The sequence below is a fragment of the Rattus norvegicus genome, chromosome 7 (genome assembly GCF_021556685.1).
Source record: "Rattus norvegicus strain SHRSP/BbbUtx chromosome 7, alternate assembly SHRSP_T2T, whole genome shotgun sequence".
Classification (NCBI taxonomy): domain Eukaryota; kingdom Metazoa; phylum Chordata; class Mammalia; order Rodentia; family Muridae; genus Rattus; species Rattus norvegicus.
Window position 1 is genome coordinate 110,999,055 of NC_141540.1, and position 72,089 is coordinate 111,071,143.

The window sequence follows — 72,089 nt, forward strand, 5'->3', positions numbered from 1 at the left end:
CTCTTAATATATTTTCCCCAAATATAATTTAATATTTTGTAATTATAATATAGTTACATCATTTTTCTCATTTCCTTTCATACCTCTAAATCCTCCCATGTATTTCCCCAATCCTGAACTCATTCAAATACATGGCCTCTTCCTATTTTTATTTTATTTTTTGTTAAATGTATTTATTTATTCCCTTTACCACCTACCATCAGCCCTTCTTCTCCCAGTAACCCCTCACTCAAGTCCTTCCCCCCCATACCCCTTCTTCTCTTTTGTGAAGATGAAATCCCCTCCCTCCACACAAGTTGCTGCAGGACTAGGTATATCTTCTCCCACTGAAGCCAGACAAGGAAGTCCAATGATGAGCATGGGATTCGCAGGCAGGCAGGCAGGCAGGCAGGCAGGCAGGCAGGCAGGCAGGCAGGCAGGCAGGCAGGCAGGCAACAGGCTCAGGGATAGCCCCTGCCCCAGCTGTTTTGGGGACCTGCCTGAAGACCAAGTTGCTCATCTGCTACATGTGTGCAGGGGGCCTAGGTCCAGTCATGGCTCCCTTTTTTGTTGATGATTCAATCTCTGGGAGCCCCCAAAGGTCCAGGTTAGTCATTTCCCTCAATCTTTTCCTCAACTCTTCTGTAAGACTCTGCGCTCAGGGATTGATTCTTGCCCATGGGATGGTTCTCAATTTGGGGCAGTCATTGATTGGCCATTCCCACAGTCTCTGCTCTATTTTTGTACTTTCACATCTTGTAGACAGAACTCATTTTGGGTCAAAGGCTCGTGGTTGTTTTTTCATCACGAATTCATCAGGCAAATGGATAAAACTAGAAAAATATCATCCTGCGTGAGGTATTCCAGGCTCCAAAAGGCATGCATGGTATGTACTCACTTATAAGTCGATATTAGCCAGAAAGTACAGGATAACCATGCCATAATCAATAGATCCAAAGAAGCCAAAGAACAAGAAAGGCACAAGGGAAGATGTTTGAGTTTTTTCTCAAAAGAGGAAACATATTAAAGATCAATAGAAAGGAGGAACTAGATGGAAGAGAGGATGGGGAGAGAAGCCGAGGGGATCATATGTACAGAGAGCAGAGGAGAGAGAAAGGAGATCAACTTGGAGGGTGACAATCTCTAGGATGTGCCAGAGATCTGGAATGGGGAGAGGCCCCAGCCTCTAAGGGGACCACTTTAGCTGAAAGTCCTAGTAGTGGGAGATATGGATCCTGAAGTGGCAACTTCCAGTAGCCAGGCAAGACTCCCAGTGGAAAGATAAGGACATCAATCCACCCACAAAGCCTCTTCGTCTTCAATTGTTGTTCCATATGTGTGTGCACCTAAATACATGAATACAACCTGCTCAGTCCATATAATGTTACTTATACATATCTGTTTTCAGAGCTGACCATCTAGTAACAGATAACCTACTGGTGTGCTCTTCACTGGGGGAAGACTACTTTTCCCTCTCTCAGCAATCCTTAGGATTTTTGTAGTTCTTTGTCTAGGGTTGAAGCCTTATGAACTTTCCTTTTTTCATGTCTACATGTCTATTGATGTCATACACGCACATTTCATGTTTAGGGAGACATGTTGTTGAGACTTCATGGATGTAGGTTCTGACACTTCTAACAAATGAAATCTCAAAGCAAATTCCATGTTCCTCTGGCTTCTAAAATCTTTCTGTCTCCTGCTGTGTATTGATACCCTGAGCCTTAAGTGCAGGAGTTGTATTGAAGGTATGTTGAACTTAGGGCTTTATTTCTGTAAAGAAACATCAGGATGACAGCAACTCTTAAAAGGAAAATATTTAATTGGGAATGGCTTACAGTTTAGAGATTTAGTCTATTATTTTCATGGTGGTAAACATGGCAGCCTATAGGCAGACACAGTGCTTCGCTTCAGGGACAGCCGAGAATTCTACATCTAAATAGTCAGGCAGCAGGAAAGAGAGTGAGCAAGGGGGCATGGCATGAATTTCTGAAACTTCCAAACCCACACCCTGTGATACACTTCCTCCAAAAAGGCCACACCTGTTGATAGTGCCACTCCCTAAGGGCCTAGTTGGCCATTTCCATTCAAAGCATTACAAATTGTATCATTTGGAAATGGCTTCTACAACTCTTCATTTTGATTGCTGGAGAATAGAAAGCATCTTCAATGAAGATACTGAGGAGACTGAATGCCCACATGCAGAAGAATTAAATTAGACCCATACGTATCCATCACCTTGCACAAAACCCAACTTCAAAAGGAGCAAAGACCTAAATCGCTGAAACAGCTAGAAGTAAGCATAGGCCATAGAAGTACCCCATATGGTACAGGTATAGGAAAAATGTTCAGATTTAGACTCATAGTTTCTTGTTTGGGCCCAAGGGGAATATGATTAATGATGGAAAAGCAGCCAATCAGTGGCTATACCATTGAAGTTCATCCTGTTTTCGACATAAGAAGATTGACATGGGGAAAATTTATTTTCAAATTTTCACTTAGAAACTACAGTGGCTTCCACAGTGAAACTATAGACTGAAGGAACTAGTAGAAATGCTGACTTTGCAATTATTGTGCATTAGCTGAACTATACAAGCTTCTGTTTCTCTCATTACAAAATGAAGGCAATCTCAATTGCACTAAAATATTTTATAGACGAAATTAGAACATGTACATCCATTAATTAAGGCACCCTGGTGCTCCTGAATGGGAATAGATGCTTCCTTACCAGAAGAATCACTGTCTTGGTGATTGTAGTATACAAAAAGGGATGACGTCTTTGTCTCTGTGGGACAGGCATTTGTGGGTGTTTGTCTCTGAAGACTTTGCTGCCACTGGTAACACATCTTAGCATATCAGATTCTATGGACATCAAACGGCCCCAGGAAAGATTAACTGCCCTGAATGCCACACTCTGTCATTTTCAGCATGACTTCACCCATAGATATCCCAGGGGATTTCTCATAAAACCCAGCTTAGTGAGTTAATCAACCTTCGGTAGGTATTAGAGGACAGGATGGATGTACATTTCAAAGGCGCTTTATCCCTAAATCATTCCAAATCGGGCGTCTGAACAATTTTCTTCTTTCCTGCAGTTAACTTGTTGGTCGGAATTTATTGAATGCTTTTGACTTCCTCTGGTTTAAGAATCATCCTGGCTAGCCTTCTTCAGTTTAACCAATGCACCCCTGTTTTGGTAGGCTGTCTGTGAAGGGGAGAGACTTCTTTTAACTAGAGTAGTAAAAGTTTAGAACTTGAAGAATGGCAACCCCTGCTTAAGTTTGCAAAAGTCTCATCCTTTGCAGAGTAGTTCAGGGAGCATCTCAGCCTTGAATGAATGAATTTTTAACTTTAACATAGACTGATAGTGATGTTTATTAATTATTGATCTCTAGTTACTATATAACAAGATTTTTTTTCTTTTTTTCGGAGCTGGGGACCGAACCCAGGGCCTTGCGCTTGCTAGGCAAGTGCTCTACCACTGAGCTAAATCCCCAACCATAACAAGATTTTCAATTCAAGAAGAATACACATTTTGGAAGGACAATATAATTTACAGTTAATTCCTAAGGTCTAAGTTCTCGGGTGAGTGAGATTCTTAAGTTTTAGGATATTTCAGAGGATGGCACTCTGCACTGCACAAAAGAGGGATTTTCGTCTGCCAGGCATGCTGATATCCTTCATACACTAAGTAGTGTTTCCTAGGGAGTAGATGTTCAGCATATACTATTAACTTCTATGCTATCTATGCTTGTAAGCACCAACTTGCAAGCTTGTGAGCAGTGAACCCAACATCAAGGATGGGAAACCACTTGAAGAATGGTCTGAACCTTACTGCATACCACACATTTAGGTTGATCTGTGCTTATTCCTGTGTTTAGTGATCAGGAAAGTGGGCATTACTTAGAGTAGGATGTTTTTAATATGAACTTCCTTGCCTCACAGGTTCTTTAGCATATGGCAGTGTAGATTTATGCTGTCATAGCATAGACCTGGGTTTCTGTCGCATCAGGCATGCATGTCAACCTCCTGGGTATTCTCTCAGGTCAATGAATGGAGCTTCGGTCCCCCCATTCTCATAAAGCTTAGACATTTATGCTTTGCTTTTGCTCTTAGGAGACAGCTCTGCTGTGCTAAGATGTCATGGTATGTACTCCCCACCCTTTCTTAATACTGAATATTCACTCCCCGGGCACAGAATTTCATATTTGGTTACAATTTCCCCAATAACAATAATTTTTTACTTTTACCATTTGTTGTTTCCATTGGGCTTGCTCTTTATCTCTTATTGGATTAATGTTATATGTGGAAAAGTAATATGCTTTTGGCAGAGTTTTGCCTTCTGTGTGTTTGATTAGCATTCTATGTATTTGGTCTTGGAGAAGAGATATTCATAGATCAGTTCATTCTGTTAAGCTGAATGGAAAGTCTAAACAGACCCTGCATAGGAAAACACATGATGTGGATACGGATGTTAAAATTGTAAGTTTGTGATTAATTGGGACCTGGTCCCCACTTGATCTCATGACTGCTAGGTTCCTGTTATGCCACAGAGCCTGTCCTTCCTATCCCTGTAACATAGGTTACCAGAAGCATTCTTGCAGTTTGATTAATAGCCAGTCATCCACTAAGTTTCACTTATGTTTCTCTGACTCATTGACACCTTTAGTCACCCCTTGCCATTTCTCCAACCCAAACAATCCTGGAAAGGTGTTCCAAGGACAGGTGGTTGGACTTTGAATAAACTCTTGCATTTTTCCTCAAAGATAACTGTAAGCATGTCATCGTGCACTGTGGCACGGTCTTTCTACTTTTCTTGTCTCTTTATGTTCCACAACTTTTATTGTTTTGTAGAATGACCTAAAATTGAAATGATTGGCATTACTGTACTGTGTTTTGTGATGTTGCGAGGCCATGCCTATACTTAGTGTCAATCAAGGCAGACTAGATTATAACACCAGCAAGTGTGTGAATTGTTTGCTGAATATGATGGTAAAGGGGAATATCAGGATATGAGCCCAGATAGTGACTAAGATATAAGTTCCAAGAGTTAGGCATTATTTATATTTTATAGACAGGGAGGAATTAGGGGCATGAATGGAGATAAGGAGACTAGTCTAGTTATTATGACTAAGAATCATAGTTAACACTCCTGTAGCAGAAAATTTCTTGAGAACTGAAGGTCTAAATATTTTTATTTTAAAAGGATTATTTTTAGTTACTCTTGGAATGTGTTTCTGTGTATAAGTTTGCATGCGTGTGAGGGCAGCACCCTTATAGTCTGGAAGACAACATCAGATCCTTTGAAGCTAAAGTTACAGGATGTGAGCTGTCTATATGATTGCTAAAACCTGAACCCAAATCCTCTGAAAGAACAGTCTATATTCTTGCTTGCCAAACCACCTCTGTAGCTCCTAGCTACGAACTTTAAATGCTATTTTACTCTCTTTGTTTTTGTTTTTTGGTTTTGTTTTTATGAGACATGGTTTCTTTGTGTAACATAGCTGCCCCAGAACTCTCTCTAAAGATCAGGCTGGTCTTGAACTCAGAGATCTGCCTGCCTCTGCCTCCCAAAGGCTGGGCAGTAAGGAATGCACTCATCATTCTTAAATCAGTGTGTTCGCATATGTGTCCACATTCACAATTTTATTTTACTTTTGAGAATTTGGTGGTTGAGTATCCAGATGTTGGTAGATTGTATTTTCCTCAATAGAGGAAAGATAGGTTAAAAGTCTGGGGACTGCGTAGACCTGGAAACACTGGAATGCACAAGCAAGGAATGTCTTTATTCTCTGTCCTCTAGTCAAACAATAGAACCAGTGAGGTATGGCAGGAGAAGGCTTAGCTAGAAACAAAGAGAAATTACCTTTCTCTATGAATGAAAGACAAAAATTGAGGGTATTTTTTATCCCTGCCATGCTTTTCTGGGGAAACCTTATTAGGTTGTTACAGTCTCAGCAGATAAATCTGAGAATTCATTTTTATTTATATGTGTTTGCTCGGCATTTCCTGTGATAGACTTCAGTTGTAAAGAGAGTTATAAATGCCGTTTCTGCGGGTTGTTTTTACTGTCCTGTGTCTGTGTTATTTCCAAAGGGCCCACTGAGACCTGATTCTAAAAGGTCTTGTTGTTGGTAGAGGTCTGCTTCTTGTTAGCTGCAGTCCAGAGAGTTCTTGATTGGCATTCTGGAGTTGTTCCAATTACACAAACGGGTCAGGGAAGGAAGCTGTGGGATACAGCTCTTCTCTGCATCCACACAGTTTATGGAATTATTACTCAGCCATTCCTTAACTTAATGTGAATATGGATCCTTAATACAAATACAATATCTATTATCTCTCCATCATCTGTCTGTCTGCTGGTCTGTCTATCTGTCTGTCTTTCAATATCTATCTGTATCTATCTATCATCAATCTATCTATCTATCTATCATCTATCATCTATGTATGCATGTATCTATTTATCTGTTTATCATCTATCTCTCTATCATCTATCTGTCTGTCTATTTATCCACCTATCTATCCACAAGCCTAAGTTCTAAAAAAAATGAAGATGTAGAATAAAAACCAATAAAGCAAATATTTCTGCACTCTTGGAACATGTATTATTGTATAGGTTGGTAATGAAAATAACATACTATCAATAGTTCAATTTTCAAATCAATCAAATCAAATCAATCAATCAATCAATCAATAATCTAAACATTAAGTTTAGACAGCAAGATAAAGATGGGTAAAAGAAAGACAAACCTTGGCTTGAAGCAAGCTCATACAAAGAAACAGGAAAATGGAAGTAATAAACAGATAGGATGTTTAGTTGAGCATCAGTGAGAGCAGAGTTGCATAGAAATCTGTGAAAATAAAAGGCTAGACATAGAAAAGAATGTGCTACAAAGAATGGAGAACACATAGAACCCTCTGAGCATTGGCATTTTTAAACAGATGAATATGGCTCCTATGGCTAAAGTGTAGTCACTGCTAGGTGGGACAGTAGAGATGAACAGAAGAAGAGTTTAGCATAGTGATGTAGAGTGACAGAAGCCATGTGACACCTGCCAAAGAATTTTACTTCTAGTTGATAAGTGCTTTGATTAGAATATGACAGGGATAGATTAACAATATCAAAGAACATTCTGGAACTGGGCAACAGGAAGATGGGAATGCCAGCAAGAAGTGAGTCCAGTAATTGGCATTGATACAGGTGTTGGCCGCAGGTTGAACGAGCCAGAGAAACTGATGAAGAGGCTTTTCTGTTTTGTGCGTTTTGCTGGAAGTTTCGAGGCATAGCATGAAAGGCTGTACAGAGGGCATTAATAAGTAGGACAAAAGATAATTCTTAAGATTTTTTTCTTTACCCTTGACTGTCTGGATAAAAGATCACCCCACACAGAGATGGGAATATGGGAGAGTAGTAAATTAGAGAGAAAAGCTGACCTTCAGCTGGTGTATATTTCAGGGCATATGATTCGGATGACCATGCAGGGAGTGAATGTCAAGTGAGATAATAAGTCTAAAGATATGCTCTGGAGCTCTGCAATATTTGGAAGTCAGGAAGAGGAAAATGGTATTCTTTTTAAAAAAATGAGTGCACATAGAAGTTAGCAGACAACCAGAGTTTTGCTATACTGAAAAGTCAGGGCCGAAAATGTTCCAATGAACAGAAGGTTCAATTGTGTTTAGATCTGCTAGTCTATGATGTCAAAAGAAACAAGACATAGCCATTGGACCTTGCAAGCAGAAGGTACTATTGCCATTGAAAAGGCTTTGATAATAAGATGATACCACTGAGGGCTTGGCTGAAAATTCACAGGTGTGATCGTGACTTAAGGGGGAGGAAATGGAGGACAGCTGATCTTTCAAACAGTTTACAGAGAATTCCAAGTAAGAAACAGGAGGGAAGCTGAATGTCTGGGACTGCTCTGTACAGCATGTTCACTAAGCAGGTAAGCTGCTCTCCTGGTACTGTTACCTTCCTCTTCCTCCTCCTCTTCCCCTGCAAGTATCCCCTTCTTCTTCCTCCTTCTTTTCCTCCTTCTCCTCCTCTTTATCCTCCTTTATTGTGAGGAAAGTTAAGCTTAAAATTTCTGCTCAATGTATAGGTGAGGAATTGGTTGAACAAGGTATCTTATTTTTAATAGAGTATGCAAGGGAACTTAAGTTTTAGCTTAGAGAAATATACTTCCAGGAATCAAAATAATGGGTGATACATTCTAAATGTGTCAATTTACATCTTAAACTTTTTTTTGCATCTGTTCTGACATTTCATTCACATTAGAGATTCAGTGACCCTCTATTGAGTGATTGAGCTGGCATGATACTGGATACAGGTAGTCAAGGTAGCTGCTTTGGGTCATTTTAATACATTTACTTCAGGTTCTTAATTCTTTTCTATTCATTCACTCATTCATTCTCTCTCTCTCTCTCTATATATATATATAATCAATCTATTTACATAATATCTATCTAATCTATTATGCAAAATATGTAGTAGTGACTTGTATGAAAGTCTTTTTCATTTCATCTTTGCCATCCATCTCAGACACGAAGTCCTCAGAACTAGCAGATGAAGCTGCTCCTTTTGGTCTCTGTGGCTCTCCGATATTGGGAACTCAGGCAAGCTGCACCTCAGCAGTGTCTCACAGTGTGCCATGCCAACAGCTCATGGATCAGGGACTCCCTAAGCAGTAGTATTCCCTGACATGATGCATCATTACAGTTTTGTTATAGCCTTTAGAGTCAATGAAGTGGGAAGAATAGGCTATCATTTTTATCCCCAAGGGAAAAGAGCTATTTTGCCTTCCCGATGGCACCTCCTACCACTTTATTCGTGTCTAGCGCTTTAGACTTTATTCCTTAAGCTTAAGCATATATTGTGCTACAACACCTAAGAAGCCACATTAAAACAAACGAACAAACCAACTTATCATTGACATCAGTGTCCTCAGTATTTCCCAATTTATTCAAAAAAGGGGAGTAATCAGGAAAATCATCAGGAAAGCTGTGAGACAATATCTTGTCAATTTTTTTAGATTTTAGGATAGTATCTTCATAATATTGGCCTATGGATAAATAGATATAAGCCAACATGCATAACATACACATTTATTCAATGCATAGAAACGTTTACACGTGTGTGGATGCATATCTAGGTGTTGAGCGGTTCAGATCCCCAAAACTTTATAATTGACAACTTGCAAGCCTAATCAAGTCTTTTTCTTCCTCTTTAGAACTGGTTGTTCTGTTGTGGGCCCTGTTCACCCCACAGTATTGAGGGGAGAACTGATAAATTTACTACTCTGAAGGCACAATAAAAATGCTAGGAAGAACAGCTGTGTTACACACACACACACACACGCACACACGCACACACACATGCACACATGCACACATACACGCACACACATGCACACATGCACACACACACATGCACACACACATACACACATACACACGCACACACGAACGCACTGAGAAATGCTCCTGTGCACAACCAAATAGTCATTTCCTAAAACAAAAAGAAGTAGAAATTTCTTTGATGAAGGTTTTTGAACATTTATCATTTGTCTGGAAATACTAATGACTTCAGCAGAAGAGACCTGTGGTCAAGAGTCTGACAGTATTGGTGAGAGTAGCCGTCTCCTTACATTGGCTATGGAATGAAAGTTGATTTCCAGACAAGACTAGAGTCAATTGAAGAACATTGAGATTCTGAGGACTGAAGCTTTATTTGTCATATTCAGTTATTTGATAGTTAGAGCAGCCTTAAAGCATGCCTGGTGTCATAAAACTCAAAATTCCTTTGAGTTTCTTCTTTAATACTAGAAATAGTTTGCCTGCATTCTGTACATTGCCTCTAAACTCAGCATTTGGAGATCTGAAGCAAGGGAATTTGAGATTGAGGCCAGCTTGAACTATACAGGGAGACCCTGTCTCAAAAAAGAAGCACAAAGATAACCAATTAGCTAACCCCAGGCCATTTGTCCAGTACATTGTGTTAACATTTTCTTTTGTGCTTTAATGTGAAGAGTAATCATCCAGTGCGTAGGACTCTGAAATCCTGTCACCATCACTTGCACAGATACTAAAGTTACCTCAGGATCTGAAAGAAGCTTATAAAAGTTGGTTGTCATATAGGAGAGATCAATCTGGGCCTGGAGGTGCCTTCCAACCCTGGGTGTTGACATATTACCTTTAGGTCCTGACAAACTCAGGGAAATTCCATGGTTTGAGTGAGCTCAATCAGCAGATTTAGAGTCCTGTCTGTTTACCAGACACATTACGGGTTATTTTACTGTCTCTTTAGTATTTACTTTAGTATTTAGTACTACACATGCTGTAGCTATAATGGGAGATCTAACTTAACCTAATTTCTTCCTAGGTTACATTAACAAACCCATTTTAGACTCTTTCTCTGAAGGTTTTGAAAAGATAGGTCTTAACTCAAAACAGAAAATGCAAATGTCTCTCCATTTATTTTTTAATCATAATTTTAGCAGTTTCCAGAGATCAAACAAGTTTTAACGATAACAGCCTTGACTGCAGAGCCTACTCTGGCTCTGTAAATCCACAATTTAACCTGAAGAAAATTGCTTAACCTATTTAAGTATCATTTTCTTTATCTGTGAATTTGGAATAATTAAAGTGAGTGTCTCACAGGGTTGTTCAAAAGATCAAGGTTATCCAATCTGCATAAAGGGCTAAGTACAATTGCTACTGGACTCCTTTGAGCAGCCAATGAATGTTGGCTGTGGCTCTTAATTCTGCCTCTATTAGTAACAGTCTAGCATCCTTAATCCGTACTTACATATTGTCTCTGAGGCTCAGTCTTTCCTGGAAAGATGGCTTGCTGTCCTGTGATTACGGAGATGTATTTCTTAATTATTTACAGCACTAAAAGGGAATTTGAAGCCTCAATTGTTAAGCACATTGGAAAATCTGAAAAGGATTTTTTCCTATGGTCAGCCTTCCCTCAGTAAAAGTACGTTCATACCAGCAGCTGGAATATTGGTACAATTTGGGGCAGATTTGAATCATCCACATTATATTGAAGGTAAACAGCCTTCAATATACAAGCTACAAATGTTGTGAGATGTAACTAGTTTGGGGCATTAATCATGTGAGCACAGCCCCCATCCTTTTGGAACCTTTGTGGTACTTGGTGCAAAAAGGGGGTCTTTGCAGACATGGGTGGGTTAAGGACATCTAAATGGGATATGATTATAAGTCTTCATGGTAAGTTCACAATTTCATTTTAAATCCCCAAATCTTCATTTTTGAGCTTGGAATGAGTGGAGTACATGGCAACCAAAACCCAGTAGAGAGAGGTAATGTTATCGTTATAGAGTGTTGAAATGGATCCAGGAAGTGTGCATTTCTTTTACAAAACAAGGGCCTGATTTTTTCAGTGGAGGCCTTCAGAAGGAAACACAGCTCAGTCTGATCCTTTGATCTCAGTCCAATGAGACCCAAGTAAGGCCTCTCATCTTTCAACCTGCAAAATAACACATTTAAGTCCCTCAGTGTGGGATAATTTATTATTGCACTATAACTTAGTAAAAAATTGAATATATTTCTCTATGTGAAAGTACAAAGATTTAACTACTAAACAACAATTAAGCATCATCTCCTGAAGGGAAAAGAGGAAAGATTTGACAGAAAAAAATGAAACAAATAACAATTTCAAGTCTTTACAAAGTTTCAGTCCGTCCACTTAGCAATTCTAGGGCAGGTGTCCCATGTCAAAAATGTGTCACTTTTAGGTTATGTGTTAACTTGATACTCTTGTCTGTCCCCACTGCCAAAAGCTAGTTTTCCATAAAAGGATATTGCAGGCAAGGCAGAGACCAAAGAAGCTAACTTCTGACCCTCACAAAAATTACTCCTCAGTTCAAGGCAATAGGAATGCATCTCCATGACTACTGCATCCCACCTACTGGGATGCTCTAGTCCTACCTTTCATCATCAATAGGAGCTATTGTTCTAGACCTCCAGGGTTCCTTCTTTCTGAAGAGAAACTACAAGAATGGACAGGATGACTGGACAACCCATTAATTCAAGCCTCAAACAATATTTATTGCCACACTTCAATCTTTTCTGACTTCCTTTTTTAGCCACCATCTTTGCTGGCATTAATGATGCCCCTAGTAATATAATTAAAGCCCTCCTTTCCCGCAACTAAACCTCTGCAGATCAGGTTGGAATGCTGGCCTATTAATAGTTAGAGGATTATATAGGAGTATTCAGTCAAGGTTAGGGTTTCACACATCTTCCCTGCCCTGCCTGGGTAACAAAGCAGCTACTCTTCCTGGTAACCTGACTCAATTTCTGCTACTGAGACAGTGATTCCTTTACTTCTCTGAGCATCTTATGGAAAGGAAATGAGTAGCCAGGATATTCAGTGAGGGACTCATACTGGGATTCCATCATGATTTTAAAGCTAGATGAACTAAAATTCAGAAACTAATAATTCCCCCCGAGTTGTCCTTGGCTGTCATGATAAGGGAGGATGCACTTGACTTTCACAATTTGATTTATATACTAATATGTCTTTTCTGTGAAAAATACACAGCTACCTGTAGAATGCTAGCACTTTATATAGAATACAGCATGCCCCTGGTGACTCCTTTCCTGGAGGTGATGCTCTCGGTCTTCTTACTAGGAAGACTATGTCAGTAGCTGTTGGTTAAGTAGGAAGCAATAGAATTCTGGATCCCTTGAACTTCAGCTCTTTTGATTACCTATACTTCTCTCCCTGACATAAAAGAAGCTTGGCTGTGAGTATAGGAGAGATTTGAGGTGGATAGAACTCTGTTAGGAGAACATGATGACCATCCACTCTTAACACAGCTAACACAGGATACTTTGAGAATGAACCACTGGAGAGCTCGCTCTTTTTATAATGACCTAGTAACACGTACTTGACTCCAAGATTTTGATGATTACTGCCACATTAGGGGCTTACTTTTTCTGTTAGTACTGGTGATTTGATATTTGATAATAGCTATCTCTTTGTGAACCATCACTGAGAATAAAAACGTGTGTTAGGCTGTTAGTGCTTTTAGTTTTTTCTACTGTAGAGTCTTTGTATGGCTTTACTGTGTAACGACTAATAGAGGCTGGATATTTTATAAGTTGATGAAAGTCAACTTATTTTCTGTTATTTTCTCTGTACATTTTTAATGGTAGATGCTCTTAGATGCACATAACATGTTGTACAAAGCTTTCACTACTCTCTGCCTTCCTGCATGTATACTCTATGTACTTTAATCCTAGCTCCTTGTCCTCTAATTGTGACCATTTCCTAGCCCAGCCCTTGATTTGCTCTTCAGGTCATTCAATACTGCCTTGGATATTCTAATCCCTGATGCTTTCACTTCCACCCACAGTGAACGGCGCAGTTCAGTGCCTGAAGCTTGTCCCATTGGGAAGAATTTTCATTACCACTGTTTTACAAGACTACCTCTGGGCAAGGCTGTGATGCAGCCAGCTTCCAATGCTGGCTTGTAGCTACACGCTGAGCTGTACATCTGTCAACTAAGCTCAGGATTTGTCTTGCTCCATTTGCAGACCATTTATGTATACACTAATGTGCTGCTCTGTGCTTTTATTTGAACCAGCAATATAGCAATTTGTCACTGTTACTAATATTGATATATAGCCAAAGTCAAGAATCTAACTTAATCTAATTTTTAGTTCATTAATTTTTACTCCTTTTGAATTGCTTTGTTGTTTTTGTAGTTAATTTTTTTTTCTGTGTGTACTTCTTGAATTCTAATCGTCTATCACTAACTTTTGAACTTTATGTTTCCTTGTGTAGATGACTAAAATAATAAGCATGCTTTCTAAATGCTGAGTTTTGTAAGATTTTACTTTGCTTTCTTTCTTAGAAAGATATAATTTTATGTATATTGCTGTAACTATGTCCGTGTCTGTTTAGTTCTCAGTGTGTAACATGATTAATTTAATACACCCCATGCCTATGCTTTCTTAATGAATATGGTCCTTAAATACATCTTTTTCAAACATGTGAAGGCTCATTTTGGAAAATACAAATATCCCCACAGCATTCTTTTTACTCTCGAAGCTCTTTTCCCACCAGATTCTTTTTTTTCTTATTATCTTTCTGACTTTATGCTTAATAGATTTTTGGTAACAAACTGTAATCAGGCCTTGCTTTGTATTCAATTCTACCACATTCTTCTTTCCACTGAGATTCCTGAGTTTGCCTTCTAAAATGTAAGTACTAATGTGATTTGCCTTAATTCGACCATAATTTCTATTTATTTCATATTTATACTATGCATGCTTTGTTCTCCTGCTTCCATGTTGCTTTGCTGTGTTTATAAACTGTTACTATTTCACTTTATCTCCCTTATTTAGTGGTTTATGTACCATCAAATACGCTACTTCTAGAAATGTTACCATTGCAAAATGAATTATTTTGATGCATGTTCTTCCTAGCTTCCCAGAGATTTTGAAAGTGTGCAAATGTGTGTACACCTGCCTGTGTATATATGCACATGTGTGAGTATACATGTGAATACGTGTGTACCTAGTATATTTTTATTGATTTTTAGTGTTTTCTCATCTAACTTTCCTTTTTGTTGTTATTGTGATTACTTTTATTTTAATTCTAATGAATATATAATTTTACAAGCTTATGGACTAAAATACAATTAATAAAAATACCTAAATATAATAAATATAAAAGTGCTATTATCTCAAATGTGATTTTTTCTTTTTTAACTTTACTTTTCTCTTCTTCTTCTCCTTTTTTTTTTTTTTTTTTTTGGAAATTCACTGTGTGAGTACTACAGAGCTATCATTTCTAACCATTTCTTCTCCCAAACTTCTTTTCCCATTTCCACCCCATTCTCTCTCAAACTCATTATTTCTTCTTTAAATTTTATTGAAGAATACCCCTGCCACACATATACGTATATATCAACACATACAATATGTATGTTGTGTTGAAGGCTGCTCACTTAATATTAAATAACCTATTAGGGGGCTCAATTCTGCATAAAACTAATTTTACCTCTCTCGGCAGACATAGTTTACCTGTAGCTCTTCATCTAAGGGTGGAGTCTTACGAGTTCTTCATTCATGTTGCTTTGTTAATTGGTGCTATCCTTATGCCAGTCTTGTGTACACTGACCTAGCTTTCATATGGAATTATTTGTGTTTACACTGAATAAATTTCTGTTAGCATTTTGTGGATGATTGACTTCATCTTTTATACAGTTGTCAATGTATTTATTTTGCATTGATTTATTGCGAATACTTTTAATATATCAATAGTTTGTTTTTTTTATTTTTTACAAGTCTATTTTTTATTTTCTTTCAGACATTTGAATATGTTGCAGTTTGACTATAATATGTGTGTATGTTTTGGTTCCTTGTTCTGAGAAGGACAGAAGCATCTGCACTTTGGTTGTCCTTCTTCTTGAGTTTCAGGTGGTCTGTGGATCGTATCTTGAGTAATCTGAACTTTTGGGCTAATATCCACTTATCAATGTGTGCAAAAAACATATTTATAGGAGGAGATATGGAGACAGAGTTTGGAGCAGAGACTGAACGAATGGCCATTCAGAACCTGCCCCACCTGGGGATCCAGCCCATATACATACAGCCACCAAACCCAGACAATATTGCTGATGCCAAGAAATGCATGCTGACAGGAACCTGATATAGCTCTCTCCTGAGAGGCTCTGCTAGAGCATGACAAATACAGAGGCAAATGCTCACAACCATCCATTAAACTGAGAACAGAGTCCCCATTGGAGGAGTTATAGAAAGGCTTGAAGGAACTGAAGTGGTTTGCAACCCCATAAGAACAACAATACCAACAAACCAGAGCTCCCAAGGACTAAACCACCATTTAAAGAGTACATGGACAGACCCATGGCTCCAGCTACATAAGTAGTAGAGGATGGCCTTGTTGGGCAGCAATGGGAGGAGAAGCCCTTGGTCCTGCCAAGGCTGGACTCTCCAGTGTAGGGGAATGTCAGGATGGGGGGGTGAGAAGGGGTGGGTGATTGGGTCTAGAAAAAGGGATAATATTTGAAATGTAAATTTAAAAATCCAATAAAAATAAAAAAGAAACATAAATAAAAATGAAAGAATAATATATTTATGTATGTGTGTGATATCTTTGAAGTAATCTTACTTCTAATTTGCCAACGTTTTTATTGCTGAAAATTCATGTCTAGAAAATGGGTATGGGATAATTCTTAGAAGATCCTTAATGTTAGTCCACATTTACTCTAAACAAATGATGACTTCAGTTACATGAGCTATATTATTAAAATTGTTCCTAAGTTTGTGGATTGTAGCCCATGTTTTACCCATTCTCTGTCTTTAAATTTTGGGTCATGGTATGTCGACTGACTTGTTCCGAAATCATAGCTACTTCCTATGGCATAGGCATAATGGTTTGAAGTCCATGAAATGACATAAAACTTCATTTTAGGAGGGTGGGAGATTCAAGACAGGGATTATCTGTGTGCTCTTAATGTTCCAGGAACTTACTCTGTAGACTAAGCCTTGACCTCGCATCTGCCTGACTCTGTCTCCAGAGTGTTGGGATTAAAGGCCTGTGTCACTACCATTCAGAAAAACTTAATTTTTAATGTTCATTTAATTGTTTTTACTAATATCTCTTTCTTATGTTCTCTGAAATTGTCCATCTTATCATTTATGCCCACATTTGCCATTTAAAACCAGTCTTAGAGATATTGTCTCGTGTACCCCAGTCTCCCTCAAACTCATTCTACCTGTATTTTTTTTTAAGTCTTTGGCTTACAAGCTTGTTCTACTAGCATGCCAGGCATGCACTTTACTGACAAAGATACATCCCTCTCTTCTAAATATCATTTTATTTTGTTTGTTTGTTTTAGCTACTTTAAAGTTATAGCATTATAATATTAGCTTCTAGGTTAACCTCAGTCGTGCTTCTTTTGATTGATTTTTCTGTTGGCCATATGATACTACATTTTATGTTTGTATCTGGTCCTAGATTTTTATTCATCTCCAGATATCATATCTGAAATACAATAGAAAATGAGTAAGGAATACTCCCATCTACACAAAGTAAAGTTGTACCTTTGCAGGTCATAGCTACTGTGTGGAGGCTAGATTGACCATGAGCTCCCAGACTGGCAGCTAACAGGGTATATGAAGAAATTTGTTATTCTAAAGGAGAAGAAAGATAGAGGAATAAATTAAGATATTAGCTAGACCATGGGAAAGAGTCAAATTCATGATCAGTTTTATTTTTGGGCGAGCATGATATAGAAATAAGGAACTGTAATAAGTGAGTGCTATCATATCTTGCACTGAGAGGTGTATGAAATATAAGATGAAGATTTGAAGGATAGCCACATAGGATATTAGCTGTCTCTGCCTTTTCAGGGCAGATCATATGTCCAACATAACACATGTCACTTGCAGGCCACATCCAGAACTTGGCAGGAGGTGTTTGCATGTTGGTTAAACAGAGAAAACCTCAGCCCATTGAAAATGATAGTTAAAGCCTTTGCTAATATACCCAGGACTCTCCTTGACTGGATATATTTACCAGCAGTCTGCTGTAAAAAGAAAAAGATGTAAAAAAATCTTCATGGACAACAGAGACGATCCAACTACTGATTTTAATATCCTGTCAAATAAGCTGCTTCCTGGCAAAACTCTGCTACTCCCTTTGCCTAATTCTGTGAGAAGAAAAGCAATGCTGACCCTGATGAATACTCTGCTGTATTTATAAAACATTTTAATACTTCAAACCCTTTGTGCATGCCATAAGACTGCCCAGTAAGCAACAAACAGGCCTCAGAATATTGTTTTCTCAAACTGCTTTATAGGTTTCTGAACTTACAAAGCATATCTCTGTGATGCCACGTTTCTTGTGCATAACATGTGACGATGCTAGTTTAAAAAAATAAAATGAAGGAAATATAATATGCTCCCAGAAGTACAGAGTTCTTCCTAGCCAGATAGATGCCTAATACTTAGGTTGTGATTACCAATATGGTGAGATCAGAAAAGCAGGTGGAAAATGCATTGCCTCTTCAGAGTTCACGACCTCTCTTTTAAGTTAAAGCCGCAATAGTCTCCACAATGTTGATGGCGCTCAGAGGCTATCCCTGTGCAGATTCCTCCAGCCTCAAACTTCTCTCTGACCTCTTTATTTAGGTGTTACCAGAGAGACTCAAGGACGGGAGGGCAAGGTTTCGAGGCATAGCTTCTCTACATCAATGGAGATGCACTAAAGAAATTGCCAACAACCTTAGAATTACAACCAGAATCCTTCAGGTTCTTTTTGAAAGACCCGGAACTCTGTTTTCCCTCATCTAATTATATACTGCCCTGACAGTAAGGTTGTTTCTTTGTTGTCTGGATCTGGGAAAGCATTTGCTTTAAGTATTTATACAGTGGATACTTGCCTGAACAATTAAAGAATATTTACCAAAAGCCTTGTGTTTAACACTCACCCATAAAACACCAGAGTTACAAGCAGAAATCTTTGTAGTTGTAATGTCTGTATAATTTTCTAGGCCTTATCAACTAGAATTTGCATCATTAACAAACTGTATTTTATATAGTATGTGAATGCTTTATCCTTCCTCCAGAGTGAAAATATTTAAGTCCTGTTGGTAAGGAGTTCAGTATTAGTACATCGTCTATAGCTATGACCAAGTACTTAAGAAAATACTTGAAGAAAGAAGGAGTTATTTGGGCTTATGATTTCAGAAGTTTTGGGTAATGTTTTGTTGACTTCTTTGGATCTGATCTTGTGGTGAGGTATAGCATCATGGCAGTGAAAGAAGAGCTGTTCACCTCAGGACAGAAGAAAAGGGTGAGGAGAGGGAGAAAAAGCTAGGAAGAGGAACAAGATGGCCCTAGGGATAAGACACAGCCTCTATGACTTCCTTCATCTAGTGAGGCTCTAAGTTTTAAACCTTCCAGAATGCCCTAACATAGCAGAGCTAACTAAACCTAGATATTGATCAATGAGTTTGTGATGGACATTTCATAATCAGAACCTCATGGAACCCCAGATAAAACATGCCCCTTTATCCTCTGGTTACAGATCCTTCCAACAGTTATAGTTATGTGCTGAAATTTTGTTCTCACTTGGAAGACTAACTATACATATGTGAAAATTAGGGTCTGCCCACATGCATGCTTATAGAATATTTGATATATATCCTTGTTATTAATTATGTAACATGAAAATTGATAAATATGCATATCCCTGACAGGAAAAATCCATAATTCTGAGTTGTTCCCACTGATGTAATTCATCAACACATTCATAATTTCTCACATGAACTCTGGAGAACTGTTTATAGACACTGAATAAAAAAACAAAAACAGAAAAAACATATACTTTTCCAATACTGTTTTCAAATTGAGGACAACATATTTCAGGAAAAGTCAGCGTCATCATCTCTCTCCACAAAACGAGTTTGTGAGAATATTTCCACATCACTTAGTCTTGTGTTAAATGATTTGGATGAATATTCATAGAAGATGGAATTTGTTCTGTCTTGGTTGTTGTCAGGAATTGGAGGGAATTCCATGATTCAATAGTAATCAGTTTTACCCAGGAAATAGGCTGGAGTTGGCTTCCCCTATTTCTTAGTTACAGGGCACATTGTTGAAAGTTTTGGCATAAAACTGACTATGCTGTAGGAGCTAAGACTCTGAACATATCTGAGCAAACAGTGACCAACTGTAATTGAAATGATTGCCAGAAACAATATGGAAATATATCTATACCATGTATTTATACTAACATTTAGTTTTGTAGTAGATAATACAACAGAAAATTAGGTGGTCAAGTTCAGGCTGTGAATATATGTCTCAAAAGCTAGATAAGTGTGTTTTCTGGAGTCAGATGGCATCTTTTTTATTCTAGCCACAAATTAATCTACTTGACTGGCCAAATTTATATAGTAAGATTTGTTTCTAGTACGTTTCCACATCCACATTGACTAACACATAAAAACTTAGGGTATGTAAATTTTATCACAATTTGTGATTATACCTTTGAAGGTACTACAGTATCAATTATGACCTTGAACAGTGTTAAAAATAAACTCGGAAGCCCTTTTTATCTGATAGTATCTTTCTGACCGTGGAAACAGGTTCAGGTTCTATTTTGGACCATGATACAGCTCACAAGAGGATATGACAAGGGCTATTTCTCATGTCACCTTGACTACATTTAGAATTGACTACTACCCAAGTAGCTGGGCACAGTTGTAAGAGATGTTTCTTAGTTAAATCATTATTAATGGGAAGGCAACCTTTAACCCAGATAGTGTGAGATGGAAAGATTTGTCTTACATGTGGGCTACACTATCTGGTAACACGGTTACCTAGATCTTGGTACATGTATTACTACCTGAGTTTAACTATTCTCATATATACATCATATATATGATGTATATGTGTGTATGTATGTATGTATGTATGTATGTATGAATGCCATGAAAGAAGGAGAGCCTTGCTCTTTGCCTGATTGATATCTCTTGCCCTGAAAATTTTATGTATTGCCTTATTACTATTAGTGCTCAACTCTTTGGGATTTCATTGTATATTGAAGACCACCAGTACAAAACTTTCAACTTCATGGAATGAACAACTACCGTCTTTCCTTCAAGAGATAGCTTATAACAATCAACTATATTTTTGTGAATAACTGGAATTCCAGTTTATGAGTACTTAAGTGGTTTCTTTTTAAAAATGAAAACCAATTACTCAGTGTAAGCCACTGCACAGTTATTTAGCTAATATTCGAAAAGTCAAGTTACTAACCAGCCTAATACATTGCCACATATTTAGAGAGACAAGAATATATGAACCTACATATGTCTTATTCAAAGAAAGGGAAGAAAATTGATGTTTTGGATACCAATCCTGTTGCTACCAATAAGGTGCGATACATGTGCTCATCTCTCTAAATTATTGAAACATTCTTACTTGGTTCAAATGCTGCGTATGCAGAGGGGATTAGGTAATGATCAGGTCCAAAGAAAATCCCATTTCTTGAAATTCTGGTGGTTGAACAAAAGCCAGAATTCTTCCAGAACTTGTGAAACTAGTTCCGTTCTGACAAAATAAGCTATTTATGATAGCTATTAGCATGCCAAAGTGCATGTTGACCTCTAGGCTCCCCCAGTATCACAAGTTCTCATTACACATTTCGAAGTCCATCCTAGCATCCTAGCTCTTCTCGTTTCATCTTCTATTCTAAAATCCCTTCAGCTCAGGCGATTCCCTGCCCCCTTCTCATTATCCTTATAACTCTGCTCTGATAGCTAGGTTGCTCTCTCTAGCTCTCTTCGAATTCCTCCATCATCTCCCTCTCCTCACACCCCTTTCTCTATCCTCTTACTCTCTCTGCTTTCCCAAGTTTCCCCTCACTCTTGTTTGGATTCCCTCATACTCAAGTCCAGTATGATGGTCATGTTCAGCCCACTATTCTTTCTGTCTGATCCATATTATTCCAGATGCCTCTGTCCTATCTCCAATGTATGTCTACAATACAACCCCCCTCTTAACCATACCATGGAGTGGTCATGTCATTATTTTATACAGTAACATTCCCTCTTCTGTTTATTTCTGCTCAATAAACTATGCTTCTATCAGTGGGAAGGAACATTCCAAATGCTATTTGAGAAACCACCATTCCTCATGTCCATGGGATTCTTTTAGACTTAATATCACTCTTTATTTCTAGGAGTCTATGTATATGTCAAACTTACAATCAGTATGTCTTGTAAATTATACTGAAAAGTATGGTTGTCAGAAAAATTTGAACCATTTAAGGTAGAGAAGCCCTCTAAAAAACTTTTTTCTTTTTTTTTTTTCTTTTTAAGAAGCATTCTAAGCCATGGGAATAGCATCAATGTGGAGATACCAGCTCCCTTCATCTAAGATGCCTGGCTGACCATCAATAAAACAATAAAACTAAAACTGTGACAATGTCTTAAGAAGAATGCAAATCACCAGGCTTTTTGTTGTGAAGTCATTTACTGGTTTCGTTCTCACTGGATGAAGCACAGTGAGGCATTTATTTGATTTTTTCCCCTTAGAATGGTAAGTTGAGTTCTTCTAATATATGGTTAGGAGGGGCATTTGTCAAGGTGACATCCTTTGGCTGGAATCAAAATTAGCAGTAGGACACCTAGGACTTGATTGAGTCAGTTTCACTCTGGGGCTTATCCTCTGCTCAGGCCACAGAATATTGTAAAGGGAAGTGAGAGCAAGTACTCAGAAAACTCAGAGAAGCTCCATCCTGCAGTCAGGAAAGATTCTAACTGATCTGATGAGGGCATAGGATGTCCTCTGGTATCCTTTATCACACTCCCATGTCCTTTATGTTCTCAACCAAATGCTTCTCTCCTTGTTGAAGGGATAACAGTCTATGACAAATACATGGACTATCCTAGAACTTGGGTACCATCATGACTCCCTTTTGTTTTCTAACGACTAGAGATTTGAATGGACACGAGAGATTTGTTTTAATCAATGATTTACTCCAAGACAAAGGGAAACACCTTCACCACAGAGTCACTAATTCCTCTTGAAGTTAATTTTAGTTTTATTTCTAATATTTAGTACAGTGTCTGGCATTAAGATTATTTTCAATGTATGCTCATTAAATGATTGAATAGATTGATTCTATCAGAGCTGAAAGATGCAAATATCCAGCTCTAATTTGCTTGGTATAAATTGCCACAAAGTTTACCTGGACCAGATAAATAGTCTCATTTTCCCTTTTACTACAGATCATAAGGCACATGTGGTCTTGTGTGGGACGTCCACTTCCCTAACTGCCCATATTTCCACTGCACTCCCAAGGATAAGAGTAGATAGCCCCTAAAATCTGTGTGTAATAGTATGCTATCCTTTCATCAGGCACACAGGGCATCAGACTTAAAATATAAATAATGACCTGAAAGCAAGGTAATTTGGAGCTATTTCATAGCCGATGAACCATTATTCCTCCCTCTCATCAATGCATCTAAAACAGGCTCTCCTATCACCTTGCTCAACCTCCATCATAAAATTAATTACCTCTGGATAGACCCCATTTAATTGCTCATAAAATTGATCTTACTTTTCAGATTTTATAGCAACTAGTAAGTCATCAACAGAAGTGCTGAGAATAAATGGGGTGCTCATTAGCTACTTTGAAATAAAATAAACTCACAATGTTCACAGGGGCGTTGGCATTTGAGATGACTGTAAGTAGTGACCACCTCTAAACAACACAGAACGATCAGAGAGCTTATGAGGAGAGTTCAAAAGCTGTTTGAGTAATTTATAACACAGCAAAAATGGTGTTTTGATCTGAAAATCAAATATATTTCATTTCAAACTATCATAAAAAAGCAGTTACTACTGCTCATGCAGTATTATGGAAGCACTTAGACTATAGAATGAACTGTAGGTTAATATTGGGAAAACCTCATTTCCCACCTTGTTCTAGATGTAATCACTCCTAAAACCTGTGTCTCCTTCATATTATATGGGAGATTCATAAGTACATTAGTCACAGCAAAAATTATTTCATAGGTTGTTGCTAGGGCTTGAGTGAGAAAGTAAATAGTACACCCAATGAAGAATTTAGTCCAAAGCCGGTATTTAAGGAGTGTTAAATGTTACTACATTATTAGTGCTCCTCTGGTTGGTGACCTAGCATTTAGACAAAAACCAAGGTTGTCTTTTGGAAAGATGATGACTTTGTCAGGTCATTGTTTGGAATTTAAGTATTGTTTGCAATCTTGAGGGACATTCTTTAATCACTCTGCCCCTCCATGTTCTCATTCTATGAAGGGATGGATCTGAAGACATCGTCCATGAGACTTAACTCAGAATATATGCTGAAGCTTGCCCATATGTATGGCATCCCTCCCTGGCTCCTGCCCACATATATATTGTTGTGTTCCCATTATGAATGGAGGGATGCAGGTCACTCATATTCAACTAGTATTGTCTTATTTTGACTGAAGAAATGAACATAGGGCCAGGGAATCACCCCCTTCATACCTGTAGCTGAATGGTGCTCTGATATTTAATGGTTCTATTCTACCATCAGATGTCTTAGTACTTTCAGGGCATACTTTAATTCTTGTTTTCTCTAAGAGTCCATTCCTCTTTGTTTCTCAATCCACAGCTCTTTGAAACTTATTTACTCTCCTAAAGAGAAGATGAGTATCAAACTCTTGGCACCAACCACTATGTGGTTCCATTTGTAATCACTCCCATCCTGCTTTCACATCAACATTAGTTAGTTTATGTGTTCATTCCTGTTTACTCTCAGAGGCAACTTTCTCTTTCAGCTTTTCAAATGGTAACCCTGGGTTAATTGCTCTTCAATTTCAAAATATAATTCTACTCCTATAATGCCCTGTGTTTAGCTGTGATGTACAAATACAAACATGTGAATGTACTAAACTTCCCTACCTCTGAATTAAATGCAGATTTCCCTAAAGGTGTGTCAAATATTGAAAGGAATATAAGCCAATAAATGAAGCTCATGGGCCAGAGACTATGTGATAGTTCTTTGAGAGTGTCAACATTGAAGCTTAGAGCATAAACTCCAAGCCACATAGTCTAAAGATATAGATCATGTAAAATAGAGTCAAGGTGCCAGAGTAGACCTACCAGGAAAAGAATTATCAATCTGAATATCTGCTACTAATGTTGGATGAGTGATGAGGTTGGTTATTGTAGGTCTTAGAGGACTTACATAATGAGCTCTTAAGTTATTGTCCACATGGACAAAAAGACATGGAATCTTATTAGTATCATCTATGAATCAATACTGGCACATATAACAGAGTGTATTTTATCAGGGCTATTCATTATGTAGAAAGTGTGGCCAGAGATGAAATGAATCTGAAGAGTGTTGGTAAAGCCAAGCACACCATAGAATTACCAGACATCTCAGAGTACTTAATGCTAATATGAATTTCTAAACTCTGGCCATTTACCAAACAGCATGAGCAGATAAACCCTTCTTTTTTGAAATTGATAATTACATTGATCTAGTATCCCATGAGGCACTGCTTTAGAGAATACAGCCCAATGCTATTCTTAGATTTTCGTATCATTTTCTTATGATCATTCTGTGTACTTACAGTGTGCCTGGTTTTAGAGAAACAAATTAAAGCAATCAGCGCATGATCAATCCTCAAATACTGGCTTATCTTTGGTTTTTAAAGCTAAATGCACTGCTTGACCTGGGATTTGAATAACCTTTCATGAGTTCTCTTGTATGAGAAGTTATTACTCTTCATAGGCAAAAAGTATCTCAGAAGTACCAACAAAGTATCACATGAAGGTAGAGGGTGACTGGGGATTTCTAGAGTTGAATCTTGGAATTATATACTCAGGATATGAAATTTCTCCAAGAGCTCTGTGCCATCAGACTGTGGAACTGATGAGGCATGATGGAGCTAGGAGAGCTTGCATTTCATTCTATTTACAAAGCAGTACCTATCATCTGGAAAACTTTTCTAACCCTTTGTGATCTTAATTTTACATTACAAATAGTTGAAAACAAATATCTATGTCATGGTCCACAGATTGCTGACATTAAGGGAGAAAACATGTAAAAACTCCCAATTTTATAAATAGAAGCTCCAAGTTTGTTTTCTGGGAAGACATCATTGCTTATGGTGCACCCCGCCAATTTCAGAAGCACACCAAACATGGTATAAAAATACACAAGTCCTACCATTGGAGAATGGGAGAGACAGCTTCTTGAATGTTGGGATTGGCAGATTGTGGATGCTTAGCAAGTATTAATTCTGTGTGGAAGAAATCAGTAGGTAGAAATTTCAGCCAACTGGCAGCCATAATCCCAAATGGGACCTCTGTATCCAAAGGCTTTCGGTTGTCAGTAGGTTGCAGGAGGTGGCACTGTGAGTGTTTTGTGTGAAGATATTTGGGTACTCCAATGCTGAGGACCTGAATGTAAATTGGGGACCTTCCTTTTGTTATTTTGGTTACATAAAATGCCTTTATCCAAGTCACCCATTGTTCCCAGAGGCCTGCTGTAAGCAGATTTCAGACCAGTGTCCTATGCACTTGCTAAGCTTTTGTTGACTTGGCAATCTATAGAGTCCCACTAAGTGAACTCCAAAATCTCTGTTGCTTTAAACCTTGAAATCAGGTCAGCAATCAGACTGAAGCTCTCTCTGGAGTTATAACTAAACTGCAGCTCTGAAAGGACATAGTGTATTCCTTAGTGTCCTACACTACCACCCAGATGGATTTCCCCTCAGTGAGGCAAAGATGAAACCCTCTGCAAACAACCACATGGTTCTCTGATAATTCTCCTACTGAGATGAAAACATTGACGGTGTTTGAATGCTTGGGTTTTTATATGCAAATAAATTTTATATGTAGTTTTTCCAAATGATTTTCACTTTTTAACATTATTAGCCAAGAAACTAGGACTTTGCAAATGTCCCTGCCATTAAGATCAACCTTAACATCAACACCATCACCGAAGCATGCAGGTATCCATTAAGTGTGAGGGATATGTGAACAGGCACTTGGGACAAAGTGAGTGCTAAGGATACTAAAAGCCACAGAAATGAGATAGGGATAATTTTTCTTTACATCTGGGATCAGACAGATAATGAAGCTGCCAAAACAACTTTAGTTTTGCTCCTTTAAAAACCCATTTTAATGACAGTAATTTTGTTCTGCCTTTGGATAGAAACTCACAGTTTTCCTGACATCCTCACCTCTTTTAAATGACAAAATCAAGCACAGTTTGTGGTTAGGAGACAAAGATACCCAGACCACTCACAGGAGGTTCTGAAAATCTGAACTCCTACTGGAGTTTACTCAGACCCCACTGTCTAATCTCTGGAGACAGGAAGCTGATTTGCCTCAGCTTTTGCTCAAGTTAGACTTTTTCTTTCTTTCTTTCCTTCTCTCTTTCTTTCTCTCTCCCTCCCTCTCTTTCTTTCTTTCTTTCTTTCTTTCTTTCTTTCTTTCTTTCTTTCTTTCTTTCTTTCTTTCTTTCTCTTTCCTTCCTTCCTTCTTTCATTCCTTTATCTCTCTGTTTTTCTTTTCTTTTTTTTCTTTTCTTTAATGGCAACTTCTGAGTTTTGTCCATGAATAAAGCGAAGAGTGAAAATGGCTTTGTACCAGCACCATTATTGATGTGCCCATGTGCTCACTGTCACACATTAGGCATGCTGCCTGAGAAGATGTACAATGTTGGAATGCAGCACTGGCAGTGTAGAATGTTTCCCACTTGGCATGTCTTGATCCAAACTCATAAAACAATGTGATCTCACCAAGCAGGGGCCAGAGAGCAGGCAAACAAGCATGGACTCCTTTGGTGTTGTCCTGAGGCTTTCATTTCTCATAGAGAAATTGCTTTGCCCTTTCAGATGAGTTGTTTAGCTAAGAACAACCGCCCACACCTCCCAGAAAGCTCTAGGCTGAAATATGCTATTGCTTCCATGGGGTACTTCCTTGTTTGCATCTTCCCGAATATCTCAGGGCTCTATACTAATAAAAACACTCCACAGTTATGGCTGCTGATCTTTATCTCCCTAGATGGCTCCCTTAGAAATGGCCAAAGGCTCCCATACTACTTTATCTTATCCCTAATCCCTCTGCATTTGTTAGACTCCTACACAGAGCATTGTGACTCTGTAATTGCAGTCTGAAGTCACTCTTATTTTCTTAGGATAGGGCCAGCTTCCATATTATGTCTGTGTCACCTGAACTGATACCTATCAAACCAGCAGATCTAGGCAAGGAAACATAGCCCAGAGAGTAAAACACTTAAAATGCAAATGTAAATACCTGAGTTCAAGTCTCCAGAAGCCACATAAATCTGAACACAGAAGTGCAGGTCTGCAATCCCTATTCTTCCTATGGGGAGATGTGAGAGGGAGGCAGGAGAAACCCTCAAAGCTTACAGGCTAAACAGCCTGGACTACACAGTGTGTAGTAAAGCAACAAAAGATCAAAAATGAAGGTTGTCATTAGAGGTTGTCTGCTGACCTGCACATGTGTACTGTTACACACACACACACACACACACACACACACACACACACACACACACCAGCTGTTCTTCCCAACTTTCTTGTCAGACTAATACCATCTGAAATTAGATAGATCATCCCCATGAAATGTTCAAACACTTCAGTGCAGAGCACATCTGGCTGACACCTTTGCCTTCTTCATCCTCATGTGTGGCACCAACGTCCCCAGTATTTTGCCTGAGGTATTCTGTTTCCAACTCAATTTGGAATGTAGCATCTGTTGAGTTCATGCTCCATGAAGCATGAAGAGGACCATTTTAACATCCCATTACAGCCCCATTAACAGTTCATGCATGCCTTCGAGCTGCTCTAACTCTTACTTCAGAGGTGAAAGCCTAAATTTCAGGGAGGTGAACCAGGTCACCTATGCTATAGGCATTGTGGGAGCTCACTCTGACTATCATTTTGGCATCACTGACCATGTAACAGGATGTACTGTGATTGTTTGTCCTACGTGAACGCATGAGTCCATGGACCAATTCTCATTTATCATACACTGGATACGATCACTTTTCTCACCACTAGTAGGGACTTTTTGCTTGCACAGTGGAGGAATTAACAGCCACCCTACCTTGCATCCATAAGACAGTAGTTATACTTTTTTAAGTAGAGATGACCAGAAATGTCTCCAGTCATTATCAAATACCATACAGACTGGGGACCACAGTTCTGCCCTGGAGTTTTATCATGTATGTAGGCCATATGTGATAGGACAGGGATTTAAAGACAATAGCTGGACTAATTTGTTGTTGAAGATGTAATATACCATCTAAGGCATATGTGTGTGTGTGTGTGTGTGTGTGTGTGTGTGTGTGTGTGTGTGTGTGTGTATTTATGCCTTTTCAACATATTCAATGAATAGTGCATATTGAATAAATTTTCCAGCCAACTATTGTTTAGGAGACATAAAATGTTTATTTTTGTGTATTTGTATGAGGAGAACATACTTGGACATGTATACATGTGGAGGATGGAGGACAACTTGTCTTGGGAAGTCTCCTTCTACCATGTAGGTCTGTGGGGTTGAACATAGATTGTCGAACTAACAGTAACATTAAGTAACATTACCTACTGAGCCATCTTACCAGCCCTGTAAAAAAAATTAAATTCACATTGAAACTCATACTATCAAGGTGACAACCAGTCTCAAGGCAGCAAAATTTTTTGATATATTTTTTTTTATTTCTTTTAACTTCAATGTCTTTTTGAAGAGTGTACAGTTTTCTGTTTATGTCTGGAACCTTCCATTTTGAGGCAGAGCATATTATTTGACCAGTAAATTCCCTCTCACCTCTTGTTGTATTTAACTGTATTTCTCAGGTTCTTTGCAGTTAAGTGTATTCCCGACACTAGGCAGACTGACTTTGTACCTGAAATCCCATATGGCTAATAAAAAAACCAATAATCACTAATTTCCCCTCCCTTTCTGAGGTGTCATTTTAAAGCATTATGTACACAGAGTAATACAGAATAAAGCCTTTTGGAATCGCCTCTTTACACACAGAATAAGTCCTTAGCGGTTCTTCCAAATTGTCGCTTGCACCTTTTTATTGCTAAGTAGTACTCCATGGTGTATATGTACCAGATTGTTAATGACTTATCTGTTGAAGGTCATCCAGGCTAATTCTAGTTTGTGGCCATTACACATATAGATCTTGTGAATATTTGGGCACATGGTTTTGAGTGAAAATGAGTTTGTCCTCTCTCCTGGTAAATAACCAAATAAGGAGTTGCCTGAATGTAGGATCATTTTGATTCATTTATTGTAAAACTCACTGTACATTTCCAACAACTCTGTATACATTGTTTCTTTCCTTTTCTTCATTAGCACTATTTGGGTTGTCATAATTTTTATTTATTAATTTCACCGATTTTGACATAATATAGTGATGTAACACAGTTGTTTTAATGTGGATCTCTTTGATGGATAATGCCTTCAAACAGTTCCTTTCACATGCTGTTTATTATTTGTGTATTTTCATCAGCAAAATTGCTATTTGTTATCATTTTTAACTTTTGAATTGGTGCTTTCATAAGTTTACACATGTATACTGAGCATTCTGATTCTTACACCCCATAATATCCCCTCTACCTCTATTAACTCACTGTCAGCCATCCCCACATTCATGACTTAGAGCCATTTTATCTTAAACATGTGCAATATCATCTATTTGTTATTTTTAACTATTGAATTCGGTGAATTGTTTTGATTTCTTAAATATAATCTAACTGCTAGATAGAAGCTTTGAGATGTTTTTCTCTCCATCTGAGGATTGTCTTTCTTCCTCTTCACATTATCTTAAAATAACATACATAGAAATACATATGTGTACACACACACACACACACACACACACACACACAAACACATGTCTAATTTTTAGATGGGAAATTTCATTGAATATATACATACATATTTATACACCAACTTACATATGTTACAGATATTTTTCAGGTACATAGTTAATAGTATGTTTTTGGTATTGAAATTGCCCATATTTATTTCATTATGGTTCCAAGAATATAGATTTTGTAAGATTTATTTTATTTTTAACTAACTAACTAACAGTATATATATATATATATATATGTGTGTGTGTGTGTGTGTGTGTGTGTGTGTGTGTGTGTGTGTGTGTGCGCGTGCACAACAGCCCTGGGACATGACATAGCTCTTGAACTGGAGGTAAGGCAGTTATGAAGTATCTGGTATCAGTGCTGGGAAATGAACTTACATTCTCTGAAAGAAGAGCATATGCTTTTAACGACTGAGCAATTTCTCCAGCCCTGACAATGTACAGATGGGTTCTAAAGCACTTTTATTATTTCTTCTTTCAAGTTTTTGTCCCATAATTTTGACATCTGATTCATTATGATGTGAATTAGGTGGATGCCCTTTTAACTTCAACATCTATATTGAGTCAGTATTTTCTTTGTACTTGGTCCCTGAAATGTTGCTGTGGGGAAAGGAGCTTTGGGCATAATACAGAGGGAGCACTTTGCTGTCCTTTACCATTTTAGGGCACTGTTTATCATGCCAGTCCACTCTTTTGGAAGTGGTATTAGATTAACTCATTTTCAGGAAGAAGGTGTCAGACCTGCAGATAGAGTGAGTCAACCTGGGCTGTTTCCAGTTGGTGAGTCAGCAGCAGGTCAGCTTCATCACTGGAGCTTTGCTTTTGTTAGGTTATGAGGTCCTAGGAGCCCCACCACTTTCTGCTTTGCCAACCTAGATTTCAAGCCAGGCCATCTTCTTGTATCTTAGACTGCTCAGGTGCATGGCTCCACTATCTTACTTGGGACTTCATGATGGTGTTTGGTGTGGAGGAACAAGGGAAGCATATGGTTGTTTTGTCTGGACAAGGAGTTTAAGCAACATTTTTGAACAACTATTTTCCATGGAGACATAGAGGACCCACATTTACATTCTGACCTGAACTTCTGCACCACTCATAATAAACATTATGGTTTAAGATACTGTTTTCCGATCCAAATTGGACTGGTCTTTTATTAAGGATGTTCCCGATGATCTCTGTAGCCTATAGAAAAACACACCATCCTTCCCTCAGAATTGAGACCTTCCTAGGTTAGCCAGGTTTCCTACCCTATTGTCAGTTCCATATATATATATATATATATATATATATATATATATATATATATATATATATATATATCACTCCTTATTGATTTACCTTAAACAGATTTCCACCATTATAGCACTCCCTGCTTCTGTTTGTCCTCTCTCCTCTATTCCATTTAAAATGCAATTCTAGTTGGTACAATTTATTTCAGTGTTTTCAAATGGCAAAAGTCAAGGTCAGTCTTTTTAAAAGACTGTGGGTGCCAAGCCTGGAGTTTAACACAGTTGCCTGGCCACTGTCAAAGCTGTGAGAATGTGTATTAGTGAGGGCTGAGGATGGCCTCTTCAGGGTGACTTCATTTGTAAGGAAAAAGAGGCATGGCTCACTGCTTTGTTTGGAAGTCAGTTGACATTCTGTTATTAAACTAATCCAAACTGTATTTGCCAATGAGTGTCTCAAGGAAAGATTTCCAATTCACTTTGGCCACTTAAAAGAAGTTGTCAGCCTAAATTAAGGACCTCTCTCTTGCCCGGGCAGAAGATGTCTCTATTTAACTCCTGATGGTTTTTCTTGATGAACAGTGTACCTGTGTTTTGTAGGCTGACTGAATCACAAGGCCAAAGATAAAATGATACTCTAGAGAGTAATAATAGCTACCTATCTAAAGGTATAACTTCCATGTCATGCATGTGGAAACCTACTATTTTTATTACACTAAATACTAACAAACATGGAGAATACAGCTCCTGTGGTGAGGATAATCTGCATTCAATCACGCCTTCAGTGTTTAACCACCACCTCCTATCTCAGAGAGCATTTAATCCTTGACAGCTATCTTGATAAGTGTAGTGTCACAGTGAACAAGACCACATGTTCCTTAGGGAATCTAATCACCAGATTAGAAGGCAAGCTTTACAAAGCAATGGTCTCAGGGTTGTTTTTCATTGTCTCACAGTCACAAGAGAAACATAAACTATCACAGTAACATAGAAAGACTGTATGTAACTTACCAGTTGGGTGAATGGAGCACTATGGAAGAGTACTAGAGAAACGTTGGAGGGTAAACACTGATGAAACTGAAGGAACAGAAAGCATGCTTTGTCAGCAGAGGAGATGCCACAATCAGAGTGATTTGAACATGGTTGAAGGTGTCATTGGAGAGGTGGGCTATGGAGGGCTATTAGCGTGCCTTAATTGTTGTCATGTTCAGAGCATTTTATTTTGTGTGACATGATTATCACACAGACATCCTTGATATTATTTAATTTGTGTGCTCAATATACAAAAGAAAGATTAGTTTTATTAACGTAAAGGCTCTCCTAAGTGCTTTTTTCCTGTACTTTCCCCGTACCCTCTTGCATTCATTCACTCTTTTGTACTCACTCCCTTCTTTCCATCTACAATATGCTTTTCTCCTTGATATAAGAATAGCCCAAGTACTCTGAACTATGTCAGCCAATAGTGTATAAAACTGAACGAGAATGATGATGGGAATTCTATTATATACTTGTATAACATTTGCATTTTAACCTATGAATTATTTTTCTTTAGACTCAAAAGACAAATATTTAAATATTTGGAATTGTGTGTTAAAAAACATGCATACTAAAGTTTTGGCTGAAGTAAAGAATAGGAAGATGAGTTCCCCTTAATAAATTCTAAATGAGAAAACCTGCCAGTGAAGCAATGAATGAAGCAGTGAATCTCTTAATAGAGATTTGCAGAGCTGAATCCCATCGCTCCCCTCACAGACTTAGCTGCAGAGAAAATGGCAGCATTTGCTTGCAATGGTGAAGTATAGAATGAGGAGTGAAATTAATAAAAAAATGGCACCCATGAAGAGAGGCGGGATGCAATGCTTGCTATGACAACATGGGGTGCTCAGCAGACCCACAGTATTTCCCCATCTCTACCACAAATGTCTTTGCAGTTCTGGGTAGGTGGCTTGAGTGGTATTTGACTTGTAACAGGAAGACACTAGTAGTTTTAGCTCAAGATCACCTTCATTTGATTTGTATTTTAGGAAGCACATCCTGACTACTATATGTAAAATGGAATGGTAAGAAAGAAGATAGGAGACTAGTCGGGAGGGTACTGTGACAATCAAGATGATGGACACCAGCAGATATCCTGCTATTGAATGGAATTGGAAAGGACAACTCAAAATGGGATTAGAGACATTGCAACTGAATGGAAGTGATGGATGTGGTTACAAGCTAGATGGTCCAGGTGATGCTAGGATTCCTGATATGATAGGATAGATAGGATGCTCTTTGCTGACCTGGGGAAGAAGAGAATGGAGAGATGTGTTCTGGCTGTTTCCTTGAAGAACTGATCGTATGATTGATTTTATCCTCCTGCCTCACAGTGACAGTAATGGGCTCCTTAATGCTGTGGAACACATCATGAAAATGCCTAAGCCGAGGGAGCAACTTCACAGTCAGGAAACGAAGTTAAATTCTTTCCTTTGAAGCACTACCTGTGAACATGTAACCTGGTTTCTACCATTGGGAGTGCATGTGGGAGACTTAGACACAATGTCCTCAGAAGAGGGAAGACACAAAACTCAGTTGTCATACTCTTGTATAGTAAAGTCAAAAGAGCCTGGCATAGTTAGGAGCAACTCTTCTTCAATACATTTATTTTCTTCGTCTGAAACTTCTAGAAAGATTCAAATATTTGTTTAGGACACATTCACGTTATGAAGCATTAAAAAAGAAGATGGAAGGAATAGTTGGGTCTGAGTCTGGAGTTAAAATCTGGTCCACGGATATAGCTGTAAATTACTTACATGGACAGAGACGAAAACGTAAGTGTAGACATCAAAAAGGTGGTAATAATCTAAAGACTGGTTTCCAAGTTGCCAATTATTTTGAAAAGTGAAAACCAGGATATACTGGTGACATAATATTGGCTACAGCTTTTACTTCAGAATAATCATGTATTTATAGACACAGATCTCTCTGCCAAGGCCATGAACCAGCAACTCAATGCATTCACATATTACTACACCGAATGAAACATATATTCACTTGAGGGTGAGGGGCAGAAAGAGTAACTGAATCATTTTTTTAAATCAACATTACTTGGATGAACAGCTATGATGATGAGGGAGGGCAAAACAGACATATACACAAAGTCCCTAGCTTCAGAAGTACAAGAACTAGTGTACAGAGTAGAGGACACATAAGCTCTTATAGCCTAAAGCTCCAACCAGTCAAATTTGGCCCATGTATCTCCTTCATGGGAGATGAATTCAGTATCAGCTGACAGGTTTGAAGCAAAACATTGTTTGTCACTCATTGGTATGTTCTTGTCACTTTAGCCTTCTATTTTTCTTATAGAAATGAAGCAGATTCTTCCTATTACAGCAGTGTATCCTGAAGTCAGATTGTGTTATCTGTAAGAAAGAAAAACAGAATTAAACAAACTTAAGGTATGATTTGCAAAGAGCTGATAGGATGCAGAGTGACTCCTCTTGGATGCAGAGTATGCACACAAAATCTAGAGGCCCTTGTGCGGGTGTAGAGCATAGTTAAAGCACAATGGAATTGAAAATAATCAGAACATAAACTTGGCTTCTAATTTTTCTATGGTCTATAACTTGCTTATGAACATATGGGTCTGTTTGTGAATATGTGGGTATATGTGTGTTTGTGTGTTTGTATGCATATCTATACATATACCACAGATGTTTACTTACTTCACCAGACAAGGGAAAGATATCTTGCAAATTGGTGGTATGGTACATTCACAAATGGTGATCACAAATTGACCTGACCATTCAGGGTATAGAAAACTCATTTGAGGGTATGTGAATATTCATGTGGGTATGTGTCAATTGTCTCAATAATCTTTATAATTTACAGCTTGACTTGATGTTCTTTTGTCAAATACAATAAAATTTTAAGCTAGTTTCACCTCCTCTAGGGTTTTTGTTTTGTTTTGTTTTGAAAGGCAGGCACACAAAAAAGACTTTTCATGACAGAGGTGAGACTTGGGAAGCCAAAAAATCCCCACATGATTCCGAAACTCTTAATTTTGACAATGCAAAGGAACCTCACACATTTTGGTCAAGTGTTCCGAGGAGAAACCCATTTTCCTAGATCTTTCTGAAGCTCCCCCAAAACTTCAACCTAAAATATACCCTTTTCCTGTCTCATGATGACACTTTGGAATCTTCATAGCAATCAAAATCTGTGCCAAGTGATCCTTAGCCCTTACTGCTCCCCACAGGTACTCTTTGCATTGTGATTCTCAGAGCAAATGAGCAATTATTAGTCATAGGTTTGAGTCCCTGTCCAACTATTTGCTTTTTAAAAAAATATTCATATTATTTTGAAAATTAAATAAAAAATTTTACTGACTCACTTAGCTCCAGGAAATAACTAGCTATCAAGCCTAAAGTAAGTAGAAGGATATTGTCATGGTGCTAGGATGATGAATCGGGCATCCTTAGACATGGGGCACGTCTACCTCCATGGCTAAAGTATAGTGTATCTGGGGATATTCTGAGGCCAAGTGACTACTTTCTGTGGAGTTGGGCAAATTTCTTTGGTTTGTTCCTCCTTAATTCAGTAAGAAAGTAATAGGCACACAGGGTGTCATATACATGAGGGAAGGTCCTGCATGCAGAGTTTATTCCAATTTTCAGCTCACAATCACCACTGAGCTCATGCTCAAGATGATGGTAGTGACTGGATCCAAAATTATTTCACAAGCATCAATTCCAGTTGATCCCATTACTTCTTGATGGCGAAAGTGACATAATGCTGTCTCACTGTTTCAGCTATGAAGCCCAAGCCCCTTATCAGGTGCCAGGAGAAGCAGATGGATTCTTGTCCCCTGCAGAGATTTCAAGTAGCTGTCAGTGAGTCCAGAGAGGGTCACTTGCAAATGGGATCAACATGTGCTCACACGGTAAAGCTTCTTCTCAGCCCTCAAGGCTGCCATCCTGGGGTAGTGTGTATATGAGTGCAGCATCAACTGGATTATCTAGATGAACTGAAAAATAAGGTGTATTAGTGCAGATGCAGGGAGATACTTCTGCGCCTTGATGTCCCTTCAATATGGCCACTGGAGACACCTGAGCTGCCCAATTGACTTTTCTGTTTCAGTTCTTGGTCTTCAGTCTCATTATACCTGCTCACTCTCTGCCTTAACTCTGCACTCTTTGGCTCTTTCTATGATGGTCCTTGCCATATCCTTGCTCAAGTCAACAACTTCCCATCATTCAGGTAGTGATAAAACTGGGAACCTTAAGATAATGGAACTGAAATAATATTATGTACCATGTTTCCCTCAGAGTATTTTAAATCCCTATAGGATCTACTTTCCTTTCCCATTATCTTACCACACATCTTCTAGATACATGTACTTTCCCTCTCCTTGATTCACAATCTAGTTACATATCCTTCTTATTTCCTCAACAAACGTAAACACATTCTTGCCTTGAGATTGTTATACTTGTTCTTTTTTATGTACTTGCAATAAAATTACATCATTTTTCTCCCCTCTTTATCTTTTACACCTATCATGTCCTAATTCCTTTCCTGATCCTTTTCGAATTTACAGTCCCTTCTTAAAACATTGTTGTTATGCATACACATAAATACAACCTGCTGAGTCCAGTCAGTGTTTCTATGGATATGTTTCTAGGACTGACAACTTGACACAAGTTATCCAATTAAGTTATTCACCTTTGAGGGAAACTAATTTTTCCAATTTTAGCAATTGTCCTTACCTACTACTCTTCATTTAAGTGTGGGCTCTTGGGATATTTCCCCCATGTACACTGGGATGTCAACTGGCATTGAAATTACTCATGTTGTTTTCAGATAACCATGTTGTTAAGATTGTATAGGTGAAGCCTCCCTGTCTTAGCTAATATAGGTTGAAAACTCAGAGCAGAGTTACTGGTCGTCTGGTTATGATATTTGTGCACCCTCTTCTGAGATGTTTCCTGAGTGTTGGGTGCAGGAGTTTATTGTAGATTTATCAATTGTGACTAAACACCTCTATGTTAGTTGTTATTTGCATTTCGAGGAGTTATGACTTTCTATAATGATCTTCAGTTACAAAAGCTTAGTTAATTAGGGGTGAGAGCCACACTGTGTGTAGGTATAAGAATATTTAGGATGCAGCCAGGAATTATACTTGTTTAGAAAAGTGGCAGTAGGAATTCATCCTCCAAGACCCATGACCCCACTAGGTTTGTATACCAGGCAATATTTTCCTCCCAATGAGTGAGTCTCATATCAAATATGACAGCTATTGGTTACTGCCAAGATAAAAGTGCCACTATCCTACCTTTAGCAATATCTTACCAAGCTGGTCATTGTTGTGATTCTGGATAGCACAATTTATTGTTTTTTTTTCTCTTTTAGCACCTTGCACAAACCTTCCAATTCTGAAATCTAATCCATAGGGAGAAAGCATTCAGGTTAGTTTTTGCTCAAATTTTCCAAGTCCAAAGTGTATGGTGTCTTCTGTAATAGGGATGTATCTTCAACTTCTGGGAGGCAATCAAGGGCAGTAAAATAATCTATATTAGTTTTATAGTTTCTTGGAGTCCTTTGGCCAGCAACTCTGAAGGTAGATTCTTCTGCCTGGTGCTAGCATTTTTGTTAGATAAACTACGGTTCTTGGGGAGAATATAGTAACTATATTTAATCTTTAATCTCTCTCTCTCTCTCTCTCTCTCTCTCTCTCTCTCTCTCTCTCTCTCTCTCTCGGCACCTTCCCTTTCTTTTGCCCTCTCTTGCTCTATTGTTCTCCATCTCTACAGCCTAAATTCCTCCTTCAAGCTACTTGTAGATCCTTCCTGGTTTTATTTTATTTTTGTTGAATATTATCTATTAACGAGGATTTACATAATAGTAGCTCTAAATGGGCTGATTTCTCTTTTTTCTTTGTGACTTAAGTACACAGTCACAATTATTCATTTTAAAGATATTATTCTTTATCTTCTAGAACAGTAGTTATGAATTATAACTTTGATCTTTCCCCTCCCATTCACCAGTTTCTTCTTACTACTCCAAATCTCTCACTGCCAACAACTAACACTTCCTCCTCTTACCTCTTTCTGATTCTTTCTTTCTTGGTGAGATGGACTCAGTTTGTGGTAGACATTGTCCTGCCCTGACAGCCAAGAACAGCTTCAAACTTGTGGCAACCCTCCTTTCTAAGCCTCCCAAGTTCTAGAACTTCAGAAGTAACTCTATCATTGTGTTAATAATGTTACTTTTAATCAACTTCTTTAGAGATGACATGAAAATATAAAAGAGCACTTGATCAACATTTATGGAATAAATGAAAATATTTTTAAAGCCAAAACATTTATAAAATAAATAAAAAGGAAGACCAGAGTAGCATCAGTGGGTTTCTCTGTCTCCAGTGACTTACTATAATAAGGTCTGTCTACCCTATGTTATTATAAAAGCAAATCTTATCATGTCATACTTTACTTAAATACTCTCAATGATTTGCCATATCTTAGGAATGATGGTGAGATTGGGAAGATCAAGAAAACAGAACTAAAATAGTATGCTGATAATACTCTGACAGAATGATCTGGCAGTAATCACACTTTCCTTGAACCATTGCTTTTCTTTGAGGTCCTGAGGTAGGGACATCTACACACAGGAAGAAGAAACAAATTACCCTATGCTATGACCTTAAATCTCAATGGGACACATTTATCCTAGACCAGAAAATGAACTAAGTCTCATGGAAAGTCCCAAATACTAAAAATAAGCATTTTATTGGGATTGACCATGCCCGAATCACTACTTTCTTGTTAATTAAAATCTGTCATTGCTAGCACTTAACACGATGCCTTTGTGTCGCTTCTGTCTCTGTCCCACAGGCGTTCTTCTCAAAGTGGTTTATTCAGGAACCTTACAACATGCAAACAGGAATCTTTTCTTTTCTTCTCTCCTCCTCCCAGCCCCTGAGCACACTCCCTTATATCCTCCCTCAACTCTGCCTCCTCAGTCCAGACTGCGTAATCTCAGTTCATAGGTCCACATCACATGGCCTGATCTTGCGTCCTGGTGCACCTGCACAGCTCACAGAATGGGCATGGCTAGTTTTAGGTCCGTGAGGAAGTCAGGTGCTACTCATGAGACTTAGCTGCAGTCCCGGGCGCCATCTTGGGACTGCCGCCACACCTGCTCCCCACACCTTTGATCTTCTATGATGCAGAAAACCGTAGCCCAGTGATCACACATCAACATTAACATAAAGGAAACACTAGAGCTGAGCCATTACATGGACTATTGTAATAAACTCAGTCTGGACTTTTGGCATTCCAGCTCTTGTTTCCATTTAGTATGCTTCAAATGTGTCATCTTCCTGTGCACAAAACATCAATTTTTTCAACATATACAGTGAAGATGGTCTTGAGAATATGTCCACAATCCGGAAATCTGTCTTCATTGGAAAGCCTGGTTTGACGTGGGAGGAGGCATGGTAAGAAGAGACATTCCATGCTTCCTTTCCTTTGATCTCCTTGGATGCTGAGTCAGGACCAGTTATGCTCTCTGTAAAATGATATGAGAGTAAGACTGAGTGTAGTATCTGTAGACTGTAATTGGAGCATTATGGAGGCTGAAGCAAGAGGGTGACAAATTGGAGGCTATCCTGAACTACATTATAAGGCCCTGGCTCAAATATAAAAGTTTCAGAACCATTGCCCCCATTTCTTTTTTTTTATACAACTTTCTCTAAATCTTCACCTTCTGTATGCATCCAGCAGTGATCAATGAGGTGGGTCATTTTAATAATGAAATAAAAAATGCTTTAATTCAAATGGCCTCAAGAAAACTATTTAAAAATTTACTACCTATTCACTTTAGCATCTTAAATTATCCAAATTAAACTAAGCTTTCTAATAATATAGTACCAAGTGTATCTTTTGGGGTGGCACTCTGTAGTGTAAATAGACTAATGATTTAAATAATAACAATTTATGTTCCTACTAAGCTAGAAGCCAGAAGAGGTCAAAGTATCAATATGACCCATAAATCTTTTCTTTAAAAGAATTTTTAAAGTCTTTGTTCTTTAAAATCTATACATGGTTTTCACTCCATATCTGCTTTCCAGTTTCAGCATGTGGTGACATCAACCATATTGGATGAGAGTTTAACTCAAGAATCTTGTATAACATGAACTAAACTTTTAAGATCCATTTGTAACTACAATTACACAGTGAGTTACAAGTGTTATAGATGAATTTATAGCAGGGTGAGGGTGTGATTTTCTGTAAAACACACACACACAAATCTATGTGCCAGGATCACAATACAATTAATGACTATCAGCAAGGCAGAGGAAAACAACTTATTTCGTATCAATTTCTTCAAACTTCTAAAACAAATACATCATCCTTTGGGAAAATCTTCTCTTCACATTTTCTGAACGTTCCATAATGAGATTTTATCAGATACTCACCTGAAGTTTGGCCTCTATTTCCAGAAAGTCCAGGAATCATTATATAAAAATCCTACTTTTCTTCTCCAATGTCTCGGATGTCTCTAGCTTTTCTGCTTCTATTAGTAGAAGTTATTTAAGGTATCACATAAATTAGTTACTGTCCCCATTGCTGAAACAAAATACCTAACCAAGCAATTCAAACAGTAAGGGTTAATTCTGACTTACTATTGCAGGATGCAGTCTATCATTGTGGGAAAAGTATGACAAGAGCTAGAGGCAGCTGGTCACAGGACATCATGTGAAGAGGGGAGAGACATTGATGTAGTACTCAGCTTGCTTCCTTCTTTTTATATAATCCAGGACTCTAGCCTATAGAGTAATGCTACTCAGAGTTAGAGTGGGTATAGCTACTTCTACTAACGTAATCTATGCAACTCTTTAAAGACATGCACTCAGGCTTCTGTGGGTAATTCTAGGTATTGGCAATATTACCGATCACTGAATATCAGCCTGGTTGTTACCCATTTATCCCGTTTTTTTGTTTTCGTTTTTTTTTTTTTTGTATTCTGCCTTTTCCTTATTGCATCCTATTTTCAGAAGCTCATTGCCCTTAAATCAGTAAAATGTTCCTGTTTTAAAGATGTTTTGTGAGTACAAGATTCTGTCATGAGACAAAGGCAGAATCTCTTAAAATGGACTAGACAGTTCATTCTCAAATTCTCACCCATATTTCTGCATTAGCATCTTATAATATATTGCAGCATTTTGAGCTGCTTATGTGCTCCGTTTGTTAAGTGTCACCTCTCCCAGTCTCCGTGTTACTCAATGCACTGGCAGTACACCATGATTCTCCAAAAAGCAAGCACTGAAAAATAAATTCTTTTAAATTTCTTTCTTATTTATCTACACATATAACAGATTCCCAAGTCTTCTAGGTTTTATGTTAAGATTGTCTTTAGGATTATTTTTTCTTCAATTTCTTCTTTTTTTTGTAGACAGACAATTATTGTCTTGTAAGTTATTGAAGCATAAACAAAACAAAGCTCTTTATTTCTATCATTGTCAATGCCAACCGAGGGACCAATTTCTCTGTCTCTCTCTGTGTCTCTGTCTGCCTGTCTGTCTGTCTGTCTATCTTTCTCTCCGTGTGTGTGTGTGTGTGTGTGTGTGTGTGTGTGTGTGTGTGCGTTCTTCAAGCACACATTGCCCTACAGTTGGATGTTTGGTAAGCTTAGAGAGTAGCTGTGCCCGTCTGAACACTTAACTGAACTCATGGGATTGGCTTATTTATGGTGCCTCCATATGTCACTATTGTTTGCCTCAGAAAGAATTCCTGATGAAGAAAAGTACAAAATAAAGTTTATCTAAAAAGAGGCCTCAGGCATGGAAAGTCTTGTTCTGAGGTCAAGCAGATGAACAGCTTTAAATAGAGCACACCTACATCTACCTCATCTGCTTTACCTCACTCCCCTCCTTCCACACAGGCAAACTGCATCCACTATACAAAAGGCATAATTCTCTCTGCCACGGTGGTTCTCCTTCATATGCATGTCATTACCTCTGTTTAACATGCTTATATCATCACTGTAAGCAAGTAACTGACCACATATGCATATTTATTTTTGCCCACAGTTTTAGTCCTTGCAATGTTGGCTCAATTGACTCTGGACTGGTGAGACTGCACATCCCAGTGGTGAGTGCTTAGAACACCTGTTATCTCATAGTGGACAGAAAGTAAATGAGACAAAGGCATGCCCAAATGGCCTGCATAGTTCTAGCAACTCCTAGTAATCTTACTCATGGTTTTATTACCTCAGCGAATGAAGATGTTCATTCTGTTACCACCCATGTCATCTAATTGTTTCTGGAAATGCCTTTTAGATGCCCATAGATGGTTCTAATCTTGGTGACTGTCATCCTGTTAAGCTGCTGAGGAAGGCTTACTGAATCTCATGTACTCTGCACTACTTCCAATTTTCAAAACCATTTTTGGCATTGATCCTTTCATAGACTCATTAAGAGACTATATGGGAATTGACTTTTGCTATTTCCAAGGACAGAGTGGATGAGGATTCAAGGAAGAAAGAAGAGACAGGCATACATATTATTATACATATATACATATACATATGTTATTACATATGTACATATTATATGTGCATATTATACATATATACATATGTTATTATATATTATTATGTATTATATATTGCATATATCAAAGTTATCTTAAACACTAAAGTCATGGTCTGCCTTATTATAACCAATTCTCAGGAGGTATATGTCTATGCTTCTCCATTTTAATTACTATCACGTTGATAGTAAGGTTTTAGGCTGTTGCATAGCTTTCTCTTACCAGTAGGATAGAAAACAGAAGTAGAACCCAGATCTTTGTAAGGCCAGAGATGTTGTGCTCTACTTAACTCACCATTTGTCCTAGACATTCTTCTCCTTCCATCCCACCAGAACTGTATTGTATTTATTTTTCTATGTAGTGGATCCATATTCTGAAATATGAATTATGGTTAGTCTAAAGCAACCCATACACAGTATGCTGTGCAAATTGTTTGGATATAAGACTGAGGGATCCATGCAATCATCCCTGTCTGGGGGAGAGTTTTCTGAGCTGACCTACTGAAGACATATATACAACAAATAAATGGCACTAACTCTATTGGACTTCTTATATCCTCTAGTGATGATAGATGAATATTTGGGAATAGGCTAGGTTAGAATTCTGAGAGAAAGAACCAATTCATCTAAAGCTCACACTAATGAATTTGTCCATTATTTTTTCGTGTTTACTTATGAGAGCATAATGATGAGCCATGGTCATCATGGGTCTTCTCTATCCTTCACTTTCTGTTCATACGCAGTCAGTAGCATCATGGCAGAGAGTGTAGTTACCTCTCAGTACAAAGCCTGCCTTTTGCTCTGCTTCTTACAGCTCATCCTCAGGTATTATATTATCTCCTTGGGGAATCATCTGCAGACATTCCAATGAACGTCTCTCACAGTCCAATGTTGTCAGACTCTGTACTCTCTCTTTTGAACCAAATATAATTCTGTCTCATTATTTGAGTGATTAAGCGGTCAGCCATCAGTTTTGCTATTCCTGGGGGGGGGGTGTGTGAAGCTGGTTTATCTTCGTTCTGTTTCCATAGTGCCGGGCTTAATTCTGAATACACAAAAGAAACACTTGTACAGTGAGGGATGAGTACAGAAGTACAGGAAGAGTCAGCCTTGGAGAAGCGTGGGCTGAATTGGAATCAGTCTTGAGCACATCTGTATGTGATGCACACATCACGAGTGACATGTCTCATCATTATGCACTGAGCACTTTGCTCCATCCTATGAACCTCGTGCATTGGTCTGACTCTGCTGTCTTTGAAGCCAGTGGCTGGAGTTCATTGGAAATGTTGTATTTGCCAGTTCCACTTTGCTTCCTCAGTCTAGATTCCAGAGGCAAGCGGCATGCCTTTCATTTCTCCAACTTATCCAGAATGTATTCAATAGAATAATCAACTCCCAGCGTGCCCCACACTTGTTGCTTGTCAAAGCCTCTTACTGTCAAGAGATGTAAGTAATTGGTATGGTCTACTGGGCAAGGCACGGGATGCAGGCTTCAGAATTTTCATTTTGTTCTTCCTTCAAGAAGACTCTATCCAGGCTAGCTGCAGTGACCTTTCTGCTTTCATCTATGAAGTGACAAGAAAATCTGTGACTGGCTGACTGCCTGCTAAGTGTTTAAAAGAAACACCAGTCTGGTATTAAAAGGGAATGGAAGTAATTCTAAAATCTACTAATTTTCTTTAGTTTAGAAATGGAAGGTTTGCCATGCTTTTAAAAGCAGTCTACACATGTGTGAAAATGTTTATTTTCCCCATTCAATAGTTTCATTTCTAAACCCACCAAATGTGTGCTGCTGTTCCTTTGCTGCCCTGCAAACCTGTTTGGAATTGCCCTTTCTGGAGCTTTCACATGTAGTTTCCCCTTCTCAGTATTCCAGACTAGTTTTGTCTTTTCAGTAGTGGTTTGCTGATGATTTTCATTAGATACATTTTTCAGCTTCTACAGACTTCTGAAATGTTCATCCTTAAGCTTTTCCTCTTCCAAGGGAGCAGAAGGTCTGTGTATCTAAGAGACAAACACGGTATATTCTTTAGGGAGATAAAGGGGAGAAAGATGTTGACTATAATGTTGAACATATACTGTGGGCTATGCTAGGGGCCAGAGTATGTTGTGGTCGCAGGAATTTGATCTCTGTTAATTCTCTGATGTGTTAAAAATTTGGGATTTTTTTCTTTGTTTGTTTTCACTCTTTCTGTTCTCCTTTAACACGTTGAACAGTGGAAGATGGTGTTGGAAACAGACCACACTACATCAAAAGTCTTTAACTCTTTTGTTCTTTATTCAATTTAAAACAACCCTGAGGATTTATTTATTTTGGTCTTCATTTGATGTATTTTTTTTAAAAAACTAGAGGCTATGAAAAGGTATCTACTTATGAAGAAAACAATGGCTTAAAAATAAATTGAAATTTACATCTTAGGTATTGCTTTGACAGAACCTCAACTCTAGTAAAATGTAAGTTACTAGATATTTAATTTTTACATGTTTCTACATGTACCATACTTGCTGTGGACAGGAATTGGAGCATAAATAATTAGAAGAGGGCTTTGAGGCATAGATTCTAGACCCTGGAAAATACTAGAATGAAATCATAGATTAAGAACATTGTTAGACAGCCTTGGTTAAACCCAGTGAGTAATAAAACAAATCAAGACACATATATGGGAAAGGGTCTTGGTGAGAATATAATAAGTAGGATGGGAGGTAAGAAAATAGACTGAGCAAACAGTAATGTCAATGCACAACATATGTGTGAAATTGCCAAAAGTACAAATTTAATAAAAGAAAGGGGAAAAATATCAAAGAGCATCACCTTTAAAAACAAGAGATCAGGACAAAAGCAGGCTACCTCCTTATCTTCTCAAGTTCAAACCTTCCTTGATACTGTTCTCTTTTGGCCTTCCTAATGGTACAGCAGGATTACTATCATCATACCTTGAAAACATTCTTGATCTTGGTTCTGTCTTTATGAAACACACTCAGGATACCAAAATATACCCCTTCCTGCTTTTAAAGCTACTAAATATGTAGTCCACAATCTTCAAATAGAACATGACACAAATGGATCTGCCATGTTTTCCTTCAAAGAATAATCTGAAACAGAGCATGGTCAGTAGAATGCTCTTAAATTGAGCATTCTTAGGGATGCTTATTTCCAAATGCTTTTTTATATGAATATGTATAGTATCCCTAAATAGCTGCCCCATCATGTATCTTTATTCACGAGGACAATACTTAGGTTATAATTCCTTACTACATTCCATAAGTAAAATTTTTAACACCTTAAAAATTTTTTTGTTATTTTTATTTTTGGATATTTTCTGTATTTACACTTCAAACGTTATCCCCTGTCTCCATTCTCCTCTCTCCCATCCTCCCAACCCCGCGCTTCTGCGAGGATGCTTCCACTCCCACCCACCCACTCCTACCTCAAGACCCTGGCATTCCCCTACATTGGGAAGCAAGCCTTGACAGGACAAAGGGCTTCTCCTCCTATTGATGCCAGACATATATGCCAGCTACATATATGGCTGGATCCATGGGTCTTTCCATGTGTATGCTTTGTTTGGTTGTTCAGTCCCTGTGAGTTCTGGGGGTCTGGTTGCTTGGTATTGTTGTTCTTCCTATGGGGTTGCAAACCCCTTCACCTCCTTCATGCCTTTCTCTATCTTCTCCATTGGGCTTCCTGTGCTCCCTCCATGCTCAGTCTGATGGTTAGATACAAGCATCCTCATCTGTATCAGTAATGCTCTTGCAGAGCCTCAGGAGACAGCCATATCAGGCTCCCGTAAGTAGGCACTTCTTGGCATCAGCAGTAGGGACTGAGTTTGGTGGCTGCATAAGAGATGGATTCCAGGTGGGGCAGTCTCTGGATAGCCTTTCCTTCAGTTTCTGCCCCAAATTTTGACCCTGTATTTCTTCACATGAGTATTTTGTTCCCCCTTCTAAGAAGGACTGAAGTATCCACATTTTGGTCTTCTTTCTTCTTGAGCTACATATTGTCTGTGAATTGAATCTTGGATATTCCGAGGTTTTGGGCTGATATCCATTTATCAGTGAGTTTATACCATGTATATTCTTTTGTGACTGACATTTTCTAGTTCCATCCATTTGCCTAAGAATTTCATGAAGTCATTGTTTTAATAGCTGAGTAGTACACTTTTGTGTAAATATACCACATCTTCCATATCTTATTCCTCTGTTGAAGGACGTCTGGGTCCATTCCATCTTCTGGCAATTATAAATAAGGGTCTTATGAACATAGTGGAACATGTGTCCTTGTTATATCTTGGGCCATTTTCTGGGTATGTATGCAGGAATGGTATAGCTGGATCCTCAGGTACCACTATATATAGTTTTCTGAGAAACCTCTAGAGAGATTTTCAGATTGGTTGTGCCAGTTGGCAACCCACCAACAATGGAGGAGTGTTCCTTTCTCCAAATCCTCCCTAGCATCTGCTATCACCTAGTTTTAGATCTTAGCCATTCTGAATGGTGTGAGGTGGAATCTCAGGGTGGTTTGATTTGTATATCCCTGATGATTAAGAATATTGAACATTTCTTTAAGTGCTTTTCGAACATTCTCTATTCCTTAGATGAGAATTCTTTGTTTAGCTTTGCACCCTATTTTTTAATAGGATTATTTGGTTCTCTGGTGTCTACCTTCTTGAGTTCTTTGTATGTATTAGCTATTAGTACTCTATTGAATGTAGGATTGGTAAAGATCTTTACCCAATCTGTTGGTTGCCATTTTGTCCTATTGACAGTGTTCTTTGCCTTATATAAACTTTGCAATTTTATGATGTTCCATTTGTAAATTTTGATCTTAGAGCATAAGCCATTGGTGTTCTCTTCAGGAAATATTCTCCTGTGCCCTTCTGTTTGAGGCTCTTCCCCACTTTTTCCTTAATTAGTTTCAGTGTATATAGTGTTATTTGGAGGTCCTTGAACCACTTGGACTTGAGCTTAGTACAAGGAGATAAGAATGGTTAATTTGCATTCTTCTACATGCTAATGTCCAGTTGAACCAGCACCATGTGTTGAAAATGCTGTTTGTCCCCTTGATGTTTATAGCTTCTTTGTCAAAGATTAGTCGGCCATAGATAGGTGTGTGGGTTTTCAATTTTAGTCCATTGTTCTACTTGCCTGTCTCTGTACCAATACAATGCGGGCTTTTTTGTTTGTTTGTTTTGTTTTGTTTTGTTTTTTATCACTATTGCTCTATAGTGCAACTTGAGGTCAGGGATGGTGATTTCCCCAGACCTTTTATTATTGAGAAAAGTTTTCACTATCCTGAGTTTTTTGTTTTTCAAAATGAATTGGCAAATTGCCCTTTCTAACTCTGTGAAGAATTGCCTTGACCCTTTGGTAGGGATTGCATTGAATCTGTAGATTGCTTTCCACAAGATAGCCATTTTTACTATATTAATTCAACCTATCCATGAACATGGGAGATCTTTTCATCTTTTTGAGATGACTTGAAGTTCTGGTCATACAGATCTTTCACTTGCATGGTTAGAGTCACACCAAGGTATTTTATATTATCTGTGACTGTTGTGAAGGGTAGTATTTCCATAATTTCTTTCACAGCCTGTTTATCCTTAGAGTAGAAGAAGGCTACTGATTTGCTTGAGTTAATTTTATATCCAGCCAATTTGCTGAAGTTGTTTATCCGCTTTAAGAGATCTCTGTTAGAATTTTTTGGGTCAGTAAGTATACTATCATATCATCGGCAAATAGTAATATTTTGACTTCTTCCTTTCCAATGTGTATCCCTTTGACCTATTTTTGTTGTCTAATTGTTATGGCTAAAACTTCAAGTACTATATTGAATAGATAAAAAGAGAGTGGGAAGCCTTGTCTAGTCCCTGATTTTAGTGGGATTTCTTCAAGTTTCTCTCCAATCTGTTTGATACTGGCTTGCTGTATATTTCTTTTACTATGTTTGGTTATGGGCTTTGATCTTTCCAAGACCTTTATCATAAAGGGGTGTTGAATTTTGTCAAATGTTTTCTCAGGATCTAATGAGATGGTCATGTGTTTTTTTTCTTTGAATTTGTTTACATAGTGGATTACTTTGATGGTTTTCTGTATATTTTCTGTTTGTTTTTCTGTGTCTCTGTTTAGTTTCTGTTTCCATGATCTGTCTGTTGACGAGAGTGGGGTATTGAAATCTACCACTATTATTGCATGAGGTACCACGTGTGATTTGAGTTTTAGTAAGGTTTCTTTTATTAATGTAGGTGCCCTTACATTTGGAGCATAGATATTCAAGATTGAGAATTCATTTTGATGAATTTTTTCTTTGATGACTATGAAGTGTCCTTTCTTATCTTTTTTGGTAACTCTTGGTTGAAAGTCAATTTTATTTGATATTAAAATGGCTACTCCAGCTTGTTTCTTTGGACCATTTGCTTGGAAAATAGTTTTCCAGCCTTTTACTCTGAGGTAGTGTCTATCTTTATCACTCAGGTGTGTTTCCTGTATGCAGCAAAATGCTGGGTCCTATTTATGTATCCAGCATTTTAGTCTTGTCTTTTTCTTGGGGAATTGAATCCATTGATGTTAAGTGATATTAAAGAATACTGATTGTTGTTTTCTGTTATTTTTGTTATTAGAGGTGGAATTATGTTTCTAGGTCTCCCTTCTTTTGGGTTTGTTGCAAGACAATTAATTTCTTGCTTTTTCAAGGGTGTAGTTTCCATCCTTGTGTTGGAGTTTTCCATCTATTATCCTTTGTAGGCCTGGTTTTGTGAAAAGATATTATATAAATTTGGTTTTGTTATGCAATACCTTGGTTCCTCCATTCATGTTAATTGAGAGTTTTGGTGGTTATAGTAGCCTGGACTGGCTTTTTTGTTCTTTTAGGATCTGTATGACATCTGCCCTGGATCTTCTGGCTTTCATAGTTTCTGGTGAGTAGTCTGCTATAATTCTGATACATCTAATTTTTATGTTACTTGACCTTTTCCCCTTACTTATTTTAATAATCTTTGTTTTGTGCGTTTGGTGTTTTGTCTATTATGTGATGGGAGGAATTTCTTTCCTGGTCCAATTTATTTGGAGTTCTGTAGGCTTCTTGTATGTTTATGGCTATTTCTTTCTTTAGGTTATGGAAGTTTTCTTCTATAATTTTGTTGAAGTTATTTACTGACCCTTTAAGTTGGGAATCCTAGCTCTCTTCTATACGTATTGTTCTTAGGATTGATTTTCTTATTGTGTCCTAGATTTCCTGGATGTTTTGGGTTAGGAGCTTTTCGTGTTTTACATTTTTCTTTGCTGGTTGTATCCATGTGTTCTATGGTATCTTCTGCCCCTGTGAGTCTTTCTTCTATATCTTATATTCTGTTGGTGACACTTGTGTCTTTGACCCCAATCTTTCCTATGTTTTCTATCTCCAGTGTTGTCTCCCTCTGTGATTTCTTTATTGTTTCTATTTCTACTTTTAAATCCTGGGTGGTTTTGTTTAATTTCTTCACTTGTTTGGTTGTGTTTTCTTGTATTTCTTTAAGGAATCTTTGTGTTTCCTCTTTAAGGGCATCTACTTATTTACCTGTATTTCCCTATATTGCTTTAAGGGAGTCATTCATGTCCTTCTTAAAGTCCTTTATCATCATCATGAGATGTTATTTTAAATCAAATTCTTGCTTTTCCATTGTGTTGGGATATCCAGAACTTGCTGTGGTGGAAGAACTATGTTCTGATGATCCAAGTAGCCTTAGGTTTTGTTGCTTATGTTCTTGTGCTTGCCTCTTGCCATCTGGTTATCTCTGGTGTTAGTTGGTCTCCTCTCTGACTGGATCTTGTCCCTCCTCTAGGCCTCTGAGCCTGTGATCTTAGTGAGAGCACTCTTAAATCAGCTCTTTCTGAGCAAGATTTGGGCAGGAGGGCTATTAAACAGCCTTAGCTCTGGGCACAGTTGGAGAATGGAAGGATTGTATTCCAAAACTTTTCTTTTTCTCAATGTACTTGGTTTTGCTCTGCATTTACCACAATGCAAACCTATCACCTTTAGTCATAGATGACAGAATCAAAGACTTGTTATCCTCAAGATAGACCTATATTCACTCTTAATGGTCAATTTACATGAACATCTTTATTTTTCTCTTCCTTAATTCTCTCATATCCATAATCTCTAATGCTATAGGAATCTGAAAAAAATGATGAACAAATTTTGGAATGTAAAAATCATATGTGGAAAAAGCAAAACGATGATTGCCATGAATCTGTGAAGCAGAGACAGGTGATTCCTGAAACAAGTTGTTTGCTTAGACTCATCAGCATTGGTGAGAACTCAATTTGAGTAAGAGACTCTCACCCTTATATAAGGTTGAGGGAGACTCAGGAAGCTATCCAGTGTTGAACTCTGCCTGTGCATCTACACACAAATGTGTACTTCATAATTCTACTACAAGCTAAAGAACTATTGGAATTTTATAAACTACTGGGAGGAAAGTCAGTTTTTTTTCAATGGTGTTATCCTTGGTAGGTCCAACACTATCCAGAGCAGGCCATCATTCTAAAACAGTTGGGCAACACAAATTGGACTCAATGGAGGGTAGGGTGTGATGAAAGAAAACTCACTGTTTAGTGGTCAGGGGATTGAGGGTAGAGATCTCAGTGTATCTTTGTAATTGGTAAATATAATTAAAGTACTATTGTGATGGTTTGAATGGGAATAGCTTCCAAAGGATCATAGGTGTGAATAATTGGTTCTTGGTAAAACTGTTTTGGAAAGATGGAGGATGTGAACTTGCTCAAGGAGGTATGTCACTGGGTGTAGGTTTTGAGGTTTCAAAAGATTCTTCTGATTTCCAGCGATCTTTTGTTCTCTCTGCATCATGGTTGTAGAACAGGAAGAGAGTCTCAGCTACTCTTTGGGCCCATTATCATTGAGTCTAATGCTCTGAAACTATAAACAAAATTAAAGTCTTTCTTTTATAAGTTTCCTGCATCATGGAGTTTTGTGACAGCCAAAGAATAGCAACTGAGACAACACTATATGAAATTCTCAAGAACTAATAAACATTATCAAAAACAAACATATACCCAAGAACATTAAAATACATTTACAAGAGAAACAATCTTCAGGAGTTAAGCCTAGTTATTTCCATAGAACAAAAGTGATAAAAAGAGATAATAAGGAATTAATAGTACTGGCTTACCTTGAACATATGGAAAACCACCTATCTGCCTCTGCCCCCCAAGGCTTGTGATTACAAGTTTATTCCACCTTTCCTGGCTCAGTGTTCTGTGTCTTAGTTGAACTTGGCTCAGCCACACTACAGTGATCATAGCCCCCTAATTTAATCTATTATAATAAACATTTGGTTGCTCATCTATAGTCTTCAAATATTCCTCTAGATTGTAAAATCATCCATTAGTCATCTTGGCAATTTAAAGCTCCTGACACAAACTCTTCTGTAGTTGCTAGGTTTATGTCAACTTGATAAAAGCCACAGAAGAGGAAGCCTCAATTTAGGCAATGTCTCTGTAAGATCCAGCTGTAAGGCTTCTTTCCCTTTATATCATGGTTTTTAATTTTTATAATGACTATTACATTTCATTTACAAAAATGTGAGGGAAGGGAATAAGATAGCTAATTATGATCAATGAGGGTGGGCCCAATACATTGTGGTTGGTACCGTTCTGGGCTTATGGTCCTGTGTTCTCTAAAAAAAAAAAGAGGTTAGCAACTAAGATTTCCGTTTCTTCTCAGTACAACTTTATGGTAGTGGATTTATGTTCTTGGATATGCTACATGTTAATATCTTAGCATTGCAGAATCCCATGCTCTTAGATTCAGATAGTGATTATTAAAGGCACAAATACAATATGTTTTAGCATGTGTGATAGAACCTACTAGAGTAGTCATCATAAAAGCTTAAAAATGTCATCTTCTATTTCCTGAATCTCAGGATAGCAAATAAATTCTGAAATTTAGAATTGAATTTTTAAAAGAATAATTTAAAGCCTTTTTGTATTTTAACATTGTGCATATTGAAATCATAGAATTATTAAATGTCAGAATCCCACATTGCTCGAAAATGGTAGTAATACTGGTTTTGGATCAAACTATCAATATTTTCTTCTTCAATTTCTCTTCAAGGCAGAGATAAGTTTACCAACATGGTTGGCATTCTTTGAGTTGTTTAATTATTTGTTGTTTGGAGCAAGAACACCAGGGAATTTATCACAATCCCTGTCCTCTATCTACTACTTTCTAGAAATATCCCTGAGTCATAATGTTGAAATACGTCTACAGTCATTGACAAGCCAGCCATTGGGTTATTACAACACTCATATGTAATCACATTGGAAGAAGGAACTGTATGAGAGCTTTCTCAGCATGTGAAATTGAATGGGTTTTGAAAAATGGCTTATTTGTTACGAATGCGTGCTGCTCATCATAAGGACTTGAGGTTCATTCATAGCAACATATCCCCCAAAACTCACAATCTCCTATAATATAATCATCGGTAACATTACTCCAGATTCCAGAAGAATCTGGTGTTTCTCATGTTCATGAATGCTCATGTATGTGCGCTCCCACACATGCGTGCATGTACACACACACACACACACACACACACGTGCGCGTGAGCACACACACACTTACTAAAAAATAATGAAATGAAATAATTTAAATTGAGTATATTTTATATGTGGATCCCACAGCACTGTCAACCATTCTATAAGAAAAGGTTTGAGTCAGGGTTATACAATAATAAAAAGTTTTGAAAAAAATTACTGTGAAAGCAGTTTGTCTACCCTGTCTCTCTAATAACTGAAGCTACCAAGCTTCAGTGCTGGTTGCCTTCAGAGCTGGTAATTTTAGCTGTTGTAAAATTATTCTTTAGTGGTTTAACCCCATTTTTCTCCCAGTCACATTAATAATATAATTATCACAATTTATGGATTTTTAAATTAAGGCTATATATTTAAAAGTTACTTTCTGGAATTATTTTCTACATCTGATTCAAGATCTAGAACACAGTCCTTTGACTTTAAATGGTATCTTTCACAATAACTTCTTTTCTTTCCTCATTTGGCCTTGATTTCTTCAAACAGTATTGGGTTATTTACTGCTATGTATATATTTTCCCAAATGCTGTTGTATTAAATTGCAGACTATTTAAAATATATATCATAGTTCTACATGGTTTTGATGGATGAAATTTTGTGGTATTTAGCTAATATGTGGATCAGTCTTTGGAATCCTAGAAAGGTTTGTTTACATATCTGTCTCCTTGGCAGCGATGAATGGGAGGCCAGAATCACATGGAACTTCTGATAAAGAAATACATAACCTCTTGTTATGGTGGTCTCAGTGGTATAAAATGTTTATATGTGTTTCAAAGCTCTAAGATCCATACTTTTGGCAATCAAAATAAAGGTTGCAGAATGTCCTGTTCTATCTATATTTGTTAGCTTTTTTTATTTGACAAAAATATCTGGCAAAAAGAATTAGAGGACAATTTATTTGCCTCTAGATTTTAGACCTGTGACTCCTTCTTGTACATAAAGAGTTGTAGACATGCAACACCTGGAAGACAAGAAGCAAATAAAGGGCAGGTAGAGACAGAGTCAGGCTTTCTCCAAGTGTCCGTCCTCAATGACCTTTTCCCTTCAGCTAGTTCCCACTCTTTATTGGTTCCAAACTTTCTAAAGTAGCACTATGAGCCTATGGGGCATATTTCATATTCACGTGCTACCAATGACCAAGCATTTGTAGGCACTGAACAACGTTTTCTGTTGCTCTCTACAGCCAAAAAGATCATTAACTCAAGGGTATGTGTGTAAGAAGTACATAAGATTTCATTTAAAAGCTGTTCCACCTATCTATGAAATGAGCTAATAAGATCTTCTACCTTATCAAGTTGTTGATTTTATAAAATATTAGATTATAAAATGCTTACAACAAAAATTAGTACACAATGGCTAGACAGGATCTGTTTTAAATACACGGGTAACTTATCCCACAGGATCATCTATGTTTGCAAAATCATTTTTCAAAAAGCACTTCTCCCATTCCCAGAACAGTGGAAGTATAAGGATCTGGGGTAAATAAAACCGTGTGTTTGATGGTCATAAGTTAAATTAGGCATATCTCCTATGACAGAGGCTCTGTGATTAAAAAGAATTCCTGTTAGAGTTTGAAAGGGCTGCTTCTGCAAATGGTCAAGGCAGAAGTACTTCCCTCGATTTATTCAGGGCTATATTGGAAGTGACAGTATGTGTGCGCTCCTCTTATGTAGCTACTATGCTGGGCACACACACCAAATACACTTAGGACAGGAAATAATAAATCATTAGAACTCTGAGCTTCTCTTGCACAGAACCGCAAGGGGAGGGAGGATTCCCCCAAGTAATTCAAACTCAATTACCCTGCTCACAGGGTGTTTGAAATGGAAACAAATGAAGAAAGCAGGTGTAGAAGTGGGCTGCATTCATCAGTGCAGCTGGAAACCCTGTCTTGGGCCACTGGGTAGATTTGGTTAATTGAAAACAGGAGTAAAAATAATGGAAGTAACTCCTCATTTTTCTTGAGCTCATCAGAAAAAAAAATCATTTCTGTATACCGTCTCCTTGCATTGTCTTATAAAGCACATTTAGTTACTTTACCAATCAAGTGACATTTAGATGCATCAGTGGATTTCACTCTACATTGTCAAGCCTAGAGTCAGCACTTTAGATCCTGGACCGAGCTAATGGAATGTCTCTGGTCTAGCAGAGTCTGACTTCTCCAAGTAAGTGCCCTATGTTCTTAACGGATGCCCAAATGCTGGTCTGGATGATATCCGTTTTATTGTACCATGGTAGCCAATGTAGTCTTTGAATTCCTGAAGATGGCCCCAAGAATATCAGTATTGTAGAAGAGGTTGTTTAAATAATCGCCCTTTATTTTCTTATAACTTAGAAGGTGACATGTTTTAGAATAAAGTTTCATCCTGTGGGGTTCCTATCTGCCTTATCTCTTTGGGTACCATCTCCCGGTGTCTTCACATGATTGTCTGTTAGTGCTCGCTGGTATCTTTATCTCCTCATTTTGTTCTGATGATATCTTGTTAAATTAAGCCTTACTTTCTAGCCCCAGTTTAGTTTAATTGCCAATTTAAAAATCTTTTCATCAAAATATTGACATTCTGCCATACTCTAACATACTGGTTTAGTGAAAAGCACATTTCTACCTGTAATAGAAATTTTCTGAGTATACTCATCTCATGACCCCATGTCATAGGCCACAATCCTCTGTATAATAAATAGTCATTTTAAAGTATTCCAAAATCTGTGTTCAGGACTTAAAGTACAAGAGAGTGTAACCAGATGTCAACTCTAACTCTAACAAGCTGCTTATGAAGGGTAAACATTCCTCTTATTATACTTTGTAACACATGTATTATCTATACACATATAGTGAGATAATTCCTATATTATAAATTTGATATTAGTTTTAAAGAGTTTGTATAATAAAACCAAGAACCTGAGACTAGACAGGTTATGGGCTCTAGAAGAAAAGCTGCCACTATTTTGCTGAATGAATACAGTGATTTAAAAAAAGGCTCCTAGTAGCACACTGCTATAGCCATAGATCAGGCTGTCAATCAGAACTTAGCAGGGAAACTTTTTCTTGCAGTAGAAGGTAAGTAACACAGGGAACCACAATTAGATAGTGAACAGAGAGGAAGATACTTTGGACCACTCAGCCCTGGATGGGCTATCTATCATACTCATTCCCCTAAGGCTAAGGGAAATGGGAAAGAAGAGGCAGAAAGATTATAGCAGTCCCAGCTGGTGGATGGTTTGAAGGAAATAGAATTTTCCATATACTGAATTTAGTGAATTGTTCAGGTAGTTTGATATCAGAGTCTGGACATGTAGAGATAGAGATGTCAATGCTAGGGTTCTGAGTTAGGGACTTCAAATTCATAAAGACCCGAAGTCAGTGCTCACCAAAGGGAACATTCAGAGAGGTAAGAAAGCAAGACAAATCCTATCATTTCCCGCATGACAGCACTAACTGGGCTTAGTAGGTTGCAAAATGATATGAAAGCTGCAGGAGGTATGTTGGTGGGAATATGGGGAATATGACTGTCTCAAGAACAAAGACAAAACTGAAAGGAGTAATAGCAGTAATCTGTGCTCTTTGCTAAACACATCCACAACTGCACCTGAGATAGAAGGGAAACTGGAAGCTGGTGAGAAGCCTGAGGTAATACAATTAAGAAAAATGGAAAGCATAAAGGGGAGGATGGTGTATTAGAAGTCAGAGACAACTGAAAAGATTTTCTGAGTATGGGAATGCTCAGTGTAATTTTTCTATAGGGGGGGGGAGAGAGAGAGAGAGAGAGAGAGAGAGAGAGAGAGAGAGAGAGAAATGAGATTTTAAAATGTCAAGGACATTGCATCATTGATCTGAATAACTTTAGGGTTGAGGTAGTGAGAAGTCTAGGCTGATTCCATGAAAGGAATCAAATTGGCAGTTAAGGAGAGTAGGGCTAAATGTTTCCAAGATAAGCACAATTCTAGGAAAGGTTTCAAAAGCCTTTTTGACACTCCCTTATGCGCTCTGCTTTCTGTTTAGGGATGCAGAATCATGCTTGTGACTTGCTGCTTCAACTCTGTCCTTTCCTGTCTCTTTTCCTGCACCCTACTTGTGATGCTAACCCACTCCTATCCCTCTGGAACTGTAGCTCCAATAAACCCTTCCTTATGTGAGTTGCTTTAGTCATGGTGTTTTATCATGATAGCAATAGAAAAATATCTAATACAATTACCTATAAAGAGGAGAAGTGGGAGAAAATGCACTTAATTCTAAAGAGACTTGAGACCCCAGGGAATGGGGAGGCCTGGGGGGTTCCTTGGAGCATCCTGTCTGAAGCAAGGGGTTGGGGATGAGATGAGAAACTGTGAATGGGGGGACCAAGAGGTGGGGCAACGACTGGAATGTTAATATATGTATAGGGCAAGCACCTTCTCCATAGCTCTAGGAGGACAAATTCTTAAAACCCTGAGCAAGGGGCTATGACCAGAATGGATTCAGGACTTGCAGTTCTGATACAAAATATGCCAGTTGCAGCTTTCCCTTTGAGCAAGTAAACAGAGCCAAAATCTTTGAAAAAATGTGCTAGCTGCCAGTTAAAACACAGGCTATAAAATAAAAAAGCACAGGATAAAAGAAAGATCGTTTCTCAAATAAAAACCCTTGTGAAGGGAATGGTGTTCTTGCAGATGGGAAGCGTGGTTCTGAGTAACAAGCAGAATATAAAGAACAGAGAAGTTGGCCATTGAATCTATGTAGCAAAAAACTACCTGAGGATCCGGCTATACCTCTCTTGGGCATATACCCACAAGATGCCCCAACATATAAAAAAGACATGTGCTCCACTATGTTCATTGCAGCCTTATTTATAATAGCCAGAAGCTGGAAAGAACCCAGATGCCCTTCAATAGAGGAATGGATACAGAAAATGTGGTACATTTACACAATGGAATATTACTCAGCTATCAAAAACAATGCCTTTATGAAATTCATAGACAAATGGTTGGAACTAGAAAATATCATCCTGAGTGAGGTAACCCAATCACAGAAAAACACACATGGTACGCACTCATTGATAAGTGGCTATTAGCCCAAATACTTGAATTACCCTAGATGCCTAGAACAAATGAAACTCAAGACGGATGATCAAAATGTGAATGTTTCACGCCTTCTTTAAAAGGGGAACAAGAATACCCTTGGCAGGGAAGAGAGAGGCAAAGATTAAAACAGAGACTGAAGTAACACCCATTCAGAGCCTGCCCCACATGCGGCCCATACATATACAGCCACCCAATTAGACAAGATGGATGAAGCAAAGAAGTGCAGACCGACAGGAGCCGGATGTAGATCGCTCCTGAGAGACACAGCCAGAATACAGCAAATACAGAGGCGAATGACAGCAGCAAACCACTGAACTGAGAATAGGACCCCCGTTGAATGAATCAGAGAAAGAACTGGAAGAGCTTGAAGGGGCTCGAGACCCCATATGTACAACAATGCCAAGCAACCAGAGCTTCCAGGGACTAAGCCACTACCTAAAGACTATACATGGACTGACCGTGGACTCTGACCTCATAGGTAGCAATGAATATCCTAGTAAGAGCACCAGTGGAAGGGGAAACCCTTGGTCCTGCTAAGACGAAACCCCCAGTGAACATGATTGTTGGGGGAGGGCGGCAATGGGGGGAGGGTGGAGAGGGGAACACCCATAAAGAAGGGGGGAGGGATTAGGGGGATGTTTGCCCGGAAACCGGGAAAGGGAATAACATTCGAAATGTAAATAAGAAATACTCAAGTTAATAAAAAAAAAATGCAAGGCAAACAGAGGCACAAAGTAGAAAACTGAGGTTCTTATACTTGAGAAATAGAGTGAATCACAGTCTGATTGAAAGGCCCTCTGTCTCATGGCCACTTGCAATAATTACAAGATGTCATCTTACTCAAAAATGTAACACTTCAGCACAATGCATTGAGGTTGTTTCCAGAAACCTCTACCTACCTTTCAATCATCCCAAGCAAGTATTACTCACACTCTGCCTTGATGAGAGTCAGGAGTACCTCATGTTCCTTTTTACAGGCTTTGTAGAGTTACTTCAGTTTCTAAATATTCTGCTGAAAGTTTGGCATCTTAAGAAATTCCCTTTGGGTAGTGGTTTAGTCCCTGGGAGCTCTGGTTGGTTGATACTGTTGTTCTTATGGGTTTGCAAGCACTTCAGCTCTTTCAATCCTTTCTCGAACTCCTCCAAGGACCCAAGGCTGGATACCCGCCCCCCAGAGTAGGAGAATATCAGAGTGGGGAGGTGGGAAGGGGAGTGGTTGGGGAGGGGGAACACCCTTATGAAAGAAGGGATGGGATAGGGGACTTATGGATGGGAAACCGGGAAAGGGAATAACATTTGAAATGTAAATAAAAATATCCAATTAAAAAAAAGAAGTTCCCTTTAGCTCAAACAAGCTTTGCTTCTTCTACTCTGCTCTGTCTCCATTCTGTCAAGCTTAGTAAGTAGATCCAGAAAGGAGGTCTCTGGGCTTTGTCAGACAAGGGTCTTTTGTGCTTTAGGAGGAGAAGGAGCAAAGGGAAAAAAATCACAGCTAGTGTCTGTGAATTCATTAAGTGCCTGTGAGTATGTGTCTGTTTCTTTAGGCAATAGCACAATAATGAAATGTTTTACACAAGAGGACAAACCCCCGGCAGGGTGTTTTAACTTAAAATCATAACAGAACTGAGCTGGGATTTTTTGGGATGGCATTCTACATAGTAAATGTGGGCTCTCCTTGGCTGGCTTCTATAAATTAACCAATGTTTCTATCTTGCTTTTGCATTTGTCCGATTATGAAGCTTGAAGACAATAGTAGTTGCTAAGGGTACACTGGTTTGTGGGAAGCAAAGATTGTGTTGGGTTTCCTGATTACTTGTTGTAGATTCCTTCTCTTGGGTGACATTATTTCTCCCAACACTCTAATTTTCTGTGAAAGGCTAAATGTTTTTTCTACACTACCATGTATTTTGACTCTAAATAGAGGAGAGGGTAATGACTGGGCCTGTGCTGTGAGATGTTGTGGCTGTGCCCATAGTCAATATCACATGAGGGTAGCCCAATATGGTATGGAAGAAATGGGATTTAGATTCTCACATTTTGGAGTCAATCAGAGTTACCACTGTGTCCTGTTAGCTCTTTGAATTTTTAGTTACAGCTGCTTAGAATAAAATTTTCATATCTTCAAAATTGAAATGGTGACATATTACTTCAAGGAACTTTGTAAATGTTAAGCAAATTGCAATACATTGTCATTCCAGCTGGACTTGTAAAAGATGCTTTGCAGATTTTTTTTTCATCCTGTGCTGGCAACTATTTCTTATTGTTATGACCACTGATGAATACAGATGTATTGATCCCTGCAAGATTATGGCCATAATCGCAAGCCATACATGACAGAGTTGACATAGCTTCATTTCTTTCAGATTGAATTTAAAATATTGTCATATTTTCTAAATGATAATATATTGCTTTCTCAATGAATTACATAGCCCTTTTAATTTTTTTCTAATATTGGAACAAAATAATATAGAAGCACATTATTTGTAGTGTGGCCCAATATCCACATAATATAAATCTCCCTGCTTTCAAACCTAGTTATAAAACAAAAACACCAATCACTGAAATCATGAAGAAAATCTATGTGACCTCTAATCAACACCAACTACTCAAAGATTATGATCAATATTTGACTACATTGATACCATGTGAGTCTACAAATTTGTTGTAAGTATAAATGCCACTGAACACCAATGTCAAAGGATTATAGGTACAAATGTTTCAGACAAAATGACTCCTATTTGATTGCAGCTGGCATTTATAATAACCCATTGAAAAGCAATGCTCTACCTATGAAAAATAAGGATTTTGTACTTTATTGGCTTTGCATCCTTTCCCACGGTAAAGGGGCATCAGGTCCACATAGGCACAGGCTTCTACATTACAGCTCAGCCCTGGGCTAATATGTCCAAAATTAGTTCTTTTTTTCAAGTTACACATTATTGGGTACTTCTTTGTTTCACTCAGTCATTATCCACTAGTGAGTAGTATTCTGTTTGAACTGTAGGATAGACTGATCAGAAGTAGGACTTAGGACAGTGCTGTACATCTAAACTTTGAGTATAACAGAATGTGGATGTATGTTCTGGTACAAGGGTAAATCTGAAATGCAAGCGTAACATGCTCTGGATAATGCATGGTTAGGGGACATTGCATAGAGACCATTGAATGCTCCAATCAAGAACACCAACAGCTTATTCTTTTCTAATGTTTTGCATATGTGTATATGTTTGTGTACCCGTGTGCATGTGTGCGCATGCACATGTGTGTGTGTGTGTGCGCGCGCGTGCACGCGCGCTCACGTGCATGCACACGTATATATGCGGGTGTGTGCATTGTGATGACATTGCTATCAAATGGTAATATTTTGGAGTCAGTTTTCATTTCTACCATATTAAAGTGGGTCCTCTCTCATTATTTCTGACACTTTGCTGCTGGCCTGTGTTCTTCCAGGTGACTCCTATTTCTACCCCTCATTTCAACATAGGACTGCTAGGATTAGAGATTTGCAATGTCATGATTTTTTGTGGGTTTATTTTGTTTTCTTTTTATGGGGCTCCTCATGTTTGTGTACTAACCACTGACCTAACTCTCCTCATGGTGAAGAACTGATTTTGAGATGTGAAATGATTTGGCGAAGGGACATCAGATTCTACAGACAATATCTATATTTGAATACAGACATCTTTCCTGTGAACTCAGTGCTGTGTGTATTGCTGCTAATGCAGAATTGAAAGGCACATGATAGTTAATAAAGACAGGTAATCAGTACTATATAAATTGGGGGAAACCACTGTAGAATTTTATAAGTACAGAGTATCAAATGACTATGTAATCGAATGTTTTGTTCTTATTTATAAATTGTGTACCATCGTAAATAGTTCTAATCATAAAACAGAATAAAATCAAAGCCTATTTTACCAGTAAGCAGCCAGAAATTATGAATTTTCCCTTTTGAGGCAGTCTGGATTATAGGATGGCCTTTTCATTACGAGAATAAGGCAGGTTTATAGGTGAGTGAGGACCTCTATGTGTCTCCTTTTGCTACTAATGAGAACATCATGGTTGTGATCATCATACTAAAATTTATGAAGTGCCCAGAGGATCAAGGGATGAGAGAAGATGGTCAGGAAATGTTGTAGAGAAAACTCAAGCTAAGAAAATCTAAATGGTGGGCACCACTGATTAAAGTATGAACAGTGCTTCAAGGGTTATTGTGGAAAGCCTCAGATGTGGGATGAATCATCACGCTGTGAGGCATCTGGCCTTTGAGCATCATGTAAGTGTAACTGAGAATGGCTGTCTTCATAGTATGCAATCCCACGAATCCTAAAACTTTCTGAATCCTATTTCACTTTCCTTGAACCCCTGAGAAAGAGATAACCTAGAAGCCCGTCCTTGTAAGCAGATCCAGGGCTTATCTGTCTAGCATTGCTCTATACTAGTTCCAGGACACTGAATGAATCATCCAAGTGTTTTCAGCTCACCTGATTTTCTTTCTTCGACAATGAATTTGTCACCAAATGTCCTAGTGACCAACCTTTCATCTTATAGATTTGTAGTGGGAAACCCACAGAGCAACTGTGCTATCAAATAGCAACAGTTATGAACCACTTCGCTCTACTGTGATGTGATAATAGAATTTAAAGATAAAGAATAACATTCCTAACTATATATTTTGAGAAAAATATTTAACTATTTGTACCTTGATAAATTAAACCACATAAGAATATATGAAAGACATCCACCATCAAGGTTTCTTGTGCAGATGAAGTTACTAAAGAATTTAGCATAATGTGTGGCATGTATATCTCTCACTTTTGTTCTCTCTCTCTCTCTCTCTCTCTCTCTCATTTTATGATTGCCTTCTTTTCTATGTATTGTGCTAGTTCATACACATGTAACTGTAAACAGCGCAGATAAGCTTCCAATCTCATAAATAATTCAATATAGTAAGGAAACAAATGATCAAAATAAAAAATTATTTAAAATTGGTTCAACTTTTAACCAGTACGAGCAGAAATGACAAGGAAATATAAAGCACAATGGGCGGAGGATGGGGTCAAGGAATGCCTCTTCCAGAAATGCCATCTTCAGCAGAAATTAAAGAAGCCTATCTCTAGGAAATGTCATAGAAATTTAAATGTCATGGAAAGCCTAAATTCACGCAAAGTGTGGGGTATGAGCGACCTTAACAGGAACAAGATGTGCCCAAAGAGGAAGCAGTGTGCATTCAGAGTATGAAAGTTTAGGGAGTGGTCATAGTCCTCATGTCTTGGTCCCTTTTCCTACACTCCTGGGTTACGTGATATGGTTTCTGCTGGTGTCCTTAAGGTAGCCTTAAAAATCATTGTGGGTTCTATGTATGCTCACCTGGGACATGTGACCACTTTTCTTTACCTATCTTAAGTTTTTCTTTTAATTTCATCTGAATCATGCATCCTAGGATAGATTTCTAGATGGTGGTAATTAAAATAAAGACAGCCCATGAATTGCCTGTACTGCCCTGGATTTTGATGTCATAGAACACAGTACAGTTTCCAATAATTGTTGGTCTTCTAGTATGACACTTCTATTTTAAACCATACAGCTGACAGGAGTGCTTGTATTCTTATCATCACACATTTCCGTGCAGATATGTGAACCACTTGCACTGAATATGTTTTGTATAATATGTCATGCTGTGTGCACATTCAAGAATGAGTCCTTGGGGCATGGAAGACGCTCAGTGGATAAGTGTTTGACAGGAACGTGTGAGGACATGATTTAGAATCCCTAAAGTTTACGTAAAGTCAGGTCCACGGAAGCACATCTGTAATTCCAGTATTCCTAGGTAGAGATGGGCAGATATTCAGAGTTTTTCAAACCAGATGTTTGGTAAAAATAGTGGCTTGAAAATATAAACAAGAGACTGTATTAAAACAAAGCAAAAGGGAGTGACCAACCCCCAATTTGTCCTCTGATCTCCACATGCACACCCTGTCACGTGCACTTGTGTATGAAAATATATATGTAATAAACATAGATTCAAAAACAGCACACACACACACACTTTTTAAAGAACAAATACTTTGCTATATTTCATTTACTTTTGTTGAGGCAGCAAATATTTCATAAATGGCTCAAATTTTCTTCTCACAGTTTGATAATAGATGCATATATAGGACATAGAACTCTGTAAAACATGAAGCTTGTAGGTCACTGGGACTGGGCCATAAGCCTGAGTCCTAACGGGTGAGAAGATACTTGAAATATATTTAGACTACCCCAATCTTTACTAGTGTTTATGTGCTATGTCTTTGTGCCCCCTAAATTTTCCAAGTATCTTTGGAAGTTTTATGAGTAATGAATTCAAGAGTCTTAATATCTTGGTCACATGAATGACTGGGTTCTAAAATATCCTTCATCCATTGTCAGACATGTTTGAACAAAAACTGGTGTCAGATATGTTGAACAAAAAGAAACTTCTGTTTGGATGAAATCACTACAAACCTGAAATTTACTTGTTTTAGAAGTAAGGCTAATACATTGTTAGTGATATCTTTGAGATATTCAAGTTAATCACAGTCTACAACATAGTGATATAGCTGATTATAATGAAAAATCGAGTCATGCCCTGTAAGGAACTCCAAACATGACATGCTAGATTCAGGACACTATGGTGTTGTCTTCTATATTTGATCAATAATAGACTTATGTGTTTTGGATTTTGGATGTCCTGTTGATATCCATTATGTGAGCTATGCTATAGCTACAATTACTGCTGCAAAATCTGGATGAAGAGATATTGTCATTTAAATGCATGTCTCTGGACCGTTTTTCCTCATAGTTGCAATGCTTCAAGGATGGATTGAAACTAGGTATTTTCTTTATAGAGCACTTCCCAGGTAATGGGTATGTTTGATTATGTTTGGAAACTTACTGAAATCATTTAAATTTACTACTGAGGACCTCTTAGTGACAGCTTCTTAGTTTCCTCCATTTTGAAATGGCCAATAAACCCTCCTCTCCTCTCTCTTGGGAGATAAACACTAGCCTTTTCAGTCAGAGAACACATCTGCATAGATCTGTATGCATCTGTAAGTGCCTAGCTAAGTCTTAACTCTCAAGTCTCAGTCTTTCTTCGTTGCTTCCCTCTCTACTCTTAATAGTCAGTTTCCTTCGCTCAAGCACTATACACATAACTAACTTTTCTTTTTTTAATGACGAAATAATTTTATATGTTCAGATCAGCTTTTTTTTTCATAAAACTCTCTAGTTTCTGGCTCTTAACATTTTGAAAAGCAAATCTTGCTAAATCCCTTATCCACTCATTATCAGCCTGGGTTTAGAGAAAAAAAGCTACCTAAAGCAGTTTTAAACACTGGGTTGCTTATATCGTCAGCTCTTTCCTACCAGAGTTTATATTTGACTTTCTCCATCTCCTGTCCCCCAGTTGATTGTGCTGTTTGTGGTGGTTGCCAAAAACTTTAAGATGTAGAGAGTCGCTGGAGGAAGGATATCATTGCATTAGGAATGGGTTTCCAGAGTTTATAACCTTGCTCCAATTCAGGTTGCCTTCCCTGCTTTCGGTTTGAACTTGAAGGTATGATCTCTCAACTTCTTGCTCTGGCAGCCTACTGCCATCTTCTCTCCACTATTATGGACTCTCCCTATGACACTTTAATCCCAAATAACCTTTTTCTTCTTTAAGTTGTCTCTTGCCATAGTTGTTTGCCCAGTATTGAAAAGTAGCGAATATAACTCCCTTTTACTTATTGGTTCTCAGTGAGGCTAATGTTTTAGCAGCTTTTAAGATCATTCATTGTTCTTCCTTGTGTTGGAAATTACATACACTCATGTTTCTTATTCAAGTTCAGTAATAATGCTCCTCCTGTTTTTCCTTCTATTTCGTTTTCTAGTCTTTGTCCTCTGTGCTCATCTCTGCTGTCACTTTTCCCATTATGTGGAATCAACAGCTGTTGGTAATGGAATCCATTCTATAACACTTTTGCTTCTTATATTTGCTCCCACATTCTCATGCCTTCTTTTCAAAAACATTTTTTATACCAATGAGAGTTTTATAGGTTAGATTGAAACTTCCCATTTTGGTATTTCTCTTTACATATTTCTTGTTTTTTTTCAATTATTTCATTTATTTATAATCCAGTCATTGCTCCCCCCATCCCCATCCCACAGTTCCTCATCCCATTCCTCTTCCCCATTGCCTGCAAAAGGGTGCTCTGCCCAGGCATCCTGATTCTCTAGGGACTTAAATATCTCAAGGACAAGACACATCTCCCACTGAGGCCAGACCAGGCAATCTCCTGACATATATGTTCCAGGGGCTTTAGACAATTCTGTTATGATACCTAGCTGGTGACTCAGTCTCTGAAAGCTCCCAGGGATCCAGGTTAGCACTGCTGGTGTTCCTATTGGGTCACCCTCCCCTTTAGCTTCTTCAAAAATTCCACTAATTTAACCATAATGGTCCTCGACTAGAATCCAATGGTTGGATACAAGTATCTGTGGCTGACTTAGTCATTTTCTAGCAGTGCCTCTTAGATGACAGCCAAGCTAGGCACTTGTCTGTAAGTACATCATAGCATCAGAAATAGTGTCAAGCCTTGGTGTCCACCTCAAGTTGGAGCTCAAGTTGGTCTGGTCACTTCTACTTTCCTTCAGCCTCTTCTCCATTTTTATCCCTGCACTTCTTTTAAATAGAAACAATTCTCAGTCAGAAAATTTTGACTATCACTTGTTAAACCCTTCTTTCCACTTGAGGCCCTGTCTATTTACTGGAGGTAGATTCTTTGAGTTTCCTCTCCCCACTGTTGAACATTTTGGCTAAGGTCACCTCTGTTCAGTATTAAGAGTCTCTCATCTTCCAGGTCTCTGGTATGTTCTAGAAGGTCCCATCACCTTCCTCCCCAAGAGGCTGAATATTTAATTTCATTCTCCTGACTCTCTGGGCTTCTCTTCTGTCTCCCCCAACTCATCCCATGCCTGATCTGGTTCTACTTTTCACCTTCCCTTCCCCTCCCTGACCCAGGTCCTTCCCTCTGCCTCCTGTGATTATTTTCTTTCCCCTTCTAAATGGGAGTGAAGCATCCTTACTTGGGCCCTCCTGCTAGTTAAACATCTTACTTTCTGTAGGTTGTATCCTAGGTATTCTGTACCTTTTGGCTAATATCCACTTATCAGTGACGCCCTTTTGGGGCTGGGTTACCTCAAGATGATGTTTTCTAGGTTCATTCATTTGCCTAAAAAATTCACAATGTCCTCATTTTTAATAGCTGAATAGTATTCCATTGTATAAATGAACCATATTTTTGTATTTAGTCTTTGTTTCTGACATCTGGATTGTTTCTAGGTTCTGGCTATTATAAACAAGGTTGCTATGAACATAGTGGAGCATGTCTACTTGTGTTATGGTAAGGCATCTTTTCGATATATGCCCAGAAGTGGAATAGCTGGATCTTTAGGTAGAACTATTTCCAATTTTCTAAGAAACTACCACATTGATTTCCAGAGTGATTGTACAAGTTTGCAATCCCACCAGCAATAGAAGAGTGATCCTCTTTCTCCACATCTTCAGCAGCATCTGCTGTCATTTGAGTTTTAAATCTTAGCCATTCTGCTTGGCATAAGGTTTCCTCATTGGTTGCATTTCCCCAATGACTAAGGACTTTGAACATTTCTTTAAGTGCTTCTTGGCCATTAGAGATTATTCTGTTTCCAGTTATATGAGGTCTCATTTATCAATTTTTGATCTTAGAGCCTAATGGGACATACCCAAACACAATAAAAGCAACACAGAGCAAACCAATAGCCAACATCAAATTGAATGGAGAGAAACTAGAAGCAATACTAGTAAAATTAAGGACAACGCAAGGCTGTCCACTCTCTCCCTATCTATTCAATATAATACTTGAAGTTTTAGCTAGAGCCATTAGACAACAAAAGGAGATACAAATTGAAAAGGAAGAAGTCAAAGTATCACTATTTACAGATGATATGATAGTATATATAAGTGACGCCCCAAAATTCCACCAGAGAACTCCTACAGCTGATAAACAACCTCAGCAAAGTGGCAGGAAATAAAATTAACTCACAGCAACAGAGAAGCAAACTAGGATTCCTGGGTAAAACCCTCAACCTCCATTTTGTTTCAGTTGATTCTATAATCATTAGTCTTAGAGGTGGTGCTTCTGAACAAACTGCCTTGGTATAAATGACAGTTCTGCCTGAAGTCATAGGACAGTTAATATTGTCATGTCAAAAGTTGCACTATCTATATTAGTCTACAAAAACTTGTCTTTTTTATCATGCAATTCCACCCCTATACTCTGTACAAAAGTTGCTTTTCTCTACTACAGTTTCTTCATTTTTCCTATTGTTTAGCCAGTCTGCTCTAATAATTAACTGTGCAAGTTATGGAAAAGTTGTAAATCATAAGATCTTCCTATCAGAATCTTTTCTTTAGGTTCATATAATGCAGATCATCTACTGAGCTGCAGATTATATCAGTCTACACATCAAACAAGCAGACCATATAAATATGTAAGGATCCTAACCCTTGTCTATCTTATACACATTTCCATTTCTCTCTGTAAGCCTTATCCTTTCAACCCTTGGACTAAATGGTATCTGTTAGTGATAGTTTCTGTTTTGTTTCTTTCTATATAATTTGTGTGTGTGTGTGTGTGTGTGTGTGTGTGTGTGTGTGTGTCTTCCTTCAACAATTTGTCATAATGTCATTGGTTTCCACGAGTATAGGTGAGGGCTGGTACAAGTTAGGTGAAGGCCATGATTGGGTAGTAAAAAAAATAAGTTGAGGACAAAGTTTTTGTAAGGTGGGAGGAAAGAGGAGTCAAGATTGAGATGGAGAAGAATGACCCAGGTCTGGGAGGTCTTGAATTGCCAAGGTAATTGGGATGAATTTCTGTAGGCAAATTTTTCTTATCTAGGGGGACAGTTTATATTCTTATCAATTGGTTGCGAGTTCATTGTGAGGATGTATTGTAGATTGAGAATTTAATACATAAATCTGATTGATAAATTAGTTTATTGAGTCATGATTTCACTGAGTTGCTGGGAATGTGAACAGAGTCCTTGGCAGGGAGCCGTGATTGGCTAGCCTGTGATGAGCTTTAGAGCACTGATTTTACTGGTTAGCTAGAATCAGAGAGTTAGTAGCTAGCAGAGAGCTGCCGGGAGAGATACTAATTAAAAATAAATTACGGTTAGTTCCATTTGGCCCTACAGGCTGCCGGAATTAATACTAGAGACCATTGTGGCAAGATACTATGCTGGAAGAGTCCATGGACCGCCTGGGTCAGAAAGGACTTGGGGGCAATTTGGAGCCGCTGAGATAAAGATACGCTGCAGTGCCATTTGGCCCTACAGGTGCCAGAACTAACATGAGAAAGCAGCTCGGCCTCCCAGTAGACAGCTCTGCCAGACCATGACAAATACAGAGGTGGATGCTTGCAGCCAACCATTGAGTGGGGTCCCCATGGAGGAGTTAGAGAAAGGATTGAAGGAGCTGAAGGAGTTTGCAACCCCATAAGAATAACAACACCAACCAATCTGAGCTCCTAGGGACTAAACTACCATCCAAAGAGTACATATGGACATACCCATGGCTCCAGCTGCATATGTAGCAGAGGATGGCCTTGTTGGGCATCAATGGGAGGAGAAGCCCTTGGCCCTGCCAAGGCTTGATGCCCCAGTGCAGGGGAATGTCAGGATGGGGAGGCAGGAGGGGATGGGTTGATGGGTGGGGAAACACCCTCATAGAAGAAGGGGGAGTGAAATGGGATGGAGTTTATAAACAGGAAACCAGGAAAGGGGATAATATTTGAAATGTAAATTAAAAAATCCAATTTTAAAAAGTAAGGTAAATAAGAGAAATGTTACACACAAATAAAGCCAATTCTGTATTTAAAATAAAAATTTAAAATATGTATAATGTAAAAAAGAAAAAAAAGGAAAAGAAAGCAATGTGGTAAGGTACCATGCTGGAACAGGTCATGAACCGCCTGATCCGAGAGAGCACCAGAGAAAAGCGTGGAGTGGTAGAAGCTGTAGGAGGTAGTGGGCATGATGTGTTTTTTTTCTTTTTTCTTTCTTTCTTTCTTTTTTTAACCACAGCACATGGGTGACAAGGAATGGATCCAGATTCATTGCTGTATATACTTAATGTACACTGTAGAAATTATTAACCTACACCAAGACAAAAAAATGTCAATTAGATATAAATTGTATGAGTCCAGCAGTTGGTGAAGATTCTTGCCTCTAAACCTGACAATTTGAGTTCAATTCTTGGGACTTACATGGTGGAGAGAGAAAATAGGACTACTGCAAGTCATCCTCTGATCTCTCCCTATGCACTACCACAGATACACACACACACACACACACACACACACACACACACACACACGCTTAAATATACACAAAATTTTCAAATATGCTATGCATTCCTACACCTAGAAGAGATTACTTAATAGAAACAAACCTACTGGGACAAGATCTGTAAAGAATTTAACTCAGAGTAAAAAGAGCTGAACTCTCAAAATCCTTCAGCTTAAATTATAGGCTGAAATTTTATTTTATTAATTTAATATTCCTGAAAAATTTATATATTAATCTCTAATTAGTTACTTATTAATTAGAAATAATGTATTAATTTCTAATAATTTCCAACTCCTCTCCAGTTCAATCGTCAATTGTTCTGCTCAAATTTATGACTTCCTCTTCTTTAATTATAATATATAACCCACTGAGTCCATTTAGTATTTTCCAGATGGTAACGTGTTTAAGTCTGAGTGTCTGAGGTTGTATAAGGGATTCATCATGGAAAAGACTGGTTTTCCCTTCTTATGCACTAGTTGCTTGTGCTTCTCTGTTTCAGAGTGGGGCCTGGTGAAGTCCCCATGTGTGAACAGTGACACTTCCGTCTAGGTAATAACTAACAGCTTCAGTGCAACTGAACTTACGGACACTCAATAGGAAGGAAATTATGCCTGATACTATAAACCCAGCCAAAAACCTATCATTAGAGATAGCCTAGAGAAGAATCTATTACTGCCACTTTCCTAAACCAACATAATTTCTATGTAAATCTAACTACTCATTTTTATACCCACTAACAACCTGTAACTCTTTTATTTATCTTTATTAACTTGAGTATTTCTTATTTACATTTCGATTGTTCTTCTCCTTCCAGGTTTCCAGGCCAACA